Below are 72,089 nucleotides of genomic sequence, written 5' to 3'. Positions count from 1 at the left end.
AGTTGGGAGCATGAAATTGTCAGAAATGTCTTGGTATGCTGACGCCTTAAGAGTTCCATTCACTGGAACTAAGGGGCCAAGCCCAACCCCTGAAAAACAACCCCACACCATAATCCCCCCTCCACCAAATAATTTAAACCAGTGCACAAAGCAAGATCCATAAAGACATGGATGAGGGAGTTTGGGGTGGAGGAACTTGACTGGCCTGCACAGAGTCCTGACCTCAACCCCATAGAACACCTTTGGGATGAATTAGAGTGTAGACTGCGAGCCAGGCCTTCTTGTCCACACCAGTGCCTGACCTCACAAATGCGCTTCTGTGGTCAAACATTTCCATAAACATACTCCTAAACCTTGTGGACGGCCTTCCCAGAAGAGATGAAGCTTTTATAGCTGCAGAGGGTGGGCCAACTCCATATTGAACGCTACGGACTAAGACTGGGGTGCCATTAAAGTTCATGTGTGTGTTTAAAGGCAGGCATCCCAATACTTTTGGTAATATAGGGAGTTATTTACTAAAGGAAAATCCACTTTGCAGTACAAGTGCAAACTACAAGTGCAAAGTGCACTTGAAATTGTACCGAAAGTGCACTTGGAAGTGCAGTCGCTGTAAATCCGAGGGGGACATGCAAGGAAAATAAAAAACAGCATTTTAGCTTGCACATGATTGGATGATAAAATCAGCAGAGCTTCCCCTCATTTAAGATCTACCCCTCAGATTCACAGCGACTGCACTTCCAAGTGCACTTTCAGTGCAAAGTGGATTTGCCTTTCGTAAATAACCCCCTTAGTGTATATGTGCTTATAAATGGATCGCTCACACCTCTACACACGCTCATCAAAAGTGAACCAATGGGGGTTATTTACGAAAGGAAAATCCACTTTGCACTGTAAGTGCACTTGGAAGTGCAGTCGCTGTAAATCTGAGGGGTAGATCTGAAATGAGTGGAAGCTCTGCTGATTTTATCATCCAATCATGTGCAAGCTAAAATGCTGTTTTTTATTTTCCTTGCATGTCCCCCTCGGATCTACAGCAACTGCACTTCCAAGTGCACTTGCAGTGCAAAGTGGATTTTCCTTTAGTAAATAACCCCCAATGTACAAAATTATGATAAAAAATGGTGCTGCACTCCTAAAAACAATGTTACTATCCCTTTAAGACTGCATAGCCATAATGAGCATTAAAACAATTTACCAATATGTTATCAAATAATATATAAAAATAATGTAATATAAATCAAACAGTGATGATTCAGTCCTTGAAATGTCCTTAACCACTTGCTTACTGGGCACTTAAACCCCCTTCCTGCCCAGACCAATTTTCAGCTTTCAGCGCTGTCACACTTTGAATGACAATTGCGCGGTCATGCTGCACTGTACTTAAACTAAATTTTTATCATTTTTTTCACACAAATGGAGCTTTCTTTTGGTGGTATTTAATCACCACTGGGGTTTTTTATTTTTTGCTAAACAAACAAAAAAAAAAGACAAAAAACAAAACATGTTTAATAGTTTGTTATAAAATTTTGCAAATGGGTAATTTTTCTCCTTCATTGATATTCGCTGATGAGGCTGCACTGATGGGCTGCACTGATGGGCACAGATAAGGCGACACTGATAGGCACAGATAAGACGACACTGATGGGCACTGCTAAGAAGGCACTGGGTGGTCCTGGTGGGTGGCACTTGTGGGTGGCACTGATAGGTAGCACTGATAGGAGGCACTGATGGGCACTTGTAGGTGGAACTGATGGGTACTGGTAGGTGGCACTGGTAGGTGATATTGATAGGCAGCACTGGTGATAACACACTGTGGGCACTGATAGGTGGCACTGATGGGTGGCACTGTGGGCACTGATGGATGGCACTGTGGGCACTGATTGGTGGCACTGTGGGCACTGATGGATGGCACTGTGGGCACTGATTGGTGGCACTGTGGGCAGTGGTAGGTGGCACTGGTGGGCACTGGTAGTTTGGCGCTGGTGGGCACTGGTAGGTGAGGCTAGTGGGCACAGAAGCCTCACCACGATCGGGACCGATGTCCCTCTCGCAGCCGCCGGGGATCAGCTTTTTTTTGTCTCCTCACGCTATTAGCTATATTCAGAAATATCCAAATTACCGAAAACCCATTTAACAAATTTTTCCGAATATTCGTACAATTGAATATTCGAAAATTCATAAATTCGTAAATTCATAAATTAGAAAATTCATAAATTTGGAAAATTGAAAATTCGGAAATTCTAAATTTGAAAATCTGAAATAATAACTAACTAATAATAACTTAACTATTACTAACTATTAAATTATAGCCATTAGAATTTCCTTTCAAATTTGGCTATTAGTGAACGGAACGAACACGAATGTATCTGAAGTTACAAATTATCTGAACTAACAAATGCCGTATCGAAACTAATAGAACGTAACAAATTAATAATAATGAATAACAATAATAATAATACATTTTTTATTTTTATTATTATTATTAATATTATTGTTATTATTTATTATTAATTTGTTTTGTTCCATTTGTTTAGATGCGACATTCTTTATTTCGGATAATTCGTAACTTCGGATAAATTCGTATTTGTTACGGTCACTAACAGCCAAATTTGAAAGAAAATTCCAATACCTATAATTTAATAGTTAGTTATTACTAGTTAGTTAGTTATTCTCTCTAATTTAAGGATTTTCCTTCTTATTTTCGTATTTATGGATTTTCAAACTTACGAATTTACAAACTTTTGAATTTACGAATTGCGATCACAGCGAATGACCCGAAAAAAACAAAAACGAATGAAACAAACACATTTTTCGACAGTGCACATGTCTACTCATTAGTGCCCATCAGTGCCACCTATCAGTGCAGCCTCATCAGCGCACATCAATGAAGGAGAAAAAATTACCGTTTGCAAAATTTATTAACAAACTATAAAAAAAAAAAAAAAAAAAATTTTTGCTCTTTTTTTGTTTCTTTAGCAAAAAATTAAAAACCCAGTGATGATTAAACACCACCAAAAGAAAGCTCTATTTGTGTTAAAAAGCAATTGTCATTCAAAGAGCAACAGCGCTGAAAGCTGAAAAATGGCCTGGGCAGGAAGGGGTAAAAGTGCCCAGAAGGCAAATGGTTAGGGACATTTCAAGGACTGAATCATCACTGTTTGATTTATATTATATTATTTTTATATATTATTTGATAACATATTGGTAAATTGTTTTAATGCCCATTATGACTATGCAGTCTTAAAGGGATAGTAACATTGTTTTTAGGAACTTTTTGATCATAATTTTGCACATTGTTTGACAATAGTTTGCTTAATAGTCCTGTTCCCAACACTGATGACGTTATCACGCTAGGCGGATCCAAATGTCAATCTTGAGGTGGTGAACTATTCCTTTACACTGCTTTTACCAGTTGTCATGTTGGATGATGAGAAGTTAAATACACTTTGAATTACACATATTTGTAAGTGTTAATCCTTGGATATTATAATAAAGTAAATCCAGAGAGCACTACACAGTTTCCTCTTCTTCGTATTCACTTTTATATTGTTCAGTATATGAATTTATTAAAGTGATAGCACACAAGGGGATTTGACTTGTGAACCAAACTTTGGCAGATTCTCTCGTCCCTAAACTTCATCCTACAATCTCATTCTCTCATTGCTAAACTTCATCCTACAATCTAATTCTCTCGTCCCTAAACTTCATCCTACAATCTCATTCTCTCATTCCTAAACTTCATCCTACAATCTCATTCTCTCGTCCCTAAACTTCACCCTCCAATCTCATTCACTTGTCCCTAAACTTCATCCTACAATCTCATTCTCTCGTTCCTAAACTTCATCCTACAATCTCATTCTCTCGTCCCTAAACTTCATCCTACAATCTCATTCTCTTGTTCCTAAACTTCATCCTACAATCTCATTCTCTTGTTCCTAAACTTCATCCTACAATCTCATTCTCTCGCTTCTAAACTTCATCCTACAATCTCATTCTCTTGTTCCTAAACTTCATCCTACAATCTCATTCTCTCGCTCCTAAAATTTATCCTACAATCTCATTCTCTTGTTCCTAAACTTCATCCTACAATCTCATTCTCTCGCTCCTAAAATTTATCCTACAATCTCATTCTCTCGTTCCTAAACTTCACCCTACAATCTCATTCTCTCTTCCCAAAACTTCATCCTATAATCTCATTCTTTCGCTCCTAAACTTCATCCTACCATCTGACTCTCTCGTCCCTAAACTTCATCCTACAATTTCATTCTCTCGTTCCTAAACTTCATCCTACAATCTCATTCTCTCATTCCTAAACTTCATCTTACAATCTCATTCTCTCATCCCTAAACTTCATCCTACAATCTCATTCTCTCGTCCCTAAACTTCATCCTACAATCTCATTCTCTCGTTCCTAAACTTCATCCTACAATCTCATTCTCTCGTTCCTAAACTTCATCCAACAATCCCATCGTCCCTAAACTTCATCCTACAATCTCATTCTCTCGTCCCTAAACTTCATCCTACAATCTCATTCTCTCGTTCCTGAACTTCATCCTTCAATCCCATTCTCTTGTTCCTAAACTTCATCCTACAATTTCATTCTCTCGTCACTAAACTTCATCCTACAATCTCATTCTCTCGCTTCTAAACTTCATCCTGCAATCTCATTCTCTTGTTCCTAAACTTCATCCTACAATCTCATTCTCTCATTCCTAAACTTCATCTTATAATCTCATTCTCTCGTCCCTAAACTTCACCTTACAATCTCATTCACTCGTCCCTAAACTTCATCCTACAATCTCATTCTCTCGTTCCTAAACTTCATCCTACAATCTCATTCTCTCGTCCCTAAACTTCATCCAACAATCTCATCGTCCCTAAACTCATTATACAATCTCATTCTCTGGTTCCTAAACTTCATCCTACAATCTCATTCTCTGGTTCCTAAACTTCATCCTACAATCTCATTCTCTCATTCCTAAACTTCATCCTGCAATCTCATTCTCTTGTTCCTAAACTTCATCCTACAATCTCATTCTCTCGTCCCTAAACTTCATCCTACAATCTCATTCTCTCGTTCCTAAACTTCATCCTACAATCTCATTCTCTCATTCCTAAACTTCATCCTACAATCTTATTCTCTCGTCCCTAAACTTCATCCTACAATCTCATTCTCTCGTCCCTAAACTTCATCCTACAATCTCATCGTCCCTAAACTTCACCCTACAATCTAATTCTTTTGTTCCTAAACTTCATCCTACAATCTCATTCTCTCGTTCCTAAACTTCATCCTACAATCTCATTCTCTCATTCCTAAGCTTCATCCTACAATTTCATTCTCTCATTCCTAAACTTCATCCTACAATCTCATTCTCTTGTTCCTAAACTTCATCCTACAATTTCATTCTCTCATTCCTAAACTTCATCCTACAATCTCATTCTCTTGTTCCTAAATTTCATGCTACAATCTCATTCTCTCATTCCTAAACTTCATCCTACAATCTCATTCTCTCGTTCCCAAACTTCATCCTACAATCTCATTCTCTCGTCCCTAAACTTCATCCTACAATCTCATTCTCTCATTCCTAAACTTCATCCTACAATCTCATTCTCTCGTTCCTAAACGTCATCCTGCAATCTCATTCTCTCGCTACCAAATTTCATCCTACAATCTCATTCTCTCGTTCCTAAACTTTATCCTGCAATCTCATTCTCTCTCTACTAAATTTCATCCTACGATCTCATTCTCTTGTTCCTAAACTTCATCCTACAATCTCATCCTCTCGTCCCTAAACTTCATCCTACAATCTCATTCTCTCGTCCCTAAACTTCATCCTACAATCTCATTCTCTCATCCCTAAACTTCATCCTACAATCTCATCCTCTCGTGCCTAAACTTCATCCTACAATGTCATTCTCTCGTCCCTAAACTTCATCCTACCATCTCATGCCTTATACAGGTAAAACAGTTTTACTGCCAGACTCTAGGTGGATATAAAAACAACACCATATAATGCATGACCGCCATTCAAAAAAACTTAGTATTTTCTCAATAAATGCAAAGTGTTTTTTGACTGGACAAGGTGACGTCACCGTTCTGCCTCTTCAGCTTATCCAATCAGAAAATACTTTGCATTACGTGAGAAAAGGCAAAGTATTCTCTGAATGGTGCTTCTGCTAAGCAGTTGATCTCCTTAGTTCACGATGTAGTGGGGCAGATGCTTGGCACGGGACCTAGAAGATAGTATATATCACTGGAGTAGCATTGTCTACTACAGTATATTGACTTCCAGTTTCCAGGGGGATCCCACAGGTATGGTATATGCATACCTGCAAGATTGACCAGTGTACCTATGTAAAGATATCCATACCTGGAATTCATCTTTAACCGCCTCCCATCCGCCGTATAGAAAAATGACAGGGGGCGGGATGCTCTTTTGTTCTGGGCCGACATCATATGATGACGCCCAGCCTCCCTGCAATCGCACGCCTGTGGAAGTGCACAGCAATTGCGCAAATCAGCTCGCTGTGTCCCTGGGACACGGCATGACCACGATCTCGGTAAAGTGCTCTTTACTCATGTGATCAGCTGTGTCCAATCACAGCTGATCACATATAAATAAGGAGATGCCATTTTTTAGCTCTCCTCACCTATCAGAGTGTTAGAAGAGGTGAGCCGATCAGTGGCATCTCCTCACAGGGGAGACCTGTACAGGTAATCAGTGCAGCCCAACAGTGTCCACCAGCGATGCCACTCTGTGCCTATCTGTGATGCCAATTTGTGCCCATCAGTAAGTGCTGCCTTTCAGCGCCCATCAGTGTCTGCCCATCAGTGCAGCCTATCAGCGTCCATCAGTGAAGGAAAAAAGTTACATAAATACAACATTTTCTGACAGAAACTAAGAAAACCTTTTTTTCAAAATGTTCTGTCTTTTTTAGCAAAAAATAAAAAACCCAGCGGTAATTTAAGTGCTTGTAAACCGCATGTGCACAGTCATGGCACAGGGCTCTGAAGAAATGGCACAGGTGGCCGTTCCTTCAGAGCACATGCGCCAGGGCTGCATGTACAGTAAATATCTCCTAAATGGTGCACATTTAGGAGATATTTATGTAGCATCCTCTAGATAGATAGGTGCTAAAGTGAGGATTGTTTTGTTGACAGAGTACTGTAGGTAAATTTAGGCAATGTGTGAAGAGGTCTGGACTTTGGAGTGGGGTCTGGACTTCCATCCCGACGTCAAGGACATAGTTGAGGACTCCCATGGGAAGTGGGAGGATGACCTGATTTGTGAGTTTCTGCACGTCCCTAAGCCACTAAGGGAGCCAGAGTGTGAGTAGACCCGTTTTGTGGACATTCTAAAAGAATGGCAGCTGGGGAGGTCTATCTACAGGGACAGAGTGATGGTTGCTAGGATGGGATGTCCTACAAAGAGTCACTCTGTCTCCATCAGGGAGAAAGGGGTTGACAGGAAGAATTTACCTGACCCGCACTTTTACGCCTGAGAGGGACTATTGGAGTAAAGCCACTGTAAAGTGCCACATGGACTGGTGAGGAGTCGCAGAGTAAGTGTGTCCTTCATTTCTCCCTGACTTTGCAGGAACAGACCAGCTTGCCATCCTGGGTGCCTGGCGGATGAGACATATCCTGTTGTAAGGACAATAAGGGTAAGGTTTGATCTTGGAACTAACTCTTTAAGGAACCTATTTGGGGGGGGGGGGGCTCCCACCAGGAATTCCAAGAAGAATGTTACCTTCGGAAAAAAAAAATTTATATTGTGTTCTGATGTTCTGTCAGCAGGTTATGACTCCCTTCTGACAGAACTACAGTGAATGTACTTTGAAAAGAACCTGTGTGTTGTTGCTGTTATTATTATTTCTGTCAGAAGGATTTATAACCCCCTCCTGACAGAAATTTTGTAAAGTGCATGGGTAGTGGTAGGATAGGATGTTTGTCTGTTTTGCAGGACTCTTCAGGATGGGATGGCTGTTTATCTATCTCTATCTGAAGCAACGGATCCCCTGGACAGAGGATTTCTCCTGAGGGGGAGATGCTCTGGTCCTAATGTGTATGTAAATTTTCTGTAGCTGTAGGGACTTGTAGTTAGGAATACAATGTACATACTGTAAATGCCAAAGAAAGACTATATTTTTGATACGTAATTTATTTGTATATGTCCCATCCAAGTTTGTTCCCTTTTTCTCCTCTCAATTTATTTTATGGAATGCCCTTACTCCTAGGCCCAGGAGATGTTTTTTTTTTTTTTAAATGTCCCCAATCAAGGGACTGGCTGGATTTTGGTGGGGGTGAGTGTAGCACCCTCTAGTTAGGTAGGTGCTAGAGTAAGGATTTTTTGTTGGCAGAGTAGGTAAATTTAGGCAGGCCTAGCTGATTGCTACGCCTGTTTGTTTTCATTCTGGGCTGTGAGTGGCTCAGGACAGAAGCTGGTGACTCACAGGCCACATCACTTTACTGTCACCTCCTTCTTTCTTCTAGAAAGTGCTAGAAGGAGAGGATGGGAAGAGAGGTGGAGCTTCCTGGGTTATCTTAAGGAGCCTTGACCAGACATCCCAACCTGCAGAAGCTAATTTCAGGGAGGTGACAAACTCATTTCAGGAAGGTGGCGCTTCGCGCCCGCAAACGCCCCTACCCCCGCGGCAAAATATTTTTTAAATCACTTTTTCAATATTTTTTTCGCAGTGTTTCTGGGGAAGGGGGTGGGTGGTATGTGGATGGTGTCAGTAGTTTTTTTATTTTTAATAATTGATTTTTTTACAAATTAATTTGTTTTTATTTTTTTTTTCACAATGCTTTTTTGGGGGGAGGGAGTTGGGGCAGCGGACAGTGTTGGTAGGGAAGGGGAGGGTGGTGCCAGTAGTTTTTTATTTATTTTTTCACACTTTTTCATTTTTTTCAAATTTTTTAATATACTTTTTTTTTGGGGGGAGGGGGGCTTTGGTGAGATGTCAGGGGTCTAAACAGGCCCCTGACATCTCCCCTTTGAGACAGACAAAGGGACTGAGGACACATTCCCCAGTTCCTTTCCCAGCACGAAACATGAATGAACAGGAGACAGAGGCTCCTGTTCATTCACAAACTGAGCAGAGTAAACACAGTTTACTCTGTCAAGCAATCACAGGACACAGGAGCGATCTCGCTCACTGTGTCCTATTACTAATTCCTCCCGCAGCCGGCAGGAGAGGAGAGGAGGGGAGTCGGCTGTGGGGGACGAGGGGGGGCGGTGGCGGAGAAGGACATGGAGGGGGCCAGAGGAGAACAGGGGGTGGAGAAGGACACAGAGGGGGGAGGAGCAGACAGAGCAGCTGGGAATCATCAGTGCGCAGCAGGAGGGACAGCTGTGATCACCGATCTCCCTGTATAGCTTTTTAGCCGACAGCCGCGGGAGGGAGAGAAGGAGAAACGGCTGTCAGCTAAAAATCAATACAAAGGAGTTCAGTGATCACAGGCTGTTCCCAGCTGCACCGATCATTCCCGGGAGATCGGGAGGCTCTTGCGCTTGTGTGGGAGCCGCCACAGAAATGCGTGAGTCTCCCGCACCTCGCGGGAGACTTGAGATGTCTGGCCTTGACCAATCCCCAACTTGGATTGACAGGGGGCAGGCCTCCTTAAATACCTGAGGTCAGCCCAGCTGGGGGAGGAGTTGTGAGGGTGAGGGTGGAAGAGCAGGAGTAAGAGAGTGTGGAGGCTGTTGGGGCCCATGGGGAGCTCCCCAGTCTGGGGGGGTGAGCCTGGGCTGGGGCTCAGGTGCATCCAGGAGGAGTGACATGATCCTGGAAAGAGAGAACGGGGGAGAACACATCTAATGCCGCGTACACAAGAGCGGATTTTACGGCAGACTTTGCCCGGCGGACTTTGACGGACTTTATGATGGACTTTCCGAATGAACGGACTTGCCTACACACGATCCACCAAAGTCAGTTTAATTCGTATGTGATGACGTACGACCGGACCAAAACAAGGAAGTTTATAGCCAGTAGCCAATAGCTGCCCTAGCGTGGCTTTTTGTCCGTCAAATTAGCATACAGACGAGCGGACTTTTCGACCGGACTCGAGTTCGATGGATAGATTTAAAACATGTTTCAAATCTAAGTCCGTCCAACTTTTGAGCAAACAAAGTCCGCTGGAGCCCACACACGATCGAATTATCCGACGAAATCCCGTCCGCCGGGCAAATAAAGTCCGACCGTGTGTACACGGCATTAGAGTTTCCAGTACCTGGAAGTGAAGTGTTGTGCAGGAAAGAGAGCGAGTGATAGTCTGCAAGCAAGTGTTATGCCGGAGGAGACTGGAGATGTGTAATGTACAAAGAGTGTACATAGTTCTGTCCCACATTGACTGTTCTGAGATTCTATTGGGCATCCCATATATTCCCATTCCTATCCAAGTTCAAATTCCTCAATAAAATTACAAAAAACAAGCAAATGGAATGTTCATTTTCTCCAAGGTAATTGGGAAATGAATGCCGGGCTTAGCAGGGTGACAGGTGGACCACAACCTTCAGCAGCCCCTATGGGGGGTACCGCTACAGAGGTATGCATGGGCAGCCACACAACTGTAGTTAGTTTAGGAACAAATATATTGTTCATATTGTACAGTTATGCTCATATACTCATTCATTCAGTAAAGTTACATTAACCATTCCAAACTTGGTCTGAAGTTATTCATAGGGATCCATGTTAATTCTGGCGTATGTAAACAAAATAGGGTCCATATAGTACAATGAGGTATGAAGTAACACCACTACAAAAAGGGTTAACTCGGCATGACAAGGCAGAGGAGTGTAGTTGCTAAGGGTAACCAAGCACAAGTTCAAGACACTAAGCAAACAGTTGTAAGGCATGGTACCTGGAGAGGTGACAGGTCCTCCAGGAGCTAGGAGGTTGTTATCTGGTTCCCTCCCTAGCGATTGGTATCCAATAGCAACCAGAACCAAATCCGTGTTATGGAGACCCATGGCCTGGTCATGAGGTACAGGAAGTGAAGAAGTTACCCAGTGCATGCATGAGGTCCCCGGTAGGTGCTCGGCGGGACCTCATTCTGGTACTGGGAGTGAGGTAACAGAGGTGCACTGGACTGGTGGAGTGGGGGCAGGCTCAGCATGTCCCTCCCAATGCAACATCAAGTTACAGTGTGTAGTAACACGGGACAACACTTTTCAGAGGAACTCTGTATGTTTTACTACTGCACACTTTGAAGGCTCATCTCTAAGTAGGGGAACTGCCTTAACATTAGATTGATCACATGACCGCAGTCTCCGCCTGGTCCCGGGCATTTATGAGCACACTCCACGTGAAAGGTACCCCGCGTGCATGGCGAGAGGGCCTTGCCCACAACTTGGCATAGTCGGAAAGACCCCCATACGGCCTCCTAAGAAGGAAATAACTCACGCACACAAGGGAAGACATCACCTCAACTCTTTATGCACCAGCCAGCAATTTTAAAGAAACATATCATAATTAGGGATGAGCCCAACACCCTCCGGTTCGGTTTGCAGCAGAACATGCGAACAGGTAAAACATTTGGCAGAACACACGAACACCGTTAAAGTCTATGGGACAAGAACATGAATAACCAAAAGTGCTCATTTTAACCACTTGCCGACCGCCTAACACAGATATACTGCGGCAGAATGGCACGGGCAGGAAAAATCACGTACCTGGTACGTGATTTGCCTCCCACGGTTGGCATCATTAGGGGAGCGATCCGTGCTGAGGGGGAGGCCACTCATTCGTGGCCACCCCCTCGCGATCACTCCCAACGAATGACAATCTTCCTCTGCCTCTGTAATGTAAACAGAGGCAGAGGAAGTGATGTCATCTCTCCTCGTGTCGGTCTTTTCGTTCCGAGGAGAGAAGACATCCAAGTAAGTGCACCAACACTACACTAACAGTAGAACACTCTAGGCACACATTTCACCCCCCAGTCACCCCCTGATCACCTCCCTGCACCCACTGTCACAGTAACACCAATAGCAGTTTTTTTTTTCTGATTATTGCATTGGTGTCATTTTGTGACAGTTATAAGTGGTAGGGCAGATAGTGTTAGGCCCCTTTATGTCTAGGGTACCCCCCTAACCCCTCCTAATAAAGTTTTAACCCCTTGTTCACCCCCCCGTCGCCAGTGTCACTAAGCGATAGTTTTTCTGATCGCTGTATTAGTGTCACAGGTGACGCTAGTTAGGGAGGTAAGTATTTAGGTTCGCTGTCAGCGTTTTATAGCGTCAGGGACCCCCATATACTACCTAGTAAAGGTTTTAACCCCTTGATTGCCCCCTAGTTAACCCTTTCACCAGTGATCACCGTATAACTGTTACGGGTGAAGCTGGATAGTTAGTTTGATTATTATAGTTTCAGGGCACCCACCGTTTATTACCTAATAAAGGTTTAACCCCCTGATCGCCCGGCGGTGATATAAGTTAAGTTTTAGGGTCAGATAGGGTCTGCGTCACCCCAGGCAGCATCAGGTTAGTGCCAGTACCGCTAACACCCACGCACACAGCATACACCTCCCTTAGTGGTATAGTATCTGAACGGATCACTATCTGATCCGATCAGATCTATACTAACGTCCCCAGCAGTTTAGGGTTCCCAAAAACACAGTGTTAGCGGGATCAGCCCAGATACCTGCTAGCACCTGTGTTTAGCCCCTCCGCCCAGCACAGCCCAGCTCACCCAAGTGCAGTATCGATCGATCACTGTCACTTACAAAACACTAAACACACATAACTGCAGCGTTCGCAGAGTCAGGCCTGATCCCTGCGATCGCTAACAGTTTTTTTGGTAGCGTTTTGATACAGTCGCTAACAGTCAGGAGCTTTTTACCTGTGAGTATCACTAGTGTACCACTAAATTTAGAGACCATAATAGCAAATTGAAGGTACACTAGTGAAGAGGCCTACACGTTTCTGAGCATGACAGATAGTGAAGAGGAAGTCACTCATCTGTCAGATTCAGGCTCAGAATACGATCCTGTAGAGGACAGCGGCTCCATGACAGATAGCTCTGACGACGGAGTTGTGGTCCCTGCCAAAGTCAGGCGTTCCAGACCCCAATCTTCTTCTTCTGTCGTTGATGTGCAAGAATCGCAGGTCCCTCGTATGGAGCAGAGCAGTACTAGTGCCGCTATTCCTTCTGGTGAACTGGCAAACACCAGCGGCCTAGTACACCCTGGTCGTAGCCAATCCAGCACTGCAGTATCATGTGGTGACATGGCGAGTTCCATAAGTGCAGTTCAAGCTGGTGAGGTGGCAAGCACAAGTAGTGTCCCACTGCCACCAAAAAGACGAACACAAGCCCGTCGTGCCCATAGTGCCATTCCTGCTGCATTCGCCAATCCGAATTGGGAACCCACCACTCCTGCAGCACCCGTACTTCCCCCATTCACTGGCCAACCCGGCATTCAGGTGGAAACAGTTGATTTTACGTCACTTGATTTTTATTCGCTGTTTTTCACCGAAGATCTCTATAGATCTATTGTGGACCAAAGCAATTTGTACGCTGGTCAACACATCGCCACTATTCCCCAGTCCTCCCTTGCCAGAGTTAGGAGACCAATTACGGTTTTCTTTCTGGGCCTTTCCCTCAACATGGGCATAACTAAAAAGAGTGAGTTGTGGTCATATTGGTCCACTGACCCAATTCACTATATGCCCTTGTTCTCTGCCTCTATGACCAGGGCACAATACGAGCAGATCTTGCGGTTCATGCACTTCAATGACAATGAACTCTGTCGTCCTCGTGGAGACCCTGGATACGATCGGCTCTACAAAATTCGGCCCCTCGTAAACCACTTCAACCAACGTTTTGCAGACTTGTTTACTCCCCATCAAGTTGTCTGTGTTGACGAGTCCCTGATTACATTTTCTGGCCGCTTGTCATTCAAACAGTACCTTCCCAGCAAGCGTGCTTGATATGGGGTTAAGATGTATAAGATCTTATAACAGGGCCACAGGCTATACATGTAGATTTATGGTTTACGAGGGAAAAGATAGCCACGTAGAGCCGACAAACTGCCTTGACTACATACAAGCGCTGGCAAGATTGTGTGGGACTTGGTGTCGCCCTTATTCGGAAAGGGGTACCACTAATATGTGGACAATTATTACACGAGCGGGACACTTTTTGGTCACTTGTTTGATCAGCAGATTGGAGCATGTGGCACCATGCGACCTAATCGCCAGGGCTTTCCCCAGCGGCTTGTAGATTCCCGTCAATTATAATAACTTGCTCGCTATGAAGTGGAAATAATAAGAATGTTTTCGTTCTTACCTCCCTTCATGCAGACACGACGGTCCAAATTACTACAGCGACTGGTGTTGTGGAGAAACCCCTTTGTCTCCACAAATATAACCAAAATATGGGAGGGGTGGACTTCAACGACCAGTTGTTGGCGCCGTACCTAGTTGCCCCTAAGGCCAGACGCTGGTATAAAAAAGTGTATACTTATTTCAATTGGCTTTGCTGAATGCTCATGTGCTATACAGAGCTTCAGGACAGACTGGATCCTTCCTTAAATTCCAGGAAGAAATCGTCAGAACCCTTCTGTTTCCAGACGGTGCTCCACCTCACCTTCCCCAACCAAATGCAGTAATGCATGAGAGGTATTTTCTTTATGTCCTCCCGAGTACCCCTACCCAACGAGCCCCCCCAAAAAGATGTTGTGTCTGCAGCAAGCGTGGATATAGGCATGACACCCGGTATTATTGTCCCTTCTGTCCTGACAATCCTGGTCTTTACATTGGTGAATGTTTTGAACACTACCATACACTAGTTGAGTATTAGTGTAGGGTACAGCTCTGCACAGACTAGGCACACTTTCACAGGGTCTCCAAGATGCCATCGCATTTTGAGAGACCTGGAACTGGTTACAGTTACAAAAGTTACAGTTACAAAAAAAAGAAGTGCAAAAAAAAAAAAAAAAAAACACAAAAAAATACATGAAATAAAAAAAACAAAAACAGTTGTCATTTTATTGTTCTCTCTCTATTCTCTCTCTGTTCTGCTCTTTTTTACTGTATTCTATTCTGCAATGTTTTATTGTTATTATGTTTTATAATGTTTGCTTTATAGGTATGCAATTTTTTTATACTTTACTGTTCACTGTATTTTATTGTTAACCATTTTTTGTTTTCAGGTACGCCATTCAGCTGCAGAGCGGATTTATTTATCTTGACAGCAACATCGTTTGCTCCCACGATACATAAAGCCGTGACTTCAGCAATGTCGGAGGTGATTTCACCACCACAGTTAAAAAAAAGAGCATATATGCCGAAGCATGGGGGCAGCAGTGGGTGGAGGAGCGATATGCTCCTACCTTTTGCAGGAGGATGCCCCCATACTTCGGCATATATAAACAGTGCATGTATGCCCATCATTAGAAGTGGGTGGATGAAGGGAGGTATTCTAATGGTGGGCAAACCCACCGATCAATCTCTTTTTTTCGTTCAGCCCACAGGCTGCATGAAAAAACAGTTTACAATATATGCCCAACAAGGACCAGCAACGTACTGGTATGTTGCTGGATTTGAGTGGTTATACCAGAATGATGCCTGCAGGTTTAGGTATCATCTTGGTATCATTCTTTTCAGCCAGCGGTCGGCTTTCATGTAAAAGCAATCCTAGCAGCTAATTAGCCTCTAGACTGCTTTTACAAGCAGTGTGAGGGAATGCCCCCCCCCCACTGTCTTCCATGTTTTCCTCTGGCTCTCCTGTCCCAACAGGGAACCTGAAAATGCAGCCGGTGATTCGGACAGCTGACCATAGAGCTGATCAGAGACCAGAATGGCTCCAATTATCTCTATGGCCTAAGAAACCAGAAGTTATGAGCATTTTATGACTTAGATTTTGCCAGATGTAAACAGCGCCATTGGGAAAATTGGGAAAGCATTTTATCACACCGATCTTGGTGTGGTCAGATGCTTTGAGGGCAGAGGAGAGATCTAGGGTCTAATAGACCCCAATTTTTTCAAAAAAGAGTACCTGTCACTACCCATTGTTATCATAGGGGATATTTACATTCCCTGAGATAAAAATAAAAATGATAAAAAAAAAATGAAAGGAACAGTTTAAAAATAAGACAAAAAAGCAAAAAAAGAATAAAGAGGAAAAAAAAAAAAAAAAAAAAAGCACCCCTGTCCCCCCCTGCTCTCGCACAAAGGAGAACACAAGCATCGGTCTGGCGTCAAATGTAAACAGCAATTGCACCGCGCATGTGGGGTATCACCGCAAAGTTCCGATCGAGGGCAGTAATTTTAGCAGTAGACCTCCTCTGTAAATCTAAAGTGTTAACCTGTAAAGACTTTTAAAGGCTTTTAAAAATGTATTTAGTTTGTCGCCACTGCACGTTTGTGCGCACTTTTAAAGCATTACGTGTTTGATATCCATATATTCAGTCTAAGATCATCTTTTTTATTTCATCAAACATTTGGACAATATAGTGTGTTTTAGTGCATTAAAATTTAAAAATGTGTGTTTTTTTAATAAAAATATGCGTTTGAAAAATCGCTGTGCAAATACTGTGTGAAAAAAAAAAATGAAACACCCACCATTTTAATCTGTAGGGCATTTGCTTTAAAAAAATATATAATGTTTGGGGGTTCAAAGTAATTTTCTTGCAAAAAAAAAAATAATTTTTTCATGTAAACAAAAAGTGTCAGAAAGGGCTTTGTCTTCAAGTGGTTAGAAGAGTGGGTGATGTGTGACATAAGCTTCTAAATGTTGTGCATAAAATTCCCCCCAAATGACCCCATTTTGGAAAGTAGACACCCCAAGCTATTTGCTGAGAGGCATGTCGAGTCCATGGAATATTTTATATTGTGACACAAGTTGCGGGAAAAAGACAATTTTTTTTTTTTTTGCAAGTTGTCACTAAATGATATATTGCTCAAACATGCCATGGGAATATGTGAAATTACACCCCAAAATACATTCTGTTGCTTCTCTTGAGTACGGGGATACCACATGTGTGAGACTTTTTGGGAGCCTAGCCGTGTACGGGACCCCGAAAACCAAGCACCGCCTTCAGGCTTTCTTATGCCCCGTACACACGGTCGGACATTGATCGGACATTCCGACAACAAAATCCATGGATTTTTTCCGACGGATGTCGGCTCAAACTTGTTTTGCGTACACACGGTCGCACAAAGTTGTCGGAATTTCCGATCGCCAACCACGCGGTCACGTACACCACGTACGACGAGACTAGAAAAGGCCGGTTCAGAACCAAGCGCGGCACCCTTTGGGCTCCTTTTGCTAATCTCGTGTTAGTAAAAGTTTGGTGAGAGACGATTCGCGCTTTTTCAGACTCGTGGCTTTCAGATCGTTTTCTGCCGTTCAGTTTGTGCTTGTGGGTTTGTATCTGCTCTTCAGTGCGTGCAGTCAGTTCGTATCGGAGTTTTCTGTGCGATCTTGCCTGCTCCTTGCTGTTTTTCAGGTCGCTCTTCACAGGCCTTGCTGTTCTTCAGTGCGTTCTGTTACTTCGTTCTGAGCAGCCAACCGTTTTCTAGCCATGTTGCGTATACGTACTCCTCGTAGAGTTCGTGCTGTGCGGGGGCTTGGTGTTGGGGTCCTGACCTTGACACAAGTCCAGTCCATGAACAGGGTGGGGAGGAGTTCATGGCTCAAGAATTTGTTTCTTCAGCGTGACCAGTTCTGTCATATGCCTTTGCTCCGTGAGATCTGTGAGAATAATCCTGATGATTTCAGGAACTTTCTCAGGATGACGGACCCCGTGTTTCACCGTCTGCTGGCTTCGCTGACCCCTTATATTAGCAGGCAGGATACCTGCATGAGGCAAGCCATCACTCCGGAGCAGAGGCTCGTCGCTACCCTGTGGTATTTGGCGACAGGGAGAAGCCTGCAGGACTTGAAGTTCTCAACAGGCATCTCCCCCAGGCTCTGGGGATCATTATCCCAGAGACCTGTTCTGCCATCATCCAGGTCCTGCAGAAGGAGTATATTAAGGTGAGATTTTTATCCTTTAACATCACATTTTATTGTATTTAATGTTTGATAATATATTGTATTTCTTTCCTCATTCCCTAATTACCATGATTGGAATATGCTGTGAATGTCCCCTTTCTCCTTATGCATGCTGGATTTTTATGTAATTTTTTTTTTGTCCTTCATACATATTTTATTCAAAGGTTTGCCACAAGATTAGAAAAGTGGGATATTATATCGTTAACCGGTACCATCATCCTTTAAATGAATAAGGCAATGTTAGGTTGAAAGAGAGAGCAGCAAGGACCTCTCCAATTGCATCCTATCTCTTTCGAAAATATTAGGACTATTGCGGTACCAAAGGGATATAGACAAAGGTATTAAAAACGTATTTAGTTTATTCAAAAATAGGATATTAAAAAGTCCCGCAAAGGACACAGTATGAACCATACCATAATAACACAATCACAAATTAATTGTTACAGCAATGTTGACAATCAGGTTATATAGATAATGCCCACACAGACACATAAAGGCAGGTTATATGGTACTTGCAGACGTGACCTCTACAGTTTCGCGGTCAAAAGCCGCTTCTTCAGGAGACGTCTTTAGTACATATTCTACAAAATAACAAAAGTAAAATATCAACATTGCAATACATGGAAAGAGGAGACACATATACATGAAAAATACGAAATTAGTATTGGAGAAGATAATCATTATTGAATGTTGCACTGACCAACCTATGCCCACAAGGGGTTTAGAGCGACACTGTGAGACGCCCACAACGGGCGTTCCCCCGGGGGCGGGCCAGGGGGGCACTTAAGGTGGTACTATTGTGGAAAAAATAGAAAATGAAGTATAAATAATAATGAACTAGGGTTCTATTGAATAAGAGAACCACCTGGGTGTGTCAGGTCACTGTGGAAAGTGGTGGACGAAAGGGAGGAAGAAGGGAGGGAAAGGGAAAGGAAAAATGAGAAAGTGGGGGGAGGATGAAGGAAGAGGGAAAAGAACTGGGGGGGGGGGGGGGGGGAGAGGTGGAGGAAGGGGGGCGAAGGGGGAGGGGAAAAAAAAAAAAAAAACGAAATGGGAAAAAGGAAGGGGAGAAGAGGAACAGACCTGAGGGAGGAACCAAAAGGGAGGAAAAGGACCCGTCACCTGACCAGAATAGTATCAGTAGAAATGCTTGGAAGAGCGGGGGTTTTATCAAAAAGATATACCCACCGTTGCTGGAATGTTAAAACCTCAGCGCCGTTCAACTTCCGGGTTGGAGGCATTTAAGGGAGCAGATTCATCTGACTGCCAAGAGAGGCACACACCCAGCAGTCCACCCACGCCGTCTGAAACTCGTAAGTAGTTACCACATGTTTTCGTTTTGGGGGGGGATATTATGACAGTACTATGCACTATATCTTCTTTCTCCCCTGCCTGGAAGCATCTCTCCCTTTGGCAGAAGTGCTTAGCAAACTGATATAACCCTAATCTATCTACTTATCCCTAGGGGCCTCCTGTGGCATTGCTGTCTGGTCCCCATGGCCATTGTCGTTTCACCACTCATATATTCTGGGTGTGGATAGCCATCAAGTTCGATATAGGTTTTAACATTACAGCAACGGTGGGTATATCTTTTTGATAAAACCCCCGCTCTTCCAAGCATTTCTACTGATACTATTCTGGTCAGGTGACGGGTCCTTTTCCTCCCTTTGGTTCCTCCTCAGGTCTATTCCTCTTCTCCCCTTCCTTTTTCCCCATTTCGTTTTTTCCCCCCTCCCCCCCCCCCCTTCCTCTACCCCTCCTCCCCTTCCCTCCTTCCCCTTCCCCCCCCTCAGTTCTTTTCCCTCATTCCTTCATTCCCCCCCCCACTTTCTCATTTTTCCTTTCCCTTTCCCTCCCTTCTTCCTCCCTTTCGTCCACCACTTTCCACCGTGACCTGACACCCGGGTGGTTCTCTTATTCAATAGAACCCTAGTTCATTATTGTTTATACTTCATTTTCTATTTTTTCCACAATAGTACCACCTTAAGTGCCCCCCTGGCCCGCCCCCGGGGGAACACCCGTTGTGGGCATCTCACAGTGTCGCTCTAAACCCCTTGTGGGCATTGGTTGGTGAGTGCAACATTCAATAATGATTATCTTCCCCAATACTAATTTTGTATTTTTCATGTATATGTGTTTCCTCTTTCCGTGTATTGCAATGTTGATATTTTACTTTTGTTATTTTGTAGAATATGTACTAAAGACGTCTCCTGAAGAAGCGGCTTTTGACCGCGAAACTGTAGAGGTCACGTCTGCAAGTACCATATAACCTGCCTTTATGTGTCTGTGTGGGCATTATCTATATAACCTGATTGTCAACATTGCTGTAACAATTAATTTGTGATTGTGTTATTATGTTATGGTTCATACTGTGTCCTTTGCGGGACTTTTTAATATCCTATTTTTGAATAAACTAAATAAGTTTTTAATACCTTTGTCTATATCCCTTTGGTACCGCAATAGTCCTAATATTTTCGAAAGAGATAGGATCCAATTGGAGAGGTCCTTGCTGCTCTCTCCTTCATACATATTTGCCTTCACTAACCTCCCCAGCATGTTCTCCTGGCCCTATATTCACCTCATGTAGTCACTTAAAACAATGTATTTTATCAGCTCCATAGTAGTGCTTTACCCCAAACACCCCCTAAAATGTTTAGAAATGTGATTTGTGCTTTAAATTCAGGCAGAGTGCCAGAGGCTTTGTTTTTAAGTGTCCCCAAATAATTTTTATTAACCCTCCCTCCCCCCAACTGCTAAGTCAGCTGATCCCAATTCTCTATCTATCCTCAATCATCTATCTGCTGACTTTGCCAAACCCATACACACTATACCCACCTCTTTTGTGGTCAGATGTATGGATGAATTCCCCAAAGCATGTAGTGCAAGGGCCTGTCTGTATACTTTCAAATGGTACTGTTTAAAGTTTTTCTATCCTATTATCTTGATAGGTAATAGCAGAATGTAAAAATGTGCATTTATATCTTTGTATTATGACACTTCTTACCTGTCCAGTGGGCTGCCAATAGTGTAACTAAGGAGGGGCTGTTCCAAGTAATACCCTGTATTTAGGCATTCATCTCTCAATGAAGTGAAGAGGGTTGCCTGTCCAAGATCCCCCCCCTATAATGTTAGAAATGGCCCATGAGAGGGGGTGGGAGGGGGAATATGATAGGTGTACCTTATACTTTGGTGTTGTAAAATTCCCCTTAATAAATGTGATCTGGATGTTGGCCAAGAATGTTTGTGTCTAATCTGCTTTCCATGGTTATGTGCAAAAATAATAATGTTTTTTTTTTCCTCAACAGTTTCCTTCCACGCCACAGGAATGGCAGACTGTGGCCTCCCACTTTGCCCAGCGGTGGGACTTTCCTAACTGCGGAGGGGCAATTGATGGGAAACACGTCCACCGCCCAACTCGGGGTCGTACTATTATAATTACAAGGGGTTCAATAGTATTGTAATGTTGGCGGTGGTGTCGGCTACTTATGAGTTCCTGTATGTGGACGTGGGGAAGAATGGCCGGATGTCCGATGGTGGAGTCATCACCCAGACGGAGTTTTACAGGCATCTCCAGAATGGCAGCTTGGACTTGCCACCTCCAGAAGACAATGTGGAAGGACTCCCATTTGTCTTCGTTGCGGATGAAGCCTTTGCGCTGGGGGACCATCTTATGCGGCCATTCCCGATGAGAACCCTCACCCCGGAACAGAGGGTTTTTAATTACCGGCTGGCCAGAGCCAGAAGAGTGGTGGAGAACACATTTGGAATCATGGCCAGCCGGTTCCACCTATTTCTGACACCCATCCATATGGCGAGTATAAACTTAATCATATAATCCTGGCGTGCTGTGTTCTACATAACTTTTTACGCAAACATTCTGCCAACTATGCTGGCTCAGTTGGGCCTGAGGCCGGAATGATCAATGAACCAACCCGGACGGTGCTTGAAAGTGGCCGTCCTGGCTTGCCCTCCCTAAGTGCCCGTGATATCCGGTTAAGATACCTTGAGTTCTTTGCGGGTAGGGGGGCCATCAATATGCCAGACAATTTGTGAGGCCTTTATCAAATAAAATCCAAAAAAAAGCAAATCTTTGATGACATTTACTGCTTGTGTTTGTTTTACCTGACCCTGACAGAAATGTGGGGAGTCCTGAAAATGGCATGATTGTGTAACCTTATACAAAGCACTGTTGGGTGTTATTTACTAAAGGCAAAGACACTTTGCACTACAAGTGCACTTGCAACTGCACTAAAAACTGCACTTGTAGTGCAAAGAGGATTTGCCCTTAGGAAATAACCCCCATTTTCACAGAAAACACCAATTACATCACCACCAAAGTGTTGTAGCGTTGACACAATAATCCACACATTCTTCATTAACAATCATTTTAATACCTGCACAATCACAGGTGCATTTAGAAAAGGTTTTTAAAACAAACCAACATGTTTGTTGTATAACAATTTTTGGGGTGGCATTATCACAAATAGAAATGTCCATTTAAGATAAAACAGGCATGTGTAAAACCAACAAGAAAGACACAAATCTTGAACTTACAAAGTTCACATTAGGTAGAACTTGAAGGCAATATCAGACATGAGTATTTAGGAACTGTGTTTGATATTGCGTTCAGATGGGGTGAAGTCACCCCAGGAAAAGCCACATTTGGAAGATGCACACCAATTTCAGAATGTCAACATGTGCGACCTGCCATCACGGGGGATCAAGGGACGTGTTTTGGGGGAGAAACCCCTTCATCTCAGCTACTTTATTATTGAGGAAGGGGTTGCACCCCCAAAACGCATCCATTGATCTCCCGTGATGGCAGATAGCACATGTTGGCACACTGTGTGCATCCTCCAAATGTAGCTTTTAGAAAAATCGCTAAAACATTTTTACATTTGTAGAACACAAAAGAAGAAAGTGATTTTGAGGGGTTTTAAACTCGCCCCAAAACATCAATGATGTTCTTATTTTTTCGGATAACATCATTGATGTTTTTCTTGAGGTTTTCCAAAGCTAAATTACCCCCCCTCATCTCCCCAATCAGGATCTGGGCACTTTCTGATGTGAAAGGATCTGGATCCACAACATCACGATCACCTAAAAAGAGAGCAAAACAAAACAGGTATCAAAAATATGCCGGCATCCATCTCTTACCTGAGCCTGTGGTCGCAGACACTCACCTGTTGTGGTGACTAGTTCCACCACATCTTCTTCCTCCTCCTGCTCTTCTTGTGTTGGGGGTATTTCCCCTTCTTCCAGGGGGGGGGGGTCTCTGGTCTCCTCGGATGAGGGGTGTCCTCCGAGTCTTTTCTCCCCTATGTAAAACAAAAATGCTATACTTAGCACACAGATATTTGATGGCAGAACTATAAATATGAAACATTGCTTGGAAGTGGGGTACAATTGTCAATTTTAGCAGAGTTCCAAGATGTAGCATTTTCAGTGTCCTTTGTCAAGCTGCAATACTTTACCTGTTTTGTACAAGCTTCACAGATGGAGACCCCCCTATAGTATACACTGGAGCACCTGTGTGGGTCCCCTAATAAAAATGGTGTTCTTGTGTCCCACACTAGTGCTCCAGTGTCCAGATGTGAAAACAGCTGATCAGTGTCCTCTCCTTACACAGAATCTAGTTTGCATTTCATTCTAGTAACAAAGCCATCTACACCACGAAATTAGTTTCATACAAGTAGGGCGTAAAAAATGTGGCCAAATGCATATGGCCAAAACAATGGTGTTTTAGAGGCCGAAAGAAAAATGTTTGATACGAACGAATAATGTGCCCATGAACATGAAAGTTGCCATTTTAAAATGTACACTTTTGAGAAAAGCACATGGAGCAGCACGAACGTAATAAACATAAAGAATAGGAACACAGCACAACTACTTACTTTTTTGCAGCACTCTCCGGATCTTTCTGTACTGCTCACGTTCTCGTAATTTGAGGTCCGACCACCGTTTCCTGAGCTGATCTTTCGATCGACGTACCCCGAAATTCCAGTGCAGACTCCTGACCACTTTCGCCATGATCTTGGCCTTTCTGACATTGGGGTTCGGGTAAGGTCCATACTTCCCATCATAGTCGGCCTTCTTCAGGATGTCGACCATCTCCAACATCTCCCCAAAGGACATATTTGAGGCCTTAAATCTCCTTCTGGATTGGGACGTGTCCGGATCCGGGCTTTCCTCCTCCTCCTCCTCCTCCTCCTCCTCGTTCCTGTAATTAGCACGCACCTGCTGTGTATCCGCCATGTGCTCTTCCCCCACTGCGGCGAACGAAAAGGGGCGGGGAATAGACTAGAAAGAACGTCAGGGGCGGGCGGAGTTACACGCATGCGCAGTGTGTATAAAGCATAACACGCGTGCGTATTACGTACGATCTGTGAGCGGAGGAAGGAGCATTGGAGGCGCCGATCGTAAGAACGAACAAAGGTAAGAGACATACTTGTGCCTATACTGCTTCTACAGTGAGGCCTATATTGTAACAAGATTAGGAGAGTTTTGCCTGACATTAGGGTTTGTCTTGTGTTGTGTCTTGCAGTGAAAATGGATAACTTGAATGATACAGACTTCATGGCAATATTCATTGACATGTTCAGGGAGCTGCCTTGTCTGTGGGAGATAACCCACCAACATTATAAGAACCAAACAAAGAGGAAGGCAGCGCTGGATCAATTGTTGGAAATTGTGAAGCAGGTGATCCCCACGGCAGACATCACATATTTGAAGATTCTAATTGGTGGCCTAAGGAGCACATATGTAAGGAAGCGCCAGAAAGTCCAGGATTCGCAGAGATCCGGAGCAGCAGATGACATCTATGTCCCCAGGATGTGGTACTATGACAGGCTGCATTTTCTGGCAGGCCAGACTGAACCCGGGTCATCAATCTCCAGTCTTCCTTCCACGCTTCCTTCCCCCCCAGCTGAGGCTTCTGACGCCCAACCTGGGCCTTCCAGGCAGCAACATGTGGAGGAGCCCAGATTGAGCCAGGTATAGCATTCCTCTAAATATTTCTGCTTGCCCAATCAATGATGTTAACTAGATGTTTGGAGTACTAATTTATGATTGTGATTGATGATGCAAAACATTACAACCATGTCCCTTTCTCATACACAGGGAAGTCTCAGCCAGGAGGTGGCCGTGCCGAGCCTGCTGCCTGATATGCCGGTCCCTCCCCTACACCTGGAAAGAGAAAGTGGCAGGAAGAGGAGTACCCTAGAGGAGGCTGCCATAGGCCTCTTTTGGAAGGCTACAGAGGCCCTGGGAGCACCACACACCGTGGAGGAGGACTTCGCTGCCATATTTGCCTGTAAAATGCAGGTGCCTAGGGGTATCTATAATATGCCTGCAAAGTGATGCATTTTTACCGTATTTAGAACAGTACCACAGCAAAATTACATTTCTAAAGGAAAAATTGTCATTGAAAACTGATCACGGCTGTAATGAATTGTCGGGTCTCGGCAATATAGATATATATATCTCCCACAGTCCATTACCAGGCCCTTTGGGTCTGGTATGTATATTAAGGGGAACCCTGAACCAAAATAAAAACATTTGTGGGGGCCCCCCTAAAATCCATACCAGACTCTTCAGGTCTGATATGGAAATTAAGGGGAACCCTGTGCCAAAAAATGGCGTAGAGGTCTCCCCCAAAATCCATACCAGAGGTATGGTTTTTAAGGGGAACATGGCACCAAAGTTAAAAAAAATGGCTTAGGGTTCCCCCCCAAAATCCATACCAAACCCTTATCCGAGTATGCAACCTGGCAGGCTACCCTTCAGATCTGGTATGGATATTAAGGGGAACCCCCTGCCAAAATTTAAGAAAAAATGGCGTGGGGGTCCCCCTCAAAATCCATACCAGACCCTTTAGGTCTGGTATGGATTTTAAGGGGGACCCCGCACCAAAATAAAAAAAAAATGGCGTGGGGGTCCCCGCAAAAATCCATACCAGACCCTTATCCAAGCACGCAACCTGGCAGGCCGCAGGAAAAGGGGGGGGAGAGTGCCCCCCACTCCTGAACCGTACCTGTCCACATGCCCTAAACATAGGGAGGGTGCTTAGGGGTCTAACCCCAAAGCAAGGGCCTCATCCCCACAAACAATGCCCGGTGGTTGTGGGGGTATGCGGGCGGGGGGCTTATCAGAATCTGGAAGCCCCCTTTAACAAGAGGACCCCCAGCTTCCCCGTGGCTTCACCGTGGTGTCAGAGGGGGGCGGGGTCACCCGTTTACATCACCGAGTGGCACTTTTGATTTTGAATTTGCAGCGAACACCACATATTGTTCGCTGTTCGGCGAACACCCGATGTTCCAGTCAAACTTACGTTCGACTCGAACATCTGGCTCATCCCTAATCATAATACAAACATAAGATAATATCAAGTAGGCACTTGCCTACAAGTTTCCTTTCATGAGGTTGCCTACAAGTTCCCTTTCATGAGGTTGCCTACAAGTTCCCTTTCATGAGGTTGCCTACAAGTTCCCTTTCATGAGGTTGCCTACAAGGCCCCTTTCATGAGGTTGCCTACAAGGCCCCTTTCATGAGGTTGCCTACAAGGCCCCTTTCATGAGGTTGCCTACAAGGCCCCTTTCATGAGGTTGCCTACAAGGCCCCTTTCATGAGGTTGCCTACAAGTCCATCTTCATGAGGTTGCCTACAAGTCCCCTTAAATGAGGATTCCTACAATTCCCCTTTTACAAGGTTGCCTACAAGTCCCCTTTCACGAGGATGACTACAAGTCCCCTTTCACGAGGATGACTACAAGTCCCCTTTCACGAGGATGACTACAAGTCCCCTTTCACGAGGATGACTACAAGTCCCCTTTCACGAGGATGACTACAAGTCCCCTTTCATGAGGATGACTACAAGTCCCCTTTCATGAGGATGACTACAAGTCCCCTTTCATGAGGATGACTACAAGTCCCCTTTCATGAGGATGACTACAAGTTCCCTTTCATGAGGTTGCCTACAAGTCCCTTTTCATGAGGCTGCCTACAAGTCCCCTTTCATGAGGATGACTACAAGTCCCCTTTCATGAGGATGCCTACAAGTTCCCTTTCATGAGGTTGCCTACAAGTCCTCTTTCACAAGGATAACTACAAGTCCCCTTTCATGAGGATAACTACAAGTCCCTTTTCATGAGGCTGACTACAAGTCCCCTTTCATGAGGATGACTACAAGTCCCCTTTCATGAGGATGACTACAAGTCCCCTTTCATGAGGATGCCTACAAGTCCCCTTTCATGAGGATGCCTACAAGTCCCCTTTCACGAGGATGTCTACAAGTCCCCTTTCACGAGGATGCCTACAAGTTCCCTTTCATGAGGTTGCCTACAAGTCCTCTTTCACAAGGATAACTACAAGTCCCCTTTCATGAGGATAACTACAAGTCCCTTTTCATGAGGCTGCCTACAAGTCCCCTTTCATGAGAATGACTACAAGTCCCCTTTCATGAGGATGACTACAAGTCCCCTTTCATGAGGATGACTACAAGTCCCCTTTCATGAGGATGACTACAAGTCCCCTTTCATGAGGATGACTACAAGTCCCCTTTCATGAGGATGACTACAAGTCCCCTTTCATGAGGATGCCTACAAGTCCCCTTTCACGAGGATGTCTACAAGTCCCCTTTCACGAGGATGTCTACAAGTCCCCTTTCACGAGGATGCCTACAAGTCCCCTTTCATGAGGATGCCTACAAGTTCCCTTTCATGAAGATGCCTACAATTCCCCTTTCATGAGGATGCCTACAAGTCCCCTATCATGAGGATAGGTCCCCTATCATTCAATTTGATTCAAATTTTCCGAATTCGGATCGATTTGAATCTGAATAAACAAAACTAATTCCGAAAATAAATTAAATGAATTAAACTAATTTAACAAAACAAATTTATGTAAATACCGAATTGAAATGAAATGGCACAAAACACATTTTTTAGTTCATCGTGTATCTACTGCGAATTTTTAAGCTCATTCCCAGGCCTGGCCCTACTCTAATATTGCAAATGGTAGGCGAGCTGTTAAAGTTGAAGTAAACTCCCTTGCATAGTTTTTATCTATATGTAAGCCTATATTAAGGCTTACCTATAGGTACTGTAAATATCTCCTAAATATGCACTGTCTAGGACAGTGGTTCTCATTGTGCCTAGTGCCGCGACCCCTTGATAACATTTCCCAAGTTGTGGGGACCCCCAACATTAAAATTATTTTTGTAGCATGGGGAGTTAGCACCCAAGGCAAGACAATTAATTTGCACCCCTAACCCATGGACATTTAGCTCTCCCTGAGTTCCTTCCACTCGTAAACTATTAAAACCCCTTATGGTACATTTTGGGATGTACCACTCTTTCTCTTTGTTCGTTTTTCGTTCCCTTTTATCTCAATCTTTCTTAAGTTCTTGTTTCCCCCCATCCCACTCTATAGCCGTTTTTGTTGTTCTCTTACTCTTTCTCTGTTACTCCCCCTTTTTTTTTCTCTCCCTTCCATGTATTCTCTATTTTTATTCCTTCTCTTACTCCTTGGTGGGGGGTGGGATTCCGAAATCAGGAGATAAGGTCTCCTCCAGCCCCTCCCACTTCACATTCCTCACCAGTCAGCTGACCTCTAGTCTCTGTCCCCCAGCCACGCCGTGAACTGAATGGGCGGCTGTGAAGAGGTTGAGTGGGCGGCTGCGGTCTCCAGGGACAGTCCTGTTGGGTGGCCGCAAAAAGGCTGGGAGAGCGATGTGGGCTACAAGAACAGCCCAGGATTCGGTGACCCCTGGCAAATCGTCATTTGACCCCCAGGTTGAGAACCACTGATCTAAATAGTTTCCCCATTAGGTAAATTGCACTCTAGCATTTTGCTCTGTACATCCCAAATGATTAGGTATCTTGGACTTTGGGGTTTATTTACTAAAAGCAAATCCACTTTGCACTACAAGTGCACTTGGAAGTGCAGTTGCTGGACATCCGAGGGGGACATACAAGGAAAATAAAAAAACAACATCTTTGCTTCGACATGATTGAATGATAAAATCACCAGTGCTTCCCCTCAGATTTACAGCGAGTACACTTGTATTGCAGAGTGGATTTCCCTTTAATAAACCCCAAAAAAACCTAATAATTTGGGGTGTACACAACAAAGTGCTGGGATGCAATTTGCCTAATGGGGACACTAGTGAGATTGACCTGTGTGTCCCCAAGGAAAGACATTGGTGGGGTGGAAGGAAGTGAAGCCAATTTATAGAAAAGGGACACAAAGCCCAACCTAAAAAAAGGCAAGCAGGGGTTCTAACACTCACTTGGTTTCTCTCAAATGCCCACAATTAGAATAGGATTGTCTTGCGCTAGATTTTAGCTCAGTGCTCTAAATCAGTGCTTCTCAACCCTGTCCTCAAGTACCCCCAACAGGCCATGATTGCAGGTTTTCCTTCATCTTGCACAGGTAATAAAAACAGAATCTGTTGCGCTTAATAAGACATATAGTGGAAGCTGCTGACACAAAAATTGCTGGATACAATTGAAGAGATATCAATAGGAATGGTGCAGCGCTAAAAAATATTATTGTAAAAATGTCCCAATAAGAACCAAAATAAATATGGTCAAACAAAAGTCCTCTCCATCAGGAAGAAATAATACTCTAATCAGCGAGATCCATATTGAAAGGAGACACAGAAGAGAGATGAAAACACCATCATCAACACCCAAACAAACTGACCCTTACCATCAGTGTATGGGTTATACACATGTGTAGAATAAAGGCAGTCTTCATAGAATAAACCAACGATCTTCTAATGGAGTAGCACCAACATATTCGCCTCTGAACTAAATGGAAGGCTTTAGATCTCCTTTTGGTAGCTGGATATTAAACTAAGTATACTCCAGTATGCATAAGACCTCAAGATCGTGGTATGTAGGGAATAAAAAGAAAACGCTCATTGCGCAATCTCCATAAACAAGGATAATTTATTGAAAAGATAAAAACCACTCACATTTAGTAAGAAGGTATACAGCAGTGTGAAGTGTCCAGCGCTTCTAACCACAAAGATGGCCGCCGTGTCACCATCCCACCGCGTCCTGCGTCGCCAGTCTCTATCATCGCCCAACGTTTAGTCATCAACATGCGTCTTCAGGGGCGTAGTTATGACTCAAATGATGTGTATTTATAGGAACAACAGAACTGGACAGGTAGAAATCAGAGGACAGGAAGTGTGACCTTCCGAACCGGAAGTAATATATCTCAAAGAGATTGATATATTGAATAGTAGTAATACTCAGTTTAAGCAAAGGACTTGAATCAAAGATAAAAATATCCTGAAAACAAATCTTATTATAAAACAATCGAAATCTGGGTGATCATTAAATCAAAAATGTAGAGACGAAGCAGCGGTGGTTACCGGTGGTGGCGGCATCTTGTGGCCAAAATACAAAAAAACATATAAATAATGAATGCAAAGAATTTTGATACAAAAAATACCTTACCCCAATGAATATCACTGGAGGTGGCGGCATCTTGTGGCCAAAGTACAAACTACCATATGAATAATAAATGCAAAGAATCTTGATAAGAAAATACTTTACACCAATGAATATCAGGAGGTGAAGAAAAACGACCACACAACATGATACCCAAAAAACATACCGAAAACATAATCAATAATGCAAAAAATGAAACAACATAAAATAAAATAAAATAAAAATAACATGGAATAAATGCAGGAAACCTAGCTGTTGCTAATAAAGGCATTCAAATCCCATTCCACATTCATCCCATATGGAAAAAAGGGCCTGGCTTGGTATATACATTTGGTCTCTAGCTGAGAGACCCCTCTAGTCATGTTGCTTCCCCTCCAATGGCCAGAGAATTTATCAATTCCCAAAAACACAGTGCCCTTTGGATTACAGTCATGTTTCAGAGCATAATGCTTCGATAGACTATGCTTAGGGAACCCCCTTTTTATATTGTCAACATGTTCTTTAAGCCAGATGTGTAATTTACGTATAGTACGCCCTATGTACTGAAGCCCACAGGGGCAAATAATAATATACACCGCATGTCTAGTAGTACATGTAATGAAGGGCTTAATTGGAAAGGATTCATGGGTGGCAGTCGATTGGAAGGAATCTACTTTCCTAGATTTGTTGGTGCTAAGCTTACAAATCGGGCATCTCCTACAAGGAAAGAAACTCCCCATCTTTTGGAAGAACGAAATCTGCTTAGGTGGATTGATAATATTGGGAGCTACCTGTAGCCTCAATGGGGGAGCTCCCCTATATACCATACATGTAGGTCGGGCAAATCAGGGTCCAAAACCCTGTCTCCCTTCAAGACTTTCCAATGCCATTGAATAATTTTTTGAATCTCATAATATTGATTAGAGTAGGCTGTGATAAACGAAAATTTAAAAGAGGTATCTTGAACTTTAATTTTCGCAGTTAGCAAGTCCTCCCTATTTTTCTCTCTTGCAAGATTAAACGCCACATCCAAGGCTTCCGCTGGCTAACTCTTTTCAAGAAACCGCTGCCTGAGGATAGGGGATTCGGACACAAAGTCCTCACTGTTCGTGCAGTTACGCCTCAACCTTAGGAATTGGCTCTTAGGTACTGATCCCAGCCAGGCCTTATGGTGAAAGCTTTTAGTGTCTATATAACCATTGCGATCTGTAGCTTTAAAAAAGGTGGAGGTAATAAGAACACCTTCATTCACTCTAATCCTAAGGTCATTTTCTTGACCTAAGGTTTCCCTAAGCATAGTCTATCGAAGCACTATGCTCTGAAACATGACTGTAATCCAAAGGGCACTGTGTTTTTGGGAATTGATAAATTCTCTGGCCATTGGAGGGGAAGCAACATGACTAGAGGGGTCTCTCAGCTAGAGACCAAATGGATATACCAAGCCAGGACCTATTTTCCATATGGGATGAATGTGGAATGAGATTTGAATGCCTTTATTAGCAACAGCTAGGTTTCCTGCATTTATTCCATTTTATTTTTATTTTATGTTGTTTCATTTTTTGCATTATTGATTATGTTTTCGGTATGTTTTTTGGGTATCATGTGGTGTGGTCGTTTTTCTTCACCTCCTGATATTCCTTGGTGTAAAGTATTTTCTTATCAAGATTCTTTGCATTTATTATTCATATGGTAGTTTGTACTTTGGCCACAAGATGCCGCCACCTCCAGTGATATTCATTGGGGTAAGGTATTTTTTGTATCAAAATTGTTTGCATTCATTATTTATATGTTTTTTGGTATTTTGGCCACAAGATGCCGCCACCACCGGTAACCACCGCTGCTCCGTCTCTACATTTTTGATTTAATGATCACCCAGATTTCGATTGTTTTATAATAAGATTTGTTTTCAGGATATTTTTATCTTTGACTCAAGTCCTTTGCTTAAACTGAGTATTATTACTTTTTAATATATCAATCTCTTTGAGACATATTACTTCCGGTTCGGAAGGTCACACTTCCTGTCCTCTGATTTCCACCTGTCCAGTTTTGTTGTTCCTATAAATACACGTCAGTTTGCATCATAACTATGCCCCTGAAGACGCATGTTGATGACGAAACTTTGGGCGATGATAGAGACTGGCGACGCAGGACGCGGTGGGACGGTGACACGGCGGCCATCTTTGTGGTTAGAAGCGCTGGACGCTTCACACTGCTGTATACCTTCTTACTAAATGTGAGTGGTTTTTATCTTTTCAATAAATTAATAAAAATTTTCAATAAAATAATGAGCGTTTTCTTTTTATTCTCTACGTACCACTATCTTGAGGTGCTTATGCATACTGAAGTATACTTGGTTTAATATCCAGCTACCAAAAGAAGATCTAAAGCCTTCCATTTAGTTCAGAGGTTCATGTTGGTGCTACTCCATTAGAAGATCGTTGGTTTATTCTATGAAGACTGCCTTTATTCTACACATGTGTATAACCCATACACTGATGGTAAGGGTCAGTTTGTTTGGGTGTTGGTGACAGTGTTTTCATCTCTCTTCTGTGTCTCCTTTCAATATGGATCTCGCTGATTAGAGTATTACTTCTTCCTGATGGAGAGGACTTTTGTTTGACCATATTTGTTTTGGTTCTTATTGGGACATTTTTACAATAATATTTTTTAGCGCTGCACCATTCCTATTGATATCTTGCACAGGTGCTTTAAATCAGAGTCAATGGCTTGGTATTTTGGACAGCTATTTTAGCTAAGGTAAATTCCCAAAACATGTCCTGTCGGGGGTACTTGAGGACTGAGGCTGAGAACCACTGCACTAAAATGGAAAATTGAATACTTACCACTCTGTGATTTTCCTGGTGCCTATCCATGGCAGTGTACACACAATCCATGTATATGCTACCATGAAGGCACCAGGAAAGTAGTTTTTAGACAAATCACACCTTTTTTTGTTTTACCATGCCAATCAGCATAGTTAAGCTGCAGCTGGGAAATCTGTTGCATGAAAATGGTTTGGGGGGCGGGGAGTGTAAAATGCATTACTTGGATTGAGCATGCATCTGCAAAACAAATTAATAAAACACATAAAACATAAAAATTTGCTACAAATTTTACTGGCCAAAAAAACAGGATTAGGAAAAGAGCAAGGAAAGCAAAAAACATGTTTATTTGAGACACTAACAGAATATGGTTTTGAGGTCCTGACCATTTTGCAGAGGAAATTAAAAGGAGTTAGAAGGACTGCGCCCACAAACGGACAGTCTCTTAAGGATTTAAACATTTATTAGTCAGCTGGATTACGATTTTGCAAAATAATGCAGCACAGACAATTAAATCAAAGTGAAACTAACAACCTACAAACACAGATTGAGAACAACAAAAATATTTCATTGAAAAATATCCCCCCCCAAAACAAAATAACAAAAGAAAAAAATACTTGCTCTAAAACACATCTGTTTTGCAAAGACATAACAAACAAAATACAAAGAGAAAATACATGTGTTACAAACTCTATAAGGACACCCAAATGTACTCTCTTGACACATACACTCACTTGCTTCTTTTTAGGGCAAGGTAAAGAATGCTATCTGCAAGCTTTATGTGCTAATGAGGCAATTGAAATTGAAGTTCACCCAATGTAGAGGCAGAACTTCAAAGTGGGTACACCTGTTAAGGATGTCCTTAAATGACTAACCCAAACAACACACTCTCTGAGAATGCCCAGAAAAATCCAAGTGCTGTTCACACACACACAAAAAACCAAAGTCCCTAAGCATGCCCAGAACAACCCAAATGCATTTCACACACCAAAAGGCACAGGAAAAAATCAAAGTCCCTGAGCATGCCCAGACCAACCCAAATCCAGCTAGCACAAAATAGGGAGGAGATACCCCCCCCAAGGAACTAGGACTTTAACAGCAACAATATACAAAAATACAAATTTTATTAAATAAATATGCATATATACAAAAATAGAAATATCAAACCACTAAAACAATAGATGACAATAATGATGAATTCCCATAGGGTCCAGACAGTGTGACGCGTTTCAGGAAACAAACGTCCCTTCTTCAGGGAAAAAAGTCATGAAGGAATTACACTGTGTAGAAATCAAATACATAAATGAGAAACAATAATTTCAAAAATGATTTGCATCATAGGACATACAGCATAAAAATTTCATAAAGGCGTACCCTGAATGGTCATCATGTAGTTACACTGCTGGACCGGGGGCAAAAGTGGCATCACAGACATACACCAAGGATGTCACAGGGACACGGATGTACCGAGTGGGTCAGCAATCATCCACACAAGTCCCACAGTGAGGCAGCAAGAAATGGCACACAAGTGAGTGTAAGTCTCAGAATTTATAGAAAAAGCCCCAAAGTTCACAATCTGACAAAAAAGATTGTAGCACTAACTCACGGTGGAGCTGCTGATTTTTAGCGGGCTGTTCTCGTCACCTTTTTTACCTGTAATTTCACCAGTACTGGGTCTAGGGTCCCGTTGAGCTTATTATCAGACAAAGTAGACACCAGTCACTTGAGTACTTTTCCAATGCTTTAATGGGAGATAACTGGAAGAAGTAGAAGGAAAGAGGTAGAAGAAGAGTTGCAGGGAAGTTCAAATACCTTTTGTTGGTGTAGCACTAAGGAATTGGAATTGAAATCTTTGGTATGAATATATCCTCAGCTCAGGATTAAATCTTTGCCCGCCCGGATAGGTCTCTCTCACCAACCTAGCAGCCGGAACGCAGCACGAACAAAAAGTCTCTGCCACAGACTTGGATGAAACAAAACTGTACGATCCTCTGCTACAGGATATAGTAGTTTTCGATGAACAGCAAACACAGTACCAGAACCTTTAAGCCAACCCAGCAGTACTTGTGCGGTAGAGTAGTTTAGGATGCGTCCTCCAATCGAGTCACCAGGCCCTTCTTAAGACCAGCCTTGCATGGTCCCTTCCAAGATGGGTCCTCCCCTGGATCTTCCCGATTGTCCGACTTCTTCCCGCAGGACAGACAGCACAGGACCATCCCAGCAACAGCAGGCCCCAGACAGACTTCTGGGTCTACCTGCTCGGCTGCCGCAATGCAACCCTCCAGGCCGGAGGGCCGCGAGCTAGAACTCACTAACACATGCCTCTAGGCCAGGAGGGCCACGAGGTAAAGCTCCCTGAATCATGGCGTCTGCCCCATAAATACCCTCTCCCAGAATGCAACCCGGAGGACCACCTCCGCCGAGTTGTCACCGGGACAGAAGAGCACTCATATGTTTCAGCTTGTTGCTTTCCAACACCGACTCAGAGTGACAACGACACCCACAGGCAGAATGTGGAACTGCACACAACACAGCCAAACTGGAAACAAGGCCAATCTAACTGTAAATTAGATCTGAACTATGTACAGCTCAGATAATCCACTAAATTTACCTAGAAGCGGTAGATTGGAAAATCTACCAGCGCTACAAGATAAAAACGATATTTTATACATATAAAGAATTTATCAAACTGCACCATGTCCGGGAGACTTAGTCCCTTATATAGAGCATCGTACCTTACTGGACTCCACAGTGGGAGTGCGGCGGAAAAGCCGCAGTAGACAGAGGCATCAAAACATATGTTAGACTTCAAGTTTGGGTATAGATCTATGAAGATATATAAAAAGAAAACATCCCACAGTAACCAAACACTTTTAGCACAAAATAAGCCACCCCCTGTCCAAAATTAAGCACATCATCCAGTATGCTACAAAACTACAGATCGGACAAACACCCCCCGGTCCAGGGGGGCAAACAAAGAGCCTAACATGGGCAAAAGTTATACAACAAATACCATTGCGGCCTATGGTAACTGATTTGTTAATTTTGCTAGTCCCCACTTGGCTGGCTTATATTCTAGTTATTGGTCTTAAAATGAGTATGGGGGTCCAGGTCCCACCAGAGGGACATATATCAATGTTACCAATTTGGACAACCCCAAAAACAAGGAGAAGTGCCTTTAGAAATGCAAAATTGCTTAAAAGCTAGTAAGTTGAGGAGGGGGGGGGTTACTCTGCCTGTATAGTGGTGCATCTGTTTCCAAAATGCTGCTTTAAAGATGTACGGCTTTAGAGAAAACATACAAATCTACATTACGGCTGCAAGATTTTAACTCAAAACAAAAAATAGCCTCCCCCCCATACATACAAGGCCATTTTGGTCTGTTAAGGCTTAGAATGAGAACCCCCACGTGAAAAATATCACCCAAACTAAAAAAATATTGTGCCCCTCCCACACACTAACAAACCCCTAGCCAAACACACAGCAAGCCAGCCCATGAAAGCGGGGTAGATGCTTGGGGGGCAGGAGGGGCTCTGGCACCCCAAAAGTCAACCTTATATATACCTTATATATTCATGGGGACAAGGGCCTCTTCCACACAACCCTAGGCTGGGGTTGTTGGGGGCTGCACACAGGGGGGCTTTACAGAATGTGGAAAGCCCCTTTAAACTAGTGGGTACCAGGTGCTTTGTGGTTGGTATTGGGCTGAGCCCAACATGCCCCAAAGGCAGCCAGCTATGTTGAGTGCATGTGGCCTTGTATGGTTCAGGAGGGGGTTGGGCGATCGCTTTTCTCGCCCCTTTCCTAGCTGGCCCTGTTGTATGCACTGAAAAAGGATGTGGTTTGAATTGGTGAAGGCAGCTCACAGCCTTTGGAGAATGGAGTGGAGTGTGGAGCTCCCCTTTAAAAGCAAAAGCTAGCCCATGGAAATCCAGGGGGTTAGAGGAGGGAGACAAGAGCATTGGAGAATGGAGTGTGGAGTTCCCCTTTAAAAGCAAAAGCTAGCCCATGGAAATCCAGGGGGTTAGAGGTGGGAGACAAGAGCATTGGAGAATGGAGTGTGGTGTTCCCCTTTAAAAGCAAAAGTTTGCCCAAAGAAACCATATGCATTAGAGGGGGAAGGTTAAATGCCCTTTTAGGAGGAGCTAGAGGAGTCAGGGTGTTTTTACATAATTTTAACAAGGTGCATGTCACATGTTGGCAACGTAACATGCTAACATGACCCGTGTGCAAATCTCCTTAAAAAATACATAAAGGTGAACCAGCGTAAAAAAAAAAAAAAAAAATTGTCAAGTTTGGAGGTGCGCCCGTTCAACCCACGCAATTGCATGTACGTTGCTTAACATTTACTAAGATTTTGGCCGCGCAGTGAACAAACGCATGTGAACGAGTGCAAGAGCCGCTTGCGCATGCGCAGTGCTTACATTGATCTCATGCAGTTCTAAACGTACTTACGGACACAGCAGACTTTCTCTGAAAAAGTTACTTTCTCATTATATTTTGGGCATATTTGTTACTTGGGCAGTTGGTACTAAACTTCCTCACATCACCCCATAATATTGGCACCTCCATCTTCTGTCAATATTGAATTGGAGATGCCGTGCGCTATGTCCATAGTGGCGCACAGATTGCATTCTCCCGTGCTCCAAGATCACTATAGTAAATGGGGGATTCACGCTCCTTCCACTTCACAATTATGTGCCACTTTGTGTTGGTCTATCACATAATATCCCAATAAAATACATTTATATTTTTGGTTGCAACATGACAAAATGTGAAAAATGTCAAGGGGTATGAATACTTTTTCAGGGCACTGTATGTGTGATTTCCCTTTGGGAGTATCTGAACAAAAATGAAATTTTTGTTGCAGGGGATGCCCCAAATCTGACTTGTATCTTAGTGCAGACTCCTGAGAAAATCAGTGAGCCAAACACACAAGCAGACAGTGGTGGCCGCTCATTAGAGGCGCAGGGGTACTGCCCCCCTAATCCATGCGCCCGGCCCCTAATTTACATGCAGAGCGCTGGACACATGGATTCCGATCCAATGTTTTTTTTTTTTTGAAGCACATGATTAGAGTCAGAGGCTCTAATTGGCTTAAGAAAAAGGGTGGGGTCGGGGCGCAAAGCCTGTCTGGCGCCACCCCGACCGATGGAGCACCAGCCACCACTGCAAGCAGGGGAAATTACATATCTGTGTGCAGAATGCCTCCAGGTCACCATATTGAATTTTACAGAAAGTTACAACAGCTGCAGATACGACTTGTGTATCAATTGAAAAAGATATATATAGATATCTATATATCTATATATAGATATCTATATATATCTATATATAGATATATATGTATGTATATATATATATCTATATATAGATATATATATAGATATATATATATATTTTTTTTTTTTTTTTTTTTCCATTTGCTATTGTTTTCACACTAAAGTGGAGTTATCGTTTAAAAAAAGAGAGACCTTCTCTACTACTTCTTTAAAAAATAAAGAAGTTTTAGCTAGTTTTGGATACACTTATATTTCCAGAAATATACATCTCATCCCAGGAGATTTGCAGCAGCTGCTTACTTAATGTTCTGTGCAATGAATACAATACTTAATTAGTAAAGTAATGTATTATTTACAAACAATATATGTAATCGGCCCCCCGAGGAGCAAAGCAAAGTCATGTAACCCCTTTCCCTGATTTAATGAGGTTCACCATATAAGTACATGAAGTGTGGAAGCCAAGTCTCCTTCTATCTGCTAATGAGCAACTGAAAATTACCAATAGGATTTGCCCAATCACTGCTCTTCATTTATTTGTGGTTTTCTGTGATATCTCGGCTATGGGAATTCTCCTACAAGATGTAAGTAGATGACGGCTCGGGGTCTTAGACCCTCTTCTGCTCTATTACAGGAAATATATATCCTTGTGCCGCAATGGGGTTGAATTACTAAAGGCAAATAGACTGAGCACTTTGCAAGTGCAGTTGCTCCGGAGCTTAGTAACTGAGGTAACGCTTCACTTTGCAAAGAATATCCAATCACATGCAAGGAAAAATAAAACAAAATAAACAAAGCAGCATTTTTGCTTGCACATGATTGGATGATGGAAGTCAGCAGAGCTTCCCCTCATTTACTAAGTTCCGGAGCGACCAACTCTATACACTGTGCTGTACATTATCTGCTCCACACCATCCAACTCTATACACTGTGCTGTACATTATCTGCTCCACACCATCCAACTCTATACACTGTGCTGTACATTATCTACTCCTCACCATCCAACTCTATACACTGTGTTGTACATTATCTGCTCCACACCATCCAACTCTATACACTGTGCTGTACATTATCTACTCCACACCATCCAACTCTATACACTGTGCTGTACATTATCTGCTCCTCACCATCCAACTCTATACACTGTGCTGTACATTATCTACTCCACACCATCCAACTTTATACACTGTACTGTACATTATCTGCTCCACACCATCCAACTCTATACACTGTACTGTACATTATCTACTTTGTACCATCAAGCCCTGTGTACTCTAGAGACTGACAATGGAGACCACCCATGGTGCATAGAGCAGAATAGGTCAGGACTGCTGCTGCATTTTTGCTTAAGCAGTCAAGTATATTCTCTCTCTTACATCATTCATTTCTGTTAACTGTGATGTACAATTTCTCAGCTTCACCATATCCCACACTGCATAGCTCCCAACTGTCCCTGATTTTGTACAATGTCCCTCTGTCCCTCATTCCTCATTTGTCCCTCATTTTGGTCTGATCTATATAGGGGGGTGATTTACTCAGAAGAAGGCACTGCGCCAATTCATCCATTAATTGGTGCGCGGGAAAAGTCATTAATCGAACGTGCGAACTGGCGCACATTGAAACGCAAAAATCGATAATAAATACTAAACTGCAGCTGTCGCTAGGGTAACTGCGGTTTTCTCATTGATAATAGATCATTGGATGTGTCTTGTTAGGCAATTAGTAGGTGTTCTCAGTTAATTAACCCTTTTGATGCTCATTCCTATCACTTCTAATATATCTTTGAAATGTGTTTTTTTTTCATGTTTTCACCCAAATCTTTCAATACATTACAAAGAACAGAGAAGAGTTTCTAAACCCAATAAATCAATATTTTCAGATCTTGATCTTTAAAGGTGACCAAACACTGCAATCAGTTAGATCTTAAAAACATTTGATTTAGTGCAAGAGCCTGTTTGATCTCCTATAATTTGAATTAATTGTTCAAGTCGTCTTCCTATTACCTATTTTGCCTAAATATCAAGTTGTACAGAGATTGGCCAATCAGATTGCATAGTGCATGACCATCTTAAGTGCCAAATTTGGAATGTAGATGTGCCATGACCCACTTGTAATTTCTTATTGATATTTCTTGGGCATTATACAAGGCACATGAGAACACACCTTTTTTCAAGACATGCTAGAGTGATCAGGAATCTTCAAACTACGGCTCTCCAGCTGGTGCGGAACTACATGTCCCATGAGGCATTGTAAAACTCTGACATTCACAGGCATGACTAGGCATGATGGGAATTGTAGTTCCTGAACAACTGGAGGGTCGTAGTTTGAAGACCCCGGTGCTAGATCATTATTATGCCTCCAGAATTGGGAGTGTGGCATCTACCCAACTTCTCTCTACTGGTGGACACAAGAACCTACATCTATAGATATATCTATATATACACCACACTGAAGCAGGAAGCAATATACATTGACCCTGGAAGTGAATCTGTACACAGGAAGTAGGTGTGTGTTTTGAGGCCAAATCATTTAGACATACACACATGACCCACACAAACACCACCCCATGTAAAAATAAATTAAAAACTATCTTAATTTGCAAATAAGGATCATCTCTTCCTCAGAGAACAGTGCGCGGGGCATGGTGGTGGGAAGAAATTAGCAGCAGTACAAGCAACTTCCTGTAAGGGGCGTGATGTCATTCCTGTGTGCTGTCCACCACTTCCGGGAACCAGATATGCGCCACGGGTACATACCTCCCCGTACACAGCAGTTGCGCATCTAGCTGCAGGAACCCAATTTTTATGCAAATTAATAGTAAAGCAGATGCAGATTTCCAGCACTGGACTAACAAATGTTTCTAGTGAAAGGCAACTGATGTCTTCGATTAAACAAGGTCTAAATGGGCCATTGGCATTCATCACAGTTGAACTTAGGAATGTGTCTTTGCAAAGTTAAACTAAATGAAATCCTTTCTTATTTTTGCTTGAGGATAGAGTGTAGAGGTATTAGAAGTTTTGTCAGTTTTTGGGGTGAAGACACCTCACAAATTTTGCCAGTTTCTCCTTCAAATTTTTTCACTTCCTGTCCCTTTTCTGAAAATTGGGTTCACTTCCTGTCACATAGCCAAACAGGAATTGAGGGTAAAACCCTACCAATGTCTTTCCTTGGGGACACACAGGTCACCCCATTAGGTAAATTGCACTCTAGCATTTTGCTTTGTACCCCCCAAATTATTAGGTATCTTGGACTTTGGGGTTTATTTACTAAAGGCAAATCCACTTTGCATTACAAGTGCACTTGGAAGTGCAGTTGCTGGAGATCCGAGGGGGACATGCAATGATAATTAAAAAAACAGCATCTTAGCTTCTACTGGTTGGATGATAAAATCACCAGTGCTTCCCCTCAGATTTACAGCAATTACACTTGTATTGCAGAGTGGATGTGCCTTTAATAAACCCCAAAATACCTAATAATTTGGGGTGTACACAACAAAGTGCTAGAGTGCAATTTGCCTAATGGGGACACTAGTTAGATTGACCTGTGTGTCCCCAAGGAAAGACATTGGTAGGGTTTTACCCTCACTTCCTGTTTGGCTATGTGACAGGAAGTGAAGCCAATTTTCAGAAAAGGGACAGGGGTTCTAACACTCACTTCGTTTCCCTCAAATGACCACAATTAGAATAGGATTGTCTTGAGCTAGATTTTAGCTCAGTGCTCTAAATCAGTGCTTCTCAACCTTGTCCTCAAGTACTCCCAACAGGCCATGATTGCAGTTTTTCCTTCATCTTGCACAGGTGCTTTAAATCACAGTCAATGGCTTGGTATTTTGGACAGCTATTTTAGATAAGATAAATTCCCAAAACACATCCTGTCGGGGGTACTTGAGGACTGAGGCTAAGAACCACTGCGCTAAAATGGAAAATTGAATACTTACCTCTCTGTAATTTTTTTTTTCCTGGTGCCTATCCATGGCAGCATACGCAGAAGTCATGCATATGCTACCATGAAGGCAACAGGAAAGTAGCTTTTAGACCAGGGATATACAATTAGCGGACCTCCAGCTGTTGCAGAACAACAAGTCCCATGAGGCATGGCAAGACTCTGACAGCCACAAGCATGACACCCAGAGGTAGAGGCATGATGGGACTTGTAGTTTTGCAACAGCATAGTTGCCAACAGTCCTGATTTTCCTGGGACAATCCCGAATTTGGGACCCTCGTCCCGATTTAGGCTTGTCCCGATAATTTTCCCGGGGTTTTGAGTTTGTCCTGAGAAAATCGGGAATGTTTTTGCTAAAAACAGCAGCGGCTACACAAACATGGCCGCCGCCGCCACCACGAATGTTATTTCCCCTTGTGTGCAGTGCAGAGGAGAGGGGCAGCAAATCGGCTTCTCTCTTCAGTGTGCCTATTGGCTGCAGGGAGTGGCGGCCCCTCCCCACTCTCCACTGAACACAGGGATGTAGTCATCTGCCGCCGAGGAAAGGAGGCGGGAAGCCGCCGAGGATGAAGCTGACGTGAAGCCGGAGACGCAGTGTGAAGCTGCCAAGGAGGAAGAGGAGATCCAGGAATGAGCCAAAGCTGCTAAATGGGATAAGTGTGGGGCTGGTGGGGGGGCGGACTGACCGACCGACAGACTGACCGGGTGGGGGGGAGGTGGCGATGGTTGTCTTGTTTGTCGCCCCTCCAAAATATACAGCACCAGCCGTCACTGGGTCCCATCTGTTTTATATATGTCTGAGAGGACTGAGGAGAGCTAATTGCTGGTTTGTATGTGTCGCATGGTTCTCACAAGCAATTTCATTGTGCTAAATTCATTGCTCATCAGATTTCTAGCAGTGCAACACAGCATTAGCTATCTGTTCATCCCATAAGAAGCTAGGGGGGCTCCGCTGGGGACTCCTGATGTGAAGGGGGGCTGCACTGGGGACTCCTGATGTGAGGGGTTCCGTTGGGGACTCCTGATGTGAGGGGGGCTCCGCTGGGGACTCCTGATGTGAGGGGGGCTCCGCTGGGGACTCCTGATGTGAGGGGGGGCTCCGCTGGGGACTCCTGATGTGAGGGGGGGCTCCGCTGGGGACTCCTGATGTGAGGGGGGGCTCCGCTGGGGACTCCTGATGTGAGGGGGGGCTCCGCTGGGGACTCCTGATGTGGTGGGGGGCTCCGCTGGGGATTCCTGATGTGGTGGGGGGCTCTGCTGGGGATTCCTGGTGTGAGGGGGGCTCCGCTGGGGATTCCTGGTGTGAGGGGGGCTCCGCTGGGGATTCCTGGTGTGAGGGGGGCTTTGCTGGGGAATCCTAATGTGAGGGGGGGCTCCGCTGGGGACATCTGATGTGAGGGGGTTCTGCTGGTGGCAGGCGATGTGGCAGGTGACACGCTCAGGGATCCCACTGATTCGGCATTATGGTGAGCTGAATGATTTAATTTTATATTACATTGTAATAATAGAAATAATGCACTTCAATAATCCTGACACCATAACAACCATGGTGCCGGGATGATTGAAGTGCTAACACCAGGTGTTTGGAGTATCTTTATCTGCTGATTGTTAAACTTTCTAAAATACACATATTTCCATTGTTGTGTAGGATCTGGGGCTGCTGTCCCTCCATACCTCTCCCCCCCTTTCCTTCTCTATACCTCATTCATCTCAGACTCAAACCACACCCCCTTTGAGCCATGCCCATTTAAGACACGCCCACTATTTCACATAAACCACACCCATTTTTTTACTTTTTACCTGTGCCACGCCCACAACCGCATGCCCCGCTCCCAGATTATAACAAGACTCTGCCTACAGCTCAAAAAGTGTCCCTAAAAATGTTTTCACAATGTTGGTAACTATGCTCATGGGGCACATTACCAACTAGCCAGTATGCAGAGTAGTGCAGGAAGCGTGTCTGTAGTAAGTTCTCTCTCTGTCACAGTGACTCACGAGCGGCTGCTCCCTGGCGGCCCCCCTCTCTTCTCGACACTGACACACGCAGGGCAGAGCGGAGGGAGGATTTCCTTGTGTTCAGTGGAGAGGGGGGAGGGGTCGCCAATCCCTGTAGCCAATAGGCTTCAGTGTACAATAGAATTTTCTATTTGTACACTGAAGAGAGAAGCCGATTGGCTGCCCCTCTCCCCTGCACTGAACACAAGGGGAAACAACTCATTGACTCACTCGTGGGGCGACGGCGGCCATTTTTGTGAAGCCATTGGCGTTTTTTTACAAAAACACTCAGGATTTTCTCGGGACAATCCCAAAAATTCGGGAAAACACCCGGGAGAAGATTACATCGGGACGAGGGTCCCAAAATCGGGATTGTCCCGGGAAAATCGGGACTGTTGGCAACTATGCCTGAGGTGCCCCATGCCCTAATGTGCCATGTGCTATGTGCCCCGATGAGCCCCATAATGTGCCATGTGCTATGTGCCCTGACGTGCCCCATGCCCTGATGTGCTATGTGCCCCATAATGTGCCCTGATGTGCCCCATAATGTGCCATGTGCCCTGACGTGCTATGTGCCCTGACGTGCCCCATAATGTGCCATGTGCCCTGACGTGCCATGTGCCCTGACGTGCCATGTGCCCTGATGTGCCCTGACGTGCTATGTGCCCTGATGTGCCCCATAATGTGCCATGTGCCCTGATGTGCCATGTGCCCTGGCAGGCCCTGTGCCCTGACGTGCTATGTGCCCTGACATGCTATGTGCCCTGATGTGCTATGTGCCCTGACGTCCCCCATGCCCTGATGTGCTATGTGCCCTGACGTGCCCCGTGCCCTGATGTGCTATGTGCCCCATAATGTGCCCTGATGTTCCCCATAATGTGCCATGTGACCTGACGTGCCCCGTGCCCTGATGTGCTATATGCCCTGACATGCTATGTGCCCCATAATGTGCCCTGATGTGCCCCATAATGTGCCATGTGACCTGACGTGCCCCGTGCCCTGATGTGCTATATGCCCTGATGTGCCCTGTGCCCCATAATGTGCCCTGATGTGCCCCATAATGTGCCATGTGCCCTGATTTTTCCATAATGTGCCCTGATGTGCTATGTGCCCCATAATTTGCCATGTGCCCTGATGTGCCATGTGCCCTGATGTGCCCCATAATGTGCCATGTGCCCTGATTTTTCCATAATGTGCCCTGATGTGCCCCGTGCCCTGATGTGCCATGTGCCCTGATGTTCCCCATAATGAGCCATGTGCCCTGATGTGCCCCGTGCCCTGATGTGCCCCGTGCCCTGATGTGCCCCATGCCCTGATGTGCCCCGTGCCCTGATGTGCCATGTGCCCTGATGTGCTATGTGCCCTGATATGCTATGTGCTCCGTGCCCTGATGTGCTGTGCCTCGATCTCCTATTCTCTGATGTGCCCCGTGACCTGATGTGCCTTGTGGCCCGGTGCCCCGTACCCTGATGTGCCCCATAATGTGCCATGTGCCCTGACGTGCTATGTGCCCTGACGTGCCCCATAATGTGCCATGTGCCCTGACGTGCCATGTGCCCTGACGTGCCATGTGCCCTGATGTGCCCTGACGTGCTATGTGCCCTGATGTGCCCCATAATGTGCCATGTGCCCTGATGTGCCATGTGCCCTGATGTGCCATGTGCCCTGGCAGGCCCTGTGCCCTGACGTGCTATGTGCCCTGACATGCTATGTGCCCTGATGTGCTATGTGCCCTGACGTCCCCCGTGCCCTGATGTGCTATGTGCCCTGACGTCCCCCATGCCCTGATGTGCTATGTGCCCTGATGTGCCCCGTGCCCTGATGTGCTATGTGCCCCATAATGTGCCCTGATGTTCCCCATAATGTGCCATATGACCTGACGTGCCCCGTGCCCTGATGTGCTATATGCCCTGACATGCTATGTGCCCCATAATGTGCCCTGATGTGCCCCATAATGTGCCATGTGACCTGACGTGCCCCGTGCCCTGATGTGCTATATGCCCTGATGTGCCCTGTGCCCCATAATGTGCCCTGATGTGCCCCATAATGTGCCATGTGCCCTGATTTTTCCATAATGTGCCCTGATGTGCTATGTGCCCCATAATTTGCCATGTGCCCTGATGTGCCATGTGCCCTGATGTGCCCCATAATGTGCCATGTGCCCTGATTTTTCCATAATGTGCCCTGATGTGCCCCGTGCCCTGTGCCCTGATGTGCCATGTGCCCTGATGTTCCCCATAATGAGCCATGTGCCCTGATGTGCCCCGTGCCCTGATGTGCCCCGTGCCCTGATGTGCCCCGTGCCCTGATGTGCTATGTGCCCTGATGTGCTATGTGCCCTGATATGCTATGTGCTCCGTGCCCTGATGTGCTGTGCCTCGATCTCCTATTCTCTGATGTGCCCCGTGACCTGATGTGCCTTGTGGCCCGGTGCCCCGTACCCTGATGTGCCCCGATGTACTGTGCCTCAATGTTGTGTGCCCTGATGTGCTGTGTCATGATGTGCTGTGCCCTATATGCTGATGTGCTGGGCTCTGTACCCTGATGTGTTGTGCCCTAAAGTTCTGTGTCCTTTCCCTCTCCCCCTCTCCCCTTTTCCCTCTCCCCCTCTCCCCCTTTCCCTCTCCATCCCTCATTCATCTCAGACTCTAACCAAACCCTCTTGAGCCACGCCCATTTAAGCCACGTCCATTATTTTGCATAAACCACGCCCATCTTTAGCTGCAGCGCGCTGCGCGCACCACACTTGTATTTTTTTTTGCTAAACCATGCCTACAAACGAATGCCCCACCCCCTAATTATTGTACGGCTCCGCCTACAGCCAAAAAAGTGTCCCACATATTTTTTTTTGCAATGTTGGCAACTATGACTTTTCAGTAACCTTGCACTGAGCATGGACTATATTATTAGGCCGGTGCTGTCAGACTTCCAAGCTGGGATTTAACTTGGCAGTGTAAGGAAGTAGTTTTCTAGGCTGAAAAACTGGGGATGGCATTTGTATGTTACCCCTTATGGATTGACATATAACAAGCCTAGAAGTGTACCTCCTCTGGACCGCTGCCTTTTCAATCATTCTTTCTTAAATTTTTATTTTCATCTTCATATATTACTTTATGGATTGTGGATCTACATGATCAGGAACCTACCAGTATACAACATAAGTTGTGGACATTTGGGGCAGTGACCCTATATGAAGTACTTTTACATGCCCATAAGCTTTATCATCCACAGAAGTTTCCCCTGAAACCTATATCTTGATACTAACCTATGGACAAACTGCCAATATCAAAACTTGAAAACTACATTACATGATATATACATTGGGTCTGAAGCCTTTTGGTTTATTGCATCTGTGGGGTGGATGGAGAGCTCTTTTTATTATGTTGGAATTTTTGACGAATAAATGTGATCTTAATTGATCCAGCGTGTTGGCATAATTTTATATATATAAAAAGGATGATGGTTGAGCTAAATCAGGTTTTTAAACAAGAGTTTTTCACATGGAAAATATAGGCTTCCAAAATTTTGGCTGTTTTTCACGCACATTTTTAATGCTTGACATTTTGGGTATCTATTTACCTAGGCATATCTTTTATATTCCTTTATATTATGCAGGCCATACATGGGTCAAGTTCCGAATGATTTGTCGATCAAAAATTGAAAATCTGTGCGTTTTGTGATCCGATGGTGCCGCCACTGATTTGGAAATTCAACCAACCAAGCCTTCATTTTTGCCTCATGTTGTTACGGAAAAGAAAAAGTGTGGCCGGGAATCTTCTTTTCTTTCCAGGTCACAACTCATGCACATTATTTCTTTTTCGATTATATCTCTCAAACGATCCTCCCATCGTTGATAAGAAGCTTGTTTGTTTTTAAAAAAATTTCCAATATGCCTGATCATTCAAATTCGATGGCCGCACAAAAATTAGCCATTGTTGCAGCCCCACTAATGTTCAAAAGTCAAATAAGTCACGTGTATGGACGTCCTTACAGGGAGCTTTTTGGCCCTACAATTGAGGAGTATGTAAAGCCATTTCCTACAGTATTCCTGATATGTGTCTGCTGTCCTCTTCTCTTTGTATTGCTTCCTTTGTGTAAAATCCCTGGTGTTCCTGCCAGTCCCTCTGCTTTCCTAACAAATACTCACTACACTAAGCATAAGAGCACAGCATGGTCAGTTCTCTAGCTATGCTGGGAACTCATTGTGCTCCCCTCCAATGATCAGACTTGTCCTGACATGCCCCCTCCCCTCCTGCACAGCCATTCACTGGCAAGATCAGGGAGGTGCTGTTTCTCCTCCCCCCAGCTCTTATGCAGCTGAGAACAGAGGGAATGTGATCACTTCTATAAAATGTGATTTTATTTTTTTAATTTTTTTTATACCTCTACACAAATGTTTTGCCTTTCATTTCTATTTTAAACTGAGCAGGTTGTTTTACATGGCGAGGGTTTACATATACTTTAAGCAGCCTTTGACACTGATGTGTTTTGCTGCGCTTTTACCCTGCTAAAAGCGCAAGAAGAATGCAGTAGAAATACTTCTCTTTAAATCCAATAAAACTCTTCACGCCAGTGCGCTGCGGTGTGTGGTGCATTTTGCAAAAGTCCTGCAGGCTGCATCTTTGGTGCCGCGTTTAAAAAGTTTACCAAAAATGCACCTCCCATTGGAATCAATGGAAAATGCACCGAAATCACGTCAAAAGCGCACTGCGGTTGCGTTTTTGGTGCGCTTTTTGAATCACGTGTCCACGTTTCACAGGTGCATGCTGGGAGTCAGGCAACCAAAAAATGTATTTTAGTCTCTAGGCCCCGGTGCCCAACCTGCACCCTGAAGGCCACATGCAGCTCCTTGGTAAATGGCATGTGACCTTTGGAGCCAAAAGCATGTAGAATGTCCATACTTTCTGACCCTCGTTTGCTCTATTAAGAGTTGACTACCAATGCTCTAGGGTCTCTGTTTTCAGAAAATATATAATATTTTGGCAGTTGTAGGAAATCTTCAGTCATACAATGATTTAAAAAAAAAAAAAAACTCTGGCAGCTAAAGTGTGTTTTAAAAGAAACTCACACCTGTGGGTTTGTACACTGTGACATAAAAAATACTAAAAAAGCTGCTCCCCAATAGTGTAGGTAGCCTATACTAGTAATAGTGAGAATAGTATAGTCTTTAATATAAAGTCTTCAATATGGTAAGATGACCAGCTTAGCAGCTTGGCACATATCCTAAAACACCCGGAAGTGCTCAGTAGGATGTCCTACTCACCAGAAGACCATGACCCCTTTAGCTAAAAAGAGAGTCAATTCATGATGATCTTGTAAGATAAAACGTAGGCCGAGGTGCATTTCCGGTCACATCACGTCTTGGGACGTCTGCCTTTACACACACACATGAACTTTAATGGCATCCCAGTCTTAGTCTGTAGGGTTCAATATTGAGTTAGCCCTTTGCAGCTATAACAGCTTCAACTCTTCTGGGAAGTCTGTCCACAAGGTTTAGGAGTGTGTCTATGGGAATGTTTGACCATTCTTCCAGAAGAGCATTTGTGAGGTCAGGCACTGATGTGGACGAGAAGGCCTGGCTCACAGTCTCCACTCTAATTCATCCGAAAGGTGTTCTATCGGGTTGAGGTCAGGACTCTGTGCAGGCCAGTCAAGTTCCTCCACCCCAAACCTGCTCATCCATGCCTTTATGGACCTTGCTTTGTGCACTGGTGTGCAGTCATGTTGGAACAGGAAGGGGCCATCCCCAAACTGTTCCCACAAAGTTGGAAGCATAAAATTGTCCAAAATGTCTTGGTATGCTGACGCCTTAAGAGTTCCCTTTACTGGAACTAAGGGGCCAAGTCCAACCCCTGAAAAAAAAAACCCACACCATAATACCCCCCTCCACCAAATGATTTGGACCAGTGCACAAAGCAAGGTCCATAAAGACATGGATGAGCGAGTTTGGGGTGGAGAAACTTGACCTGTCCTGCACAGAGTCCTGACCTCAACCCGATAGAACACCTTTGGGATGAATTAGGCGGAGACTGCGAGCCAGGCTTTCTCGTCCAACATCAGTGCCTGACCTCACAAATGAGCTTCTGGAAGAATGGTCAAACATTCCCATAGACACACTCCTAAACCTTGTGGACAGTCTTCTCAGAAGCCTCAAACCTTCTGGCACAAAGTCATTTGGAGTGATGAGACCAAAATTGAGCTTTTTAGCCACAACCATTAACACTACATTTGGAGAGGAGTCAACAAGGCCTGTGATGTAAGGTACACCATTCCTACTGTGAAACACGGAGGTGGATCGCTGATGTTTTGGGGATGTGTGAGCTACAAAGGCACAGGAAAATTTGGTCGAAATTGTTGGCAAGATGAATGTAGTATGTTATCAAAAAATACTGGAGTAACATTTGCATTCATCAGCCAGGAAGCTGCGCATGGGACGTACTTGGACATTCCAACATGACAATGATCCAAAACACAAGGCCAAGCTGACCTGTCATTGGCTACAGTAGAATAAAGTGAAGGTTCTGGAGTGGCCATCTCAGTCTCCTGACCTCAATATCATTGAGCCACCCTGGGGAGATCTCAAACATGCAGTTCATGGAAGACAGCCCAAGAATTTACAGGAACTGGAGGCTTTTTACCAAGAGGAATGGGCAGCTTTACCATCTGAGAAGATAAAGAGCCTCATCCTCAAATACCACAAAAGACTTCAAGCTGTCATTGATGTTAAAGGGGGCAATACACGGTATTAAGACCAGAGGTATGTAAACTTTTGATCAGGGTCATTTGGCTACAGTAGTTTCTGTTGTCATTATGATTTAAAAAGAGTAAATACATTTGATTGATAACAAATGGCTTCAGCCAAACACTAACCATGAGTGAAAGAAAAGTTTTTGTGTTATCATTCATATTCTCTGAAAAATGGCTAAGAAATCATAAATTCTGCCAGGGTATGTAAACTTATGAGCACAGCTGTATGGAAGCCCACATACTTCACAGGGCACAGGCCAGGATTCTATATCACGGGAGTTGCAAGAAGACATTCAACCCAACCCAATTAAGGCCAATAGGATTACATAGAAAAACTCACAAAATATACTGTACAAAGAAAACAGCAAGCTGAAACTACTCTGTGACAGTAAGAGGGGAAGCCACCCTCCCCCTCCAAACCTTATCAAATTTAAGTAGTGCCCCCCTGTTCAAGTACGTGGCTTTATAAAGGGGTAAGGCTCTATTCACTGAGACCTTCCAAGACATATTTCTTCCAGGATGTAACCATAAGCTTTCTGGCATGAAAAAATAACAAGGTAAGTAGGGTCCATATAGCTCTAGTAGGGGCTAGATCATCTACCAAGCTAAGGAGACTTAAAGGAATGGTGGTCACCTCCTGTAAACACTGCAAAACATCCATCCAATACACCTGGATAACAGGACATTCCCAAATTATATGCATAAAATCCGCTCCCTCTGCAGAACAAGCCAGCATGAAGAAGTAGCTGAACCAAAGATCTTGGCTATCTTCGCTGGAGCTTTAATTTATTACCTAGTACTCAGTGACTGAATTTGCATAGCATAAACATCTGTCTGTCTTAGGGATTGTTTACACTAGCGGCAGCCCTTGCCGCCCCTCTGAAACTCTGAAAAGCAGTGATCAGGAGGCATTGATAATGAGGCACTGATGGGCACTGATGGGCACTGATAGATGGCACTTGTGAGCATGGATTTGCAGCACTGAAGGGCACTGATTAGCAGCACTGGTTGGCACTTAGGGGACCGATGTCCCGCTAACAGAAGCCGGTTACCGGCTTTATTCTTTTCTTTACGGTGACAGCTGATAACGTGGTAAAGGGCCTGCTGTGATTGGCCCTTTACCCTGCTCTGTGATCAGCTGAATCCGAAGATCGCGAGAACGGGAGGACGTACATGGACGCCCTCCCAGAATTTGAGGTCCGCGCTGTAGCCGTCTTTCGGCTATAGCGTGGACATCAAGTGGTTAAACAAAACAAGATAAAAAGTTAATGTATTCATGTTCATCTTGCTCTTCTGTAGGTGAATGCAGAATTTCCTCGTGCTGTGGATTCCAATAATGTCTCTACAAAACTGGTGACAGAGTTTATCATCTATGGCTTTCCGAGTCTTCAAAATCTCAATATTCTCCTTTTCTGTGTTTTTCTCTTTATCTACCTTTTCACCGTCACTGGAAATGGCATCATATTTCTCCTCATTATTCTGGACCAAAAACTTCACACTCCAATGTATTTCTTTGTCAGCAACCTCTCGTTCTTGGACATGAGTTCCACCACCATGACCATCCCCAAGATGCTTGCCAAGTTCTCAGTGCACAATGATGTCATCTCTTTTGTTGGCTGCTTCCTCCAGATGTATTTCTTTGTCGCTTGTCAAGCGGCTGCGTGTTTTCTCCTGGCTGCCATGGCCTATGATCGCTATGTGGCCATTTGTTCTCCACTCCATTATAATAACATCATGGTCAGACATATATATATCATCCTAGCTATGACATCATGGATATTGGGCTTTGCAAGTCCAATTGCAATGATCATACTGTCTTTTAGGTTGCCTTTTTGTGGCCCAAATATCATTCACCATTATTATTGTGATCACCCACCATTGCTTCAGTTAGCTTGTGCCGACACCTCGCTCAATGTGACAGTAGGTTCCTCTCTTAGTGCCATTATATTTTTGTTAAGCTTCCCTATAATTGTGATGTCTTATGTTCAAATTATCAGGTCTGTGCTCAAGATAGCATCAGCCAAAGGACGTAGGAAAACATTTTCCACCTGTGCTTCCCATTTTGTGGTGGTGAATATGTTCTTCCTGCCTTTGATCTTCATGTATATTCGGCCAACTGCTTCTTACTCAGCTGACGTTGACTCCCTATTGGCTATGTTCTACACGGTATTGACACCTATGCTAAACCCAGTTGTATATAGCTTACGGAATAAAGATATTAAGGATGCATATAGAAAAAAAGTATGTTGTACCTAAATTATATGTCAAAAAAATCAAGTCAAAACAATTGAAGTATATGTTTCCTAAGATTTTGTTTGTTCATATTAAAGTTCATATAAGCAATATTTCAAGCAGACTCTTTAGTTTGGTGAGATATTTCTAAGCAGTAATAAAGACAATACTAAACAAAGATAAGGGTCCCTCCCTATACCACTAGCCAGTGAACTCCGCATATAGATAAAAAAAGTATGTATGATGGGATTTTTAGGGTGCTATTCCACAATCAAGAATAATATATAAACAACAGTGTTCTATTTGTACAAAAGTTAAAATCCATAAACATATAAACAAATTACATATATATGGTTTGAACAGTGTCTTGTTACATTGTATTGAATCCCAGATGCACTTGTATCTTCTACATGTTTCACCAAAGTGGCTTCTTCAGGAAGTATTTAAATGCAAACAATATAACAGGGCTCCCAAAGGTTACACCCAGATGGAATCAAGAGACAGTGATGGAGGGGGGAACACATCCCAAAGAGTCAAAGGGCACAAAGGACCAGCCAAGAGCCCAAACGCAGGACCCCAATCCCCCCCAGCACCCACGTTTTGGGTCAATCGCAGAAGGGGCACAATGACACAGGGCAACGTTCGATTAAAATCAAATTTATAATAAAAATGCCTGGAGAGATAAAACACACCAAATCGGATGTGGTCAGATCATCTGCTGATACTGAAGTCCAAATATGGATCTGTCTGGATAAAAAACGCCGCTATCTCAACGTGGAGATGTTTCCCAGGCTCCCCTTACGGAATAAAGATATTAATGATGCATTTAGAAATAAAGTATGCTGTACCTAAATTGTATGTAAATAAAATTAAGTCAAAACAATTGAAGTATATGTTTCCTAACTTAACCCTAAGTTCTAAGATTTTTTTGACTGACGTTGGGACCCTGAATCCACATGTTGGGTGCTCAATTGAAGTATAAATGGTTTGGTGGCCACAAGGCCACTTATCACTCCTTATGATTTAAAGCGGGGGTCCACCTATCTATCGTTTTTTTTTTTTTTGAGTTCATTCACAAACTTTTCTTTTCAGCATTACATACTCACATATTGTGTGTAACATGTCCGCCTGTGTCAGATTTCGTCGGAAAGAATAACTTATATTATTCACTGCAGGCAGTTTCCATCTTCATTGTGGGCATTTGAAGCCCACAAGCATTTATTTCCTGGATGCAGTGAATGCTGTGCTCCCAGCATTCACTGCTCGTTCCTGCACATGCTCAGTGACATCCTGGGAAGCCTGAGACTAGCTCCCAGGAGTCTGGGAGAGGCTAGAAACACGCCTACTCCCACGGGAGGAGAACCAGGAAGTGCAAAGAAGAATAGAAAAATAAAAGGTAATTACGGCGATTTAAATTTTTTTAAACGGCATGTCAGCATCTAGGCAAGGAAGAGAATACATACAGATATTGTTCAAAATTTGGGTGGAACCCCGCTTTAAGCTTGCCCTCCTGAGATTTGGTGAGAGGTACAAGAATCCCCCCTCTCAAGCTGGTGATGAATGGGGTCATGATCCTCTCTCCCCCTGAAGATCTCAACACCAGAACAGCAGAGTCCTGAAAGTCCCTTGATGCTCTCTTGGACACATTGGGGGTGGTGGTCTTCTGCGCACACACAGCAACTCTCTGCAGCTCAGCTAAGCATCTCATCCATGGCTCTCTTCTGGTCATGGGTGGACTTGCTGGGAAATACAGCACACTGCCATGGAGCAGGTTGACTCCTTAGAACATGGTAGCATATTAGTGTTGCATGGAATCGCTTTACATATGCAGAGTGACCCCATGATAAGAGCTGTACTATTGGTTGAAAGCTTTTTAAGTGAATAGGAATACCATCAATTAAATTTATTATACTGCATTATACAGTACACATGGACCTTTTATTTTTATTTTTTCTATTTGCTGTATTAGGTTTAGCAATAAGTATACCCGCTGAGTTTTGGCATTTGAGTATTATATAGAGGAAGGGGCAGTTGTGGTTTTAGTGTTGCAACACTTTCAGTTATATATTTTATACACTGACAGTGTGCAAATATAATTATTTGGACAATATAATCCTCCCTACCCCCTGCTTGACACTATTGTTCCCCAACCTCTTACTGTGCACTGTTGTTTTCTTCGCTATGACCTATTCTTTTCCCCATCACTCACTGGGTACTATTGTTCTCTCCCAAAGCCCTCTTGCACACTAGTTACTAGGTATGCACCAATACCATTTTGTAACACAGATACATGTACCGATACTTTTTAAAAGTTACTCGGTGATACCAATTACCGATACCTATTGCCTAGGAAGAGTAGGTAGAGGGATGGTTTGGGAGGTGGGGGAGGGAGTTAGGGAGTTGGGTGAGACTTGGGTGAGGGCAGGGTCTGAGAGGGGGAGTAGGGGGTAAGAGCAGGGTAGTTGAGGGTGGGGTAGGATAGGGGTTGTGTGGTGGGAGGGCCATGGGTGCTTTGTAATGGTAAAGGCTGTGATCACTGGGGGGGAGAGAGGAGGGGAATGGGAGGGTCACTGGGAGATTGCTGGATGGCCATAAGGGACCTTTGGAGTATTAAATTGGGGTGATAAAGGATAGGGCATGAGAGCTGGGCTATGTTTTGGTGGCTATAGACATATTAAAGGAATGTAAGGCCGGCCAGTTATTCATTTGCAGCAGTGGACAACAGTAGGAGGCTTCATGAGTTGAGGACAACGTTGGGAGGGATGGAGGCTGGTGTGGGATAGGAGCAGTGGGGGTTGAGGAGGAAGGAGCTGGAAAGACATGGGGGCAGAGGTGACAGCTGGCAGAGGGAAGGAGAAGGCAACAGGCAGAAGTGACAGCTGGCAGGAGGGGAGGAGGAGGCGGGGAAAGCGCCCGTTAGAAGTGACAGCTGGCGGGAGGAGAGGAGGAGGCTGAGAATGAACCACAGAAGTGATATTTTGCTGGATGGAAGGAGGAGGCAAGAAAGGCACGTGGCAGAAGTGACAGCTGGCAGGAGGGGAGGAGGAGGTGGGGAAAGCGCCCCTCAGAAGTGACAGCTGGCAGGAGGGGTGGAGGACGAGGGGAATGCATCCAGCAGAAATGACAGCTGTCAGGAGGGGAGGAAGAGACAGGTAAGGCACCTGGCAGAATTAACAGTTGGCATGAGGGGAGGAGGAGACTGGAAGGGGAATCCCGCTAACAGCTAAAATGTCATCGGTTGTTAAGGACAGTATCGATTTCTAGTAACTGAGCATTTTTACAAGTACCAATGCTCATGCAAATGCATAGTATTGGCACCAATACCGGTATCAGTATTGATGCAACCCTACTAATTACTCCCTCCCCTCCATCCCTTGCCAGTATTGTTTTCCCTCCACTGCCACTGGGCACTATTGTTCCCCCACATCCAACTGGGCACTATTGTTCCCCTCGCTGAGAACTAGTGTTCCCCCTACCCTCTGCTTTGATTTAAATTTTCATATACAGGATTGGTGTCCAAAAGTTTAGTGAACAGTTTTCTTAAGGATTTTGGTGTTACAGTAATGTGAAATGAAGGCCAAATGCTTAATTCATATGACGTGCTCAGCAGGGATTTTTTAGATCCCATGTGTAAAAAAGACTCAAGTCACAGCCCCCAAATTTTTATCCAGAAGAAAGCAAAACAATCACTGCAACTGACATCACTTCTCACTTCAAGGCAACTTCTGCTAAATTTGTGTAGCACCCCTGAAGGAGACCCTGTTTTCTTAGGTCCCCTGTTCCCAGTGCTCACAACTTTTTAAGCAGCACCATTCCCTATGACACACCAGGGCTAAAGATGGATATTTATTGCAACAATACCTAAAAAATTTGACATTTAAAGAATGGAAAATGGCAATAAACACCTCAACAAGTATGTGAAACAGTTGCAAAATAACATACAGTATACACCTGGTAATAAACAAACAGACCAGTGACTAACCACTTATTCCTAAACTATTGGAGGTGCTGTCTAAGGAACAATGCTAGGACAATGCTCCAGCAGTCGTTGGCAAGCCCTTACTACTAGTCAGTTCATGTGGGGTCCAAATCTGGCTTTAGAGCGCTCAAAAGTCCATCCGAAATTGGGTGTAGGTGTCTGAACAGCATCCCCAGTAAGCAAAACTGTTCCTTTAGGTGGGTTGTGGTAATGTATGGCCATCAGCCTCTCACCAACTCTTATGCCCCGTACACACGGTCGGATTTTCCGATGGAAAATGTGTGATAGGACCTTGTTTCGGAAATTCCGACCGTGTGTAGGCTCCATCACACATTTTCCATCGGATTTTCCGATACACAAAGTTTGAGAGCAGGCTATAAAATTTCCCGACAACAAAATCCGTTGTCCGAATTTCCGATCGTGTGTACACAAATCCGACGCACAAAGTGCCACGCATGCTCTGGATGAATAAAGAGATGAAAGCTATTGGCTACTGCCCCGTTAATGGTCCCGACTTACATGTTTTACGTCACCGTGTTCAGAATGATCGGATTTTCCGACAACTTTGTGTGACCGTGTGTATGCAAGACAAGTTTTAGCCAACATCTGTCTGAAAAAATCCTTGGTTTTTGTTGTCGGAATGTCCAATCAATGTCCGACCATGTGTACGGGGCATTAGAGTGATGACTTGTCTCCTCCCATTCCCCGTCCGGGGCTCCAGAAAACACTAGTCTGCTCCCGGTTACCATCTCTGGGATGAGGGTAGTAAGTAATCTCCCGACAAGATAAGCATTCGTCCCCACTATCAGGAAACTCCTGGTGGCTCCAGGGGGATGAGGACACACATTGGCTAAGGTGTCGAATATAACTTACTGTCCAACCACAGAAGGGTCAAACACCAACCTAAACACACATCATAGAGGAATTTCTCGGCTCCAATACCCTAAATTTCCAGATCTTCCAGCTTCCAGGCACAGCAGAGACACCTGTGCTCCCAAATCAAGAAGATCCTTTGTGTAGATACCCTCTACCTGGATTGGCACAATGGTAGGAAAGCCAACTAGCTTGTCAGGGATCTTTCTTGAAGAAACTGGAGCTACAGATTCAGTAGTTTGCACTGGAGCTCCCTTCTCACTTGCTGATGGCTTTGTGGACACCACAACTGGGTTTTAGGAGGCTGGTGTGCATTTGCATTGTCCCTCTGGGTAGAAAAACCAAAGTAAAAAGAATAAGGTTGTACAGTCTCTCAGAAACAGAAGGGGGGCTCTATTAAGGCTTTAGGTCTCCGCTGTAATTTCTTCCTTTCTTTACAATTGGAGCTGGCTGTCATAGGTGGGGACCGGGTTGACTTTTGGTGTAGGCTTTTGGACTTTTGAAACAACAAAAAAGTCTGGCGCCAGGAAACTGAGACACGGATTGCACTGGATATCATATACCGTATCTACTCGAGTATAAGCCGGGTTTTTTTAGCACATTTTTTTGTGCAGAAAATCCACTTGGTGTTAGGAACCCCAAATTTGGTGTGGAACTAGCACTACAACATATCCAAAGCTGGGGTTCCTAGCACCAAGTGGCCCCGAGATACGGGGCCCCAAAGTCGGTTCGGAAAATGTCATTCTCTGCTGCAGAAAAGTGGTTGACATTTTCCGAACTGGCTAGGAACCCCAGCTTTGGATATGTTGTATTGCTCCACTGGGTTTGCTCCACTGGGTTTGCACACCGAATTTGGGGTTCCTAGCACCAAGTGGCCCCGAGATACGGGGCCCCAAATTCAGTCAACTGTGTCCATCTGCAGCAATGTCATTTCGGGACCCTTTGGGTCCAGAGACCCCAAATTTTGGCTGCAGCTAGGGGGCATCTAGGAACCCTTAACTACCGAGTTTGAAGTTCAGGGAACCTATGGCTGCAAATGGGTACAGTGAGGCATGCAAATGGGCACAGTGAGGCTGCAAATGGGCATTGTTGACACTCTTTTCCACTTACAGTAGCTGCGCATTTCTCATCCTAGGCTTATACTCGAGTCAATAAGTTTTCCCAGTTTTTTGTGGTAAAATTAGGTGCCTCGGCTTATATTCGGGTCGGCTTATATTCAGGTCGGCTTATACTCGAGCATACGTGGTAAGTGTCCTACGGGAGCCCAAAAAGCAGCTATGTGAGTGAGCACAACATGAGTGGTGTGAAAACAAGTACAACCATTCAAAGGCAGCTACAACTGAAAGCGCTGATTGGGACAATCTCGTGTGGACAAACTCTCAGAAGAAATCAATAAAGTAAAATGGTATGTCAATTTATTGATAACAAGTAGTAAAATTGATGAACAATTAAAATCTCCTTGCATAGATGAAACAGCTGTGTAACTTGCTCACCACTGTGACAGTACCTTGGAAAGTGGGCCAGCTTGGTGAAGCGATGCTACGGTGGTAATTTCCTCATGCGCCTGGAAAGCTCAACTGTGAAGGGAGATCCAATATGTGCAGAGCCAGATGGAAGGTGTGGTACTTCAACCGAAGCTCCGGTGGTGGATGGCAAGATGGCGAGATGGCCGTGGAAGGTAGAGGGACTGAGAGGTGGCTGGAACAACCGCTGACAGGAACTGGCAGATGGAAGCACCCGGGTGTGACGTCATACACTCAGGGAACACGGATCCAGAATATGGCTTGAAACACAGAGTAGTGGGTCACAAGGCTCGAAACACAGAGTGGTTTTGGACTTTTGCATGCTTGTACAGTTGCATCAGTAGTGTTCCATTCCTCCGCAGTTAAAGCAAATCACTAAACTCACTGACTTCTCAGCATTAAAAGCTGCAGGGGTCAAGGACAGATCAGACCCCAGAACACTCTATCAAAGAGATGTGGTGATTTTGGGGACCAGCAGGGTCATCATTTCCATCCCTTGTGATATCTGTGCCTTTAGGGTTGCTATTTACAAATTGTCTTCTACTTCATCCGCTGACCCAACTCCAGCCAACCATCCCATTCTCATCCAGCCATGACTCTCCTGGCCTCAAACCTCAAGAGCTTCTTCTTCTCTCACTACCTTAAAGAGTTCAGGATACCTTAGTGATGTCCCTTTTTCTGAAGTCTTTAACTGAATCAAGACCTGGTCAGAGTATAGGGCGAATCTCAGGATCTGCTTCATTCTGGATTAATATATACCTTGCAGGCTCTATTACTTTCTTGAGGAAAGTCCTGTCTAAGGGGCAAAGCTAGGACAATGTTGCAGAGGCCTCCCATACTGGCCAGTGCATTGGGGCTCAAATCTGGTCTTGGAGCACTCAAAATTAAGCCCTTCTGAACCTGGGTGTAGGTGGCCCCAGTAAGCGGTACTTTTTCTTAAGCAGGGTTGCTGTAGGGTATGTCCACCGGCTTTTACCCAACTCCTAGTGTGAAAACCTATCTCCATTCACTGTCAACAGTGTCAGCTGCATGGAAAGCTATTTGAAGGGGCGGGACTTTGAGTGAAGCACACGGATGCAGTAAAGAAATGAATTAAGAAATGGTTTATTAATAGAGTCAATTAATTTTTTAAAGCATAAATTGAAAATACATTGCATATAGTATGTCATTATTTGAAAATAAATCATTACATATAGATACATTGTCATGTTGTAAGACAGTATTTTACAGATACACAGGTCACGTAATAACATGATTAATTGTATTGTAGGAATACTCATAAAAGTAGCTAGCGCATTAAAGCGTCATTAGAAATAATAGTAGAGATAAGATAAGTAGGAAAATAATTATTAAAAAGACTTGCATCTGGACTCTAGTAAAAAATGTAAGGCAGTATTTTACAGTTGCACGGGTCACATAAGAGCGTGATTAACTGCAGTGTAGGTAATACTGAAATCAGTAAAAGGATGCATTAAAGCATCACATTAGGAAAGAAGAAATAATACTTGGTGGAGAAGAACGGCCGTGGTGAATTCATGAGTGGGTGGTTGTAACGGTAGTTGTTAGCTCTACGCGTTTCGGGACCTTTAAGTCACTCGTCAGGAGCAAGACCGTAATAAACATCTGAGAAGATAAAAGTATTGGTAGGGACATAGTCATCATCAAAAAAGTGAGTGGGCAAATGCAGGGAATGTGCAACATCCCCTCACACATCCATGCATCTGTCCTTACTACTTACATGCGTGTGATTGTGCAGAGGGGGGAGCACAGCCATGCAAGTCAACCCGGTCACTAATGTCAGTCCCGGAGCTGAGGGGACCTGTCCAGGCAGCATAAACCCGCAGCGACGACACCCCTATGGTACAAGTGGAAAGGTAAGGGTGAAAAATGGGTGGAAGAGGGAAAAGGAATGGACTAGGAGGCCCCAATGAAGGGACCTACTGAAAAAGGGAGGGCTAGTGGATGTGGTGCCCAAAGGATGATGGAGAGTGTAGGTAAGCCATAAAGTGGGACCAAGAGTGAAAAGAGTGAGAAACAGGGTGAAGTGAAGGGGTGAAGTGCTGGAGGGGAACAAGGAAATAGGGAGTAGGTGAATGAGAAGAAGGAGAGGGGAGGGAGAAAAAGACAAAGGGAGAGGGGGATACAGAGGGGTGAGAGAGGAGAATAGAGCTGGATGTAGTGCATGGAAGTTATGAAGTGAAAGCTTGATTACCTGGTGCCGGTGAGATTGAGCCAATGTGCCAAAGCAAACGATGTGATGAGGGAGACCCCAGATCCCGGCCCCCCGTGTGAAATGGTAAGGGGGTACAAATGTACCATTTCACAAAAAAAGTGTCAAAAATGTTAAAAAAGACAAGAGACAATTTTTGACAATTTCTTTATTAATGTCTTCTTCTTTCCCCGCTTCTTCTTCCATCTTTTTCTGGTCTTCATTCGGTTTTCTTCCTCCATCTTCTTCTTCCCCTGCTTCTTCTTCTTCTTCCTCCGGTCCTCTGCTTCTTCCTTCGGTCTTCTCGTCCGCATCTTTCTCTGGCTTCTTCTTCCCCGCTTCGTTCTCCAGACGATCCGCATCCATGGGAGGTTCCCGCAGTGTGACGCTTCTGTTCTTCTGACAGTTCTTATATAGATGAGGGCAGGGCCACCCGGTGACCCCACCCGCTTCTGACGCACAGGAACTTCACAGGGACTTTCATATGGCTTTCCCCATGATGTCAAAGGGGGGTGGGGTCACCCGGTTACATACCGGGTGACCCCGCCCCCTCTGACACCACAGGGAAAGCTATAGGGAAGTCCCCGTGCTTCAGAGGGGGCAGGGTCACCGGGTGGCCCCACCCTCAATTATATAAGAACTGTCAGAAGAACAGAAGCGTCACACAGTGGGTACCTCCCATGGATGCGTATCATGCGAAGAACGAAGCGGGGAAGAAGAAGCCTGAGGAAGATGCGGACGAGCAAAAGGAAGGAAGAAGCAGAGGATCAGAGGAAGAAGCAGAGGAAGAAGTGGGGGAAGAAGAAGAAGAAAACCGAATGAAGACCAGAAGAAGGTGGAAGAAAAAGCAGCGAAAGAAGAAGACATTAACCACTTCAATACCAGGTACTTATACACCTTCCTGCCCAGACCAATTTTCAGCTTTCAGTGCTGTTGCAGTTTGACTGACAATTACATGGTCATGCTACACTGTACCCAAACTAAATTTTTATCATTTTGTTCCCACAAATAGAGCTTTCTGTTGGTGGTATTTGATCACCTCTGCGGTTTTTATTTTTTGCTAAACAAATAAAAAAAGACCGAAAATTTTGAACAAAAATAAAAGTTTTGCTTTTGTTTCTGTTAAAAATTTTTGTAAATAAGTAAGTTTTCTCTTTCACTGATGGGCACTGATAAGGCGGCACTGATGAGGTGGCACCAATGAGCGGGCACTGACGATGGGCACTGATATGTGGCACTGATGGGCACTGGTAGGCGGTACTGATGGGTGGCACTAAAATGCAGCACTGATGGGTGTTGATAGTCGGCACTGATGGGCACTCATGGGTGGCACTGGTGGGCACTGATAGGCGACACTAATGGGCACCGAAAGGCTGCAAAGATGGGTTCTTATGGGTGGCACTGATAGGCGGCACTGATGGCCACTGATAGGCGGCACTGCTGGGCACTGATACGTGGCACTGATGGGCACTGATACGTGGCACTGATATGAGGCACTGATAGGCATCCCTGGCGACACTGGCAGTGGTAGGCATTGGAGTGGGCACTGATTGGCAGCTGCCTGGGCACAGATTAGTATTTCCCTGGGGGTCTAGGGGGCATACCTGGTGGTCCAGTGTGGATGGCCGTCCTGGTGGTCCTGGGCGGCTTCCCTGGTGGTGAGATCAGTGGGGGGGGCTGTGCTGATAAACAATGAGCACAGACCCCCCCTGACAGGAGAGCAGTCGAACGGCTCTCCTCTACTCGCGTCTGTCAGACGCGAGTGAGGAAAAGCTGATCACCGGCTCTTCCTATTTACATCGTGATCAGCCGTGATTGTCAAAAACCGTCTCTTGTCTTTTTTAACATTTTTGACACTTTTTTTGTGAAATGGAACCCCATTACCATTTCACAAAGGGGGGGGGGGCGGGATCTGGGGGTCCCCTTTTTAAACGGGGCTTCCAGATTCCGATAAGCCCCCCATCCGCATACCCCCACAACCACCGGGCAAGGGTTGTGGGCATGTGGCCTGGTATGAATGACAAAAATTCCGCGCTTAGGAATGTGGAAAGAAAGGACTGCTGCCCCCCTTATAAGTGAAAATCACCGAAGTGAGATCCAAAAAATTAAAGTGGTTCTGAGAAGGGGAATTGGCACTGTCCAACTGAGTGTGTATGATGTTACTACCAAAAATAACAAATGTGTCAAAGATCACTAAATTGTGGATGTGAATGAGTCACCTGTGAAGTAAAATAAAAAATGCAAAGTGCTCTAAAACGCATGTGAAAAAACCTCATATACAGTGAAATAAATGTGAGGGGAAACGTAGTCACAGCTTTCAGCTTGAGATGTTCCGTCCTTCACTACACCCCCACTCGTGTGTACACTTACCGGACTGCCTAACCCCTGCAGGGGTAAAAGGCATATGCAGACAGTCCTGCGATGGCGGAACCGGGAAGTGATCCTCCGTCCAGGGGTACTGTATCCTGCTCCGGCGCGATGTTATCCCCAATGATGGTTATCCATATGAAGTGAGAAAAGAAAACACTTCATAGTGTGAATCCATAAAAAGTGGAAGTTTTATTTAGAAAATCCGTATAATAAAAAATTTGTAAAAGTACAGTCCATAAACTAGAGCTAAAAACAGTGCTCAGATAACCGGCTCACAGCCGAGGGGCAGCGTGGTGAGGCGTGCGTTCCACCGCCCAACAGCTGAAACCGGGACTTCACACAAACAGGAAGAGAGATACTGACGTGTGCGTATCACGAGGCCACGCCTTACGCGTTTCGTCATCAAGACATCATCTGAGGCGCCCCCCTCTTTTCCTGCGGCCTGCAAGGTTGCGTGCTCAGATAAGGGTCTGGTGTGCATTTTTAGGGGGACACCCACGCAATTTTTTTTTAATTTTGGCGCAGGGTTCCCCTTAGAGTCCATACCAGACCTGAAGGGTCTGGTATGGATTTTGAGGGGGACCCTAACGCCATTTTGTCTGGGGCAGGACCCAGGTCCCCAAACACTTTTTATGAGCAATAACTTGCATATTAACCTTTAAAATTAGCACTTTTGATTTCTCTCATAGACTTTTAAAGGGTGTTCTGCGGCTTTCGATTTTGCCGCGAACACCCCAAATTGTTCGCTATTCGGCGAACAGCCAATGTTCGAGTCGAACTCAAGTTCGACCCAAACATAAAGCCCATCCCTAGTGTCAAGTTACCACAACACCATTATTATCTTGTATTTTTTAACTATGTTTGGGTCCCTTGTTAATTTGACATTGTATTTTTCAAATGTACCTGCCTACTCACAAACAAACTGTCCTTTTTGAAATAAAACACATAGCCAAATATTTGTCAAAACTACAATTTTTAATTTAAAGTGGATGTAAACCCAATGTCATCCTTTCTAAACTACTGCCATAGAGGTTATCTATAAGAATATACATGCCTCCTGCATGTATCTTTACCTGTCAAATGTCTCCCCTCTGTCTGTCTGTTATGAGAGCCGAAAAACTGCAGATTCTGTGGGTGGGTCTGTTGTCTGGAGCTCGGTGGGCGGAGTCGTGATGTCAGTAGACTCCCCGCCCACCTCTACACTCCCCTTGTCAATATTCATTTTCTCCTGTGTATTTCTTACACTGAAATTCTGCTATGATCTCTAACATCCAGTGAAAAGACAGGAAAGTAACCACATGACATCGGCGTGCCAAATCATGCTGAGGTGTGGAACAGCCAATCCTTGCAGAGCTGCTGAAGAAAGGAGTGGGGGTGGGAATTTAAAAAATAATGCATGTCTTAGACTAGTGCACAAGATATGTAAATCACCTGTCACTCACAGCAAGGGGGAGGATTTGACAAAGTTTTTCTCTGTTTGTCAAGATTTATCTCACTGAACAATAAAAGAGGATTGCTCAGAGCTGGATTGACTCTGTGTGGCAAGACTGGGCTCAAATGATAGGAAATCTTATACTCTACATTATGACATCAAAAAGAAAAAAAAATTGGGGTTTACATCCACTTTAATAGGGAGCACAAGGTTAGAACAGAATAAAGAGGAAGGCAATGCTGGAGAAGCAGTTGGAATTGGTAAAGCCTTTGTACCCCAGGGTAGACATCAATTATTTAACGGTCCAAATTAGTCACCTGAGGAGTCCATTTAATAGGGAGCACAATACGCTCCGGGACTCCGGAGAGAGATCGGGAGCAGCAGCAGATGACATATATGTCCCAAGGCTGTGGTCTTACAACAGCCTGCGTTTTTTGCCAGACCACACCAAACCCAGGCTATCACTTTCAACACTTCCTACCATGCTTCCTTTCATGCTGCTGGGATGGGTGAGGTGGCTCTGTTGTTGGTGGAGGTGGTGGAGGAGCATGTTCCAACTCACAGAGGTATGTTTGACTTGTGAGTTCGCCCCTTGTCCCCTGGTTGAGGGTCTGCAGAATTAGCTCCTCGCATATACTGCTTTACGCCTCCTCCATCTTTTCTAATTTGCTGGCAGTGGCGAATCCAAACGACTCGTGTCCACCAGGGGGCATGCTAATTGCCACAGTTGCATGTTTGGTGAAAGCAACCGTGGCCTCCTCCAGGTTCCTTGCCTTCCTGGTCCTTTTGGTTGGAAGGCGGAGGGAAGAAACCTGTGATTCGGTCAGGCTGCTTGCCTCCTGGCTGAGACTTTCCTGTGTATGAAAATAGTACATAGTTTTATGTTTTTGGTCAATCACACACAATTTTGAGCTCATGACTGTTGCAAATTGAATGTTAAATAGAAAACACTATCATTCTGACCCCAGCATTTTTCATTCTTGACCCAATCATTTTTGGCTACTCTTGTCTATTGATATGTAAACCACTTTGTTAAATCTGAAATTTGAGATCAATAACATCTAGTTAACATCATTCAATTTTTGACAAGAAATATGTTCAACAACACTATACCTGGCTCAAGCTGGGCTCCTCCACATCTTCTTCCTGGGTGGAAAGCCAGGTTGGACCTCAGGAGCCTCAGCTGATGTTGAAGGAAGTGTTGAAGGAAGTGTTGATAGCGATGGCCTGGGTTCGGTCTGGTCGGACAAAAAAACGCAGGCTGTGGTGGTACCACAGCCTGGGGACATATACGTCATCTGCTGCTGCTCCGGATCTCTGGGAATCCTCAACTTTCTTGCGCTCCCTATTATATGTGCTGCTCAGGCTACCAATTTTGGCCTTCAAAAAGTTAATGTCTGCTGTGGGATGCACAGGCTTCACCAATTCCATCCGTTTATCCAGCGCTGCCTTCCTCTTTTGCTTGTTAGAATAGCCCCTGCATGTGACTTGCCAGAGATATGGCAGCTCCCTGTATTTATCAATAAATTTGGGCAGGAAATCAGGGGCTGTAAATTTGTCAACTATTTTATCTGCAAGACACAACACAAGACAAACCCTAATGTCAGGTTAAACTCTCCTAATCTTGTCCCAATATAGGCCTCAATTTCTAAGCAGTATTGGCCACTAACCACTGATGCCCCAAATTACAGTTGTACCTTCATTTGAACAATCGGCGCTAACTATCTTCCGTCCTCCACTCACAGATCGTACGTACGTCGCCCGCGTGTTATGCTTTATATACACTGCAAATACGTGAAACTCCACCCCTGTCCTTCTTTCTAGTGTATTCCCCGCATCTTCTCTTTCCGGGCAGTGGTAGAGCACATGGCGGAGACACAGCAGGTGTGGCTGTTATCAGCAACGACAAGGAAAGCCCAGAGCAAGGAAGTTCCCAATCCAGGAGAAGATATAAGGCATCAAATATGTCCTTTGAAGAGATGGTGGACATCTTAAAGAGGACAGACTATGATGGGAATCATGGACCGTACAGAAACCCTAATGTGAGAAAGGCCAAGATCATGACTAAAGTTGTCAGAAGTCTGCACAGGACTTTTGGGGTATGACGATCCAAGGAGCAATTGAGGAAACACTGGTCAGACCTGAAATTGAGGGAGCAAGATCAGTATAAAAAGATCAGGAAAGTGCTACAAAAAAGTAAGTATTTGTCGTGTGTTCCTATTATTATTAATTTTGTGCTGGTCCATGTGCTTTTCTTTACTGTTGTACAGTGTAAAATGCCAAGTTTGAGGTTCGTGGGCACAGGAATCGTTCTTATTAAACATTGTTCGTTTGACCACTAATACAACGTTTTTGACAGATGCAGGTTAACTACATTTGTTCATGCCTATTTGTATTCGAATGAGTTTATTACATTGTTGTTTAGATGTGTTTGAAACTATAATGAAATGACAACTTGATTCAGTGTAAGGAGAGGACACTCAGCAGCTGTTTACACATCTGGACGCAGAAGCACTAGTGTGGGACAGCATAACTACCTTGTTAGGGTGTCCCACGTAGGTGCTCCAGTGGATACTAGGGGTCTCTCCATGTGTGAAACTTGCACAAAACAGGCAAGTATTCAAGCTTTTGAAAGTGAAAAAATCATGTATTCAGCTTGGAACTCTGCCAAAACAGACAATTGGACGACACTTCCAGCTGAAAAACACCCCCACAGCATGATGCTGCCACCACCATACTTCACTGTTGGGACTGTATTGGATAGGTGATGAGCAGTGCCTGGATTTCTCCACACATACCGCTTAGAATTAAGGCCAAAAAGTTCTATCTTGGGCTCTTCAGACCAGAGAATCTTATTTCTCACCATCTTGGAGTCCTTCAGGTGTTTTTTTAGCAAACTCCATGCGGGCTTTCATGTGTCTTGCACTGAGGAGAGGCTTCTGTCGGGCCACTCTGCCATAAAGCCCCGACTGGTGGAGGGCTGCAGTGATGGTTGACTTTCTATAACTTTCTCCCATCTCCCGACTGCATCTCTGGAGCTCAGCTACAGTGATCTTTGGTTTCTTTTTTACCTCTCTCACCAAGGCTCTTCTCCCCCGATAGCTCAGTTTGGCTAGCCAGCCAGCTCTAGGAAGGGTTCTGGTCATCCCAAATGTCTTCCATTTAAGGATTATGGAGGCCACTGTGCTCTTAGGAACCTTAAGTGCAGCAGAAATTTTTTTGTAACCTTGGCCATATCTGTGCCTTGCCACAATTCTGTCTCTGAGCTCTTCAGGCAGTTCCTTTGACCTCATGATTCTCATTTGCTCTGACATGCACTGTGAGCTGTAAGGTCTTATATAGACAGGTGTGTGGCTTTCCTAATCAAGTCCAATTAGTATAATCAAACACAGCTGGACTCAAATGAAGGTGTAGAACCATCTCAAGGATGATCAGAAGAAATGGACAGCACCTGAGTTAAATATATGAGTGTCACAGAAAAGGGTCTGAATACTTAGGACCATGTGATATATTTCAGTTTTTCTTTTTTAATAAATCTGCAAAAATGTCAATTCTGTGTTTTTCCTGTCAATATGGGGTGCTGTGTGTACATTAATGAGAAAAAAAATGAACTTAAAAGATTTTAGCAAATGGCTGCAATATAACAAAGAGTGAAAAATGTAAGGGGGTCTGAATACTTTCCATCCCCACTGTATACAGTATATCCACTGCATACAGTTTAGCTATAGCTCACTGCAGGCCATTCCCAGTGTACTCTTTCCAATATACTTCAGGCAGGCAGGTGATTCAGTTAGCTGCAGTGTATTTAAAATTTTTTATATATATATATATAGATATATCTATATATATATAGATATATCTATATATATATATATAACATATATACACACACACACACACACACACACACATCTCCACTGCATACAGTTTAGCTATATCACACTGCAGGCCATTTCTGGTGTACTCTTTCTAATATACTTCAGGCAGGCAGGTGATTCAGTTAGCTGCAATTTAATATATATATATATATATATATATATATATATATATATATATATATATATATATATACACATACATACATACACACATACAGATAGTCTTGTATATATATCTATATCCACTGCATACAGTTTAGCTATATCCCACTGCAGGCCATTCCTGGTGTACTGTTTCTAATATACTTCAGGAGGTGTACACAGTACCGTGCACCCCTAGTGCAGTTGCTATTACTTTTCTGGTGGTGTACACAGTACACAATACATACAGTGCACCCATAGTTGCTATTAGACTTCGGGTGGTGTACACAATACTGTGCACCCATAATGCAGTTGCTACTACTTTTCTGGTGGTGTACACAATGCAGTGCGGTGTGGTGTTGCAAAACAAAATCCCCATCGTGTCCGGAAGGCCACCAATGAGACGCAGACGCTCACAGGCCACTAAAAGAAGGCAAGCAGGCTCTGAGTCTACAGTCCACAGTGCTGTTCATGGGCATGGTGCATCTTCTGCAGGTGGCCATGGGGCACACTTGTCCTTTTTTTCTGCTGCTGGGACAGGGGCAGAAAAATTGGGCCTTTGGTGGTGGTGGTGCCACAACACTGTAACCCCTCACAGATACTCTTGTTCGGTGCAGGAACGGGCCCTGCTGTGAAATATTAGATCAGACATTGTAATTACATGCCCCTGTTAAACAGGGACAGAAAAATTGGGCTTTAGGCAGTGGTGGTGGTGCCCTAAACCAAAAATATTGTTGGAAGCTAGCATCATCAAGATTGAGGAGGAATAGGATAGTCACTCGGCATAGGCAGTCTTCAAGCACATTCATTGAAAAATCAATCAGTTACATCAGCATCAGGTGCTTGATAGCTGCTTCTGATCCAAGACTGATTGATTTTTATGAATGTGAGCCTATCAAGGGAGTCTGTGGACAGGTGCACTCTATGATCCATTACAAACCCTCCAGCAGCACTGAATGTGCGTTCAGAAAGAACGCTGGATGCAGGACAGGCCAGTAGATCAGTTGCATATTGAGCAAGTTCTGGCCAGTGGTCCATCCTCAAGACCCAGTAACCCAGTGGATGCACTGTTGGAAAGGTCTCCAAGTCTGCTCTTGCCCCCAGATATTCCTGCACCATGTAATGCAGACGCTAGCGATGGTTGCTTGAACCAATCGGACCTTGGCGCTGAGGACTGAAAAATTGTCTAAAGGCATTGGTCAGCCGGCCACCTTCTCCACTGCTCTTCCTCTGACTGAACGAAGCTGTCATGGTTATGCATTAATCTTTGTCTGTCAGCTTACCTCTCCTCCATGTGTTCACCTTTAGAGGACAGCCACTCTCACCTGGCTACTTAAATAATCTCTCCTCAAAGCATGGCTCCACCCCAGCCCCTATCAGGGAACTCTGTATTAACCTGTGCACTGCAAGCCTGCCTTGCTGATCAACCTTTGTGTGTTTAGCTTCCGTGTGCATCTTGCTGTGTCTTCTACGTCTGATTACAGTTACCGATCTTGGTTTGTTCTTGACTATCCCTGCCTGCTTGTGACCCTGACCTTTGGCATGTTCTAGGTTTATCCTTGTCTGCTAGTCGCCCCCACCTTTGGCTTATCCACTTACTATCTCTGTCCTCCTGTAGCCTACTGTGGGCGTGAGGTGGGAGACCCTGGGGGTCGCGACCTGGAGCCAGTTGCAGTCCAGTCCATCCTCACCACTAGAGGTCCTGGTGAACACCTGCTGGCTCTTAGACTCCACGCCATGGGGAATCTTATGTCCTAGCCCCTGTGGGATCCGTGTTGGTGTTCCAGCGGACCTGCCTTCCTTAACCACCTAGACTCCCATCCGCAGCAGTCAGCTGTAGGGCCCACTACCTTTTCGGTGCACTCCTGACCCCAACGGTGGGCATCTGTCACCTGGCCTCAGGTGACCTGACAGAAGCCTCAGCAACACGTTGTCCAGCACCAGGAAATTGTAACCTCAAAGGGTCTGGAAAAGCATTGCACAAACCTTTCTTCAAGGCCTCCTGAAGATGTTTCATCCTCTGCTCCCTCTGCGAAGGCAGGATGAGTTCTGCAACCTTACCCTTGTAACGTGCATCAAGAAGGGCTGCCAGCCAGTAATAATTCCTTCTCTTTGATACCACGAATCCTAGGGTCCTTACGCTGCATGGGTCACTAAGGATCACATGATCCGTAACAACCTCCTCAAAGCCACATACAACTCCTTTGGTTTCTGGGGACTGAAAACCATCC

The 72,089-nt window shown here is 44.3% G+C and overlaps 1 protein-coding gene across 1 annotated transcript; it reads left to right on the top strand.

Moving 5' to 3' along the window:
• The first annotated feature begins 32,148 nt into the window (after positions 1 to 32,148).
• On the top strand, positions 32,149 to 53,477 carry LOC141126472 (olfactory receptor 6N1-like). The gene is made up of 2 exons (XM_073612414.1): positions 32,149 to 32,178; positions 52,521 to 53,477. The coding sequence occupies exons 1-2, from the start codon at positions 32,149 to 32,151 to the stop codon at positions 53,475 to 53,477; spliced, it is 987 nt and encodes a 328-aa protein (XP_073468515.1).
• Positions 53,478 to 72,089: the final 18,612 nt, after the last annotated feature.

The sequence above is a fragment of the Aquarana catesbeiana genome, linkage group LG02 (assembly GCF_042186555.1).
Source record: "Aquarana catesbeiana isolate 2022-GZ linkage group LG02, ASM4218655v1, whole genome shotgun sequence".
NCBI classification, from domain to species: Eukaryota; Metazoa; Chordata; class Amphibia; order Anura; family Ranidae; genus Aquarana; species Aquarana catesbeiana.
This window is presented reverse-complemented; position numbering and strand designations above follow the sequence as displayed.

Coding starts and splice junctions, on each gene's coding strand:
- LOC141126472 (XM_073612414.1), top strand. CDS start 32,149: ATGCCGCCACCTCCAGTGATATTCATTGGG. Junction 32,179..52,520: donor CTCCAGTGATATTCATTGGG/GTAAGGTATTTT, acceptor GCTCTTCTGTAG/GTGAATGCAGAATTTCCTCG.